The sequence below is a fragment of the Cebidichthys violaceus genome, unplaced genomic scaffold (assembly GCF_023349555.1).
Source record: "Cebidichthys violaceus isolate CVI_PGR_0920_01 unplaced genomic scaffold, fCebVio1.0.p SCAF_11, whole genome shotgun sequence".
In the NCBI taxonomy this organism is placed as follows: domain Eukaryota; kingdom Metazoa; phylum Chordata; class Actinopteri; order Perciformes; family Stichaeidae; genus Cebidichthys; species Cebidichthys violaceus.
This window is the reverse complement of record NW_027176274.1, coordinates 8241721-8313809: the sequence shown is the minus strand read 5'-3', so window position 1 is coordinate 8313809 and position 72089 is coordinate 8241721. Positions and strand designations below refer to the sequence as shown.

At 39.6% G+C, this 72089-nt stretch overlaps 3 protein-coding genes across 5 annotated transcripts; all 3 read right to left on the bottom strand.

Moving 5' to 3' along the window:
- Window positions 1-21743: 21743 nt before the first annotated feature.
- arsh (arylsulfatase H) lies at window positions 21744-31329 on the bottom strand. 2 transcript variants are annotated; one of them, XM_068702989.1, is made up of 11 exons: window positions 31280-31329; window positions 29719-29859; window positions 28692-28813; window positions 28454-28576; window positions 26739-26941; window positions 25330-25550; window positions 24921-25057; window positions 24624-24761; window positions 24342-24501; window positions 23784-23905; window positions 21744-22425 (listed from the first exon to the last, which is right to left on the bottom strand). In XM_068702989.1, exons 1-11 carry the CDS (start codon window positions 31282-31284, stop codon window positions 22016-22018), a joined length of 1782 nt encoding a protein of 593 aa, XP_068559090.1. In that variant the 5' UTR covers window positions 31285-31329; the 3' UTR covers window positions 21744-22015. The 2 variants fall into 2 exon arrangements, with proteins under 2 accessions (XP_068559090.1, XP_068559098.1); XM_068702997.1 differs by having other exon boundaries at window positions 31287-31307.
- Window positions 31330-32870: 1541 nt separating this feature from the next.
- Window positions 32871-51321, bottom strand: si:ch211-39i22.1 (brain acid soluble protein 1). 2 transcript variants are annotated; one of them, XM_068703010.1, is made up of 12 exons: window positions 51049-51321; window positions 44760-44872; window positions 43741-43942; window positions 43433-43539; window positions 43082-43211; window positions 42531-42563; window positions 40466-40546; window positions 38985-39011; window positions 38649-38669; window positions 37029-37145; window positions 36015-36074; window positions 32871-35927 (listed from the first exon to the last, which is right to left on the bottom strand). In XM_068703010.1, the coding sequence occupies exons 1-12, from the start codon at window positions 51110-51112 to the stop codon at window positions 35899-35901; spliced, it is 984 nt and encodes a 327-aa protein (XP_068559111.1). In that variant the 5' UTR covers window positions 51113-51321; the 3' UTR covers window positions 32871-35898. The 2 variants fall into 2 exon arrangements, with proteins under 2 accessions (XP_068559111.1, XP_068559121.1); XM_068703020.1 differs by having other exon boundaries at window positions 38649-38666.
- Window positions 51322-52821: 1500 nt separating this feature from the next.
- LOC137866819 (sorting nexin-4-like) lies at window positions 52822-60984 on the bottom strand. The gene is made up of 14 exons (XM_068702976.1): window positions 60861-60984; window positions 60012-60136; window positions 59311-59452; window positions 58961-59110; window positions 58577-58624; window positions 58366-58421; window positions 58012-58084; window positions 57693-57754; window positions 57024-57089; window positions 56749-56838; window positions 55931-56030; window positions 55575-55720; window positions 54586-54700; window positions 52822-54430 (listed from the first exon to the last, which is right to left on the bottom strand). The coding sequence occupies exons 1-14, from the start codon at window positions 60954-60956 to the stop codon at window positions 54383-54385; spliced, it is 1317 nt and encodes a 438-aa protein (XP_068559077.1). The 5' UTR covers window positions 60957-60984; the 3' UTR covers window positions 52822-54382.
- Window positions 60985-72089: the final 11105 nt, after the last annotated feature.

The window sequence follows — 72089 nt, the reverse complement described above, 5'->3', positions numbered from 1 at the left end:
TCTTTCATACTAAAGGCCGAAATAGTGCATCATCACACTGCACTGCTTACACATGCAACATAGACACAGGACTATCCTCAGCTTTTGAGGCATAAAGCTGTCACTTGGTTAATTAAGCACTCCTCAAATGATTACCATCAATCTAAACCTGCTGATGTAATTAGTGAAACCTCGTAAAACAATTTAGTTGAGTTACTGAAACGTTAAAAAAAACGAAGCTAACAAAAGAATGTTTGAAAATGTATTGCTGAGAAGTTACTCACAGGTCAAAGGCAGTACTAATCAAAATGATTGCAATGCTCCACCCATTCATTTAGGCAGTTTAGTTTGGTTTGAGTATATAGTGCGAAAAATAGTGCAGTAACATTAGAGTTCTGTTTTGTGCTCAATGGGGCTAGTTGTTCTCTGCTCAGGCTTTTCATGTTTTGAATTATTTCTTTTACAGCGTTGGAGCGTTTCCATCCATTGTGGCACGCCGATTTTATGGTTCCATGTCTGTGATCCCTTGTGAGAAAATAAATTATTTGTAATCCTCTTTTGTATTGCAAACTTGCAAGCATATAATTAATAAAGAACATCACATGGGCTTTTTATTTGGCATTTATTTCACTTTCCCTTCTCTTGACATGACGAGATTGCAGAATGAGTAAGATGTCTGGATTGGATTGGATGCAACTATGTAGCAATAGCCTACACATTTTTTTGAATACATGTTTTACATGTTTACATGTGTGTAAATATAAATGAGGCCTTTTGTGTTACACAAATCTAATAAAGTAAATTTAATTTAATTAGTGCCGATGATCACAACTTATCCAACCTTCTTTCCATTTACACCAATGATCTACAATCCAGTAATAGTACATCATTTCTGGTGACTAATGTTATAATACATTGGAACGTTGGTAAAGGAAAATAATACACGAAAGGACTCCAGCCACACCCTTAAGTGACATTTTTAATACATCACTGCCACCTGGAAACTCAACTGTTTAGTTTGTAATACAAAACACACATTGCTGCTACATCTGCTCACCTTTTACATATTCACAATCAATGGTGTCATCCCAGTTTAGTCATGCCAGCTGAATCTGGCACATCAATGAGACACATGTCACGGTCCACCCAGGTTTAAATGTTTGTGTCAGAGTAAAAAGACAGACAACATTTAGTCATCTGGTTTAGTGTGTGCTGATTTTTCTATTTGTTTAAATAGAAAACAGGCGGTGCAGCTCCTTTTATTTTAATGGATAAAACTGTTTTACTGGAGGCCTTTTCTTGAGGAAAGGAACTTGATTATACTTTACAGTGAACCACATGCGGTCAGGTGGAAGATTTATTTCAAAATGTACTGTGCTAAAGTTGTCATCAGTACCATAATCATTGTATTACTCAAGTTCAGTGATGTAATTTATACGGTGAAGTACTCCACCACCCACTGAGAGGCCTCAGACGGATTCATTATGTTTACATCTTTAATGTTGCTTTAGAACAACAATACACTTTGGGGTGAAAAAGACATTTTGCCTCGACGCCTCATTAGGTTCGCCCATCATGAATGTGCTTTTCCAATATATTTTTATTCAATTTTGTTTCTCTAATGGAAATAGTAATGATATGAAAATACGTAAAGGGTCTGGTGTCTTTCATTTCATAGTAATAATCATTATATAACTGGAAATAATTGGAAAATTATTCCTGCATGGAAGAGCACTTGGGAAAAGCATCGCTTGACAACATCCCCCTATGGTTTCAGAATGGTTTATTTTTTACTTTACATCAACTTTGATTCGGCAGCTCTAACTAACCTAATGTTAAAAGGGCAGATGGTTTGAACATATTTCAATCTATAGAGACCTATTGTCTGTTATTTCCCTTGTGTACATTAGTGGCTGTCTACCTATAATAATACATTCACTATAGGTTTGTCCTTATAGGTGTGACTCATCTCCCCTTGCATTTATCAAGACAAGATGATTATTTTCCTAAGATGCATATTACTGAAGATCAACCAGTGAAGTACAAGAAAAAAGAGAAATTAAGCTTGAATGTAAGGGAGGATGTATACTGTCACAATTATTTGGATCTCAACTTGTATGTTGTAACCAAAGCTTCAGTCAGCTGTTGTCATACAGATTTCATAGACGTGACATAATGGGAACACAGATGGTGACAAGAGACAAGATGCAACATGAGCCACATGTGCACGCTCATATTAAGCACACAGACTAATAAACGTGTGCCTACCCAAGACAAGTTATATACAAACAAACACACACCATCATTTCTCTGTGGCTCAACAGAGCTTACAGTAATAGAATTTCGCCAGCTGTTCCAAAATGTTTTTAAAGAAGAAAAAGCAAAGAAAGACTCAACATTACCATCTCAGTCAGCAACATACACTCCAAACACATCTCATGTCACATACCTCACGCACAACAGGCCGTGTTTACACTGATGCTTAAACCCGTTAGCAGCTCATGTTAAAACAAGACTTCATTCAAGATCAGAAAATCCTGAAGAAGACTGACCAGCCCATATTATGCTGATGCTGAGGGAAGATGGACTGTGTCTTCATTGCATGTTTGACTTATTTTAAATGATAATGATTTTAATGTTGAGTTTAAACTGCTGATGACTTGAATGTCTCCCATAAGCAAGAACAGAGGCCACTTATCCACAGTCTTGCTCAGATCAACCCCAATTACTTCACACAAACGTGAAATAGCGTTTGTATACATTTCAAATACTCACTGAAGAATATTAAATGAGCTTGTGTCTGCTTCTAATGTGCGCTATCTTGATTCTGCTATTACGAAACAGGAACATTGTATCTTTATTGATTCAATGTGTCCCGGTTTTATTACTTTATTACAAATGTTAATATTTGAAACCATACTGAGGGATTTCCCACCCAACGTCCCCTGAAAATACATAAAAAAGGAAATTAAACAAATATGTTAAAATGGGGAATTTTATGGAAAAAGAGTTACAAATATTTACATCATGCCAAAACCAGCAAACACTTGGGTAAAAAAACTGTTAAACTCAGTTCAGTCTCTGAGTTCTACACGGTTCATGTCAGCATTAATCTGAATTCAACTGAGAGTCAGTGACCTCAGCTCCACGTTTTTACACCAGGGGAGACAAACGGTTACAGTATCCATCACAAAATACTGCTGAGAGCGGACTTTGGGTGTTTTGCGGCACATGAAGCAGGTCAGCTGTGTGTGTTTGTGTGTCCATCTACTGTATACTACTAGTGTGTTCACTTGAAGGATAATACAAAAAGTTGTGTGTGTATGTGAGTGTCCGCCTGGTAGGGTGTGTCGGTCAGCTGTTACTGATGCTGTCATGTCAGGGAGTCTCCTTTCTCAGGAGAAAAGACTGACTCATGGGCTAACTGGCTGGCCTACTTTTACTGGGACTGGAAACTGGATCACTGCAGGGCACACACACACACACACACACACACACACACACACACACACACACACTCACACACCTGCAGGGGCCCAGTTACTGCATGTGCAATTCTTTCGACTTGCAAACCTTGCTCAGATGCAGATAACAAAAGTCACAGTTGAATCATGGATGACAGATGAAGAGTCTTTGTGGACAGACAGTCACACAGCTGGTTTGAACATAGCTGTACGGTTTGTCAGCAACCCCTATGAGAGGACGTACTGAGTTTGCTTGATTTTAGCGAGACCAGTGCAGCGCCTGTTCAAAAGGTGCCTGTTCAGAACGTGATGGTTGCTTGGCCTCTGGTATTTCGAGAATCACCCACCAAAACAACTTCACACCCGACAATGTGCTTCCTTGGGTCCTCAGCAATGCACCCCTCAAGCGTGAAGTTGAATGGACGAACGGTTGTCTAGAAAATTACCAATGAATATTATGTCCCTTAGAGCTTTGGTCTCTCCTTTCTGTTTTTCTTTAGCATGCCGTTCGGCGGTGCAACATCCACCAACCCCTTTGTAGACTATCTTGCCGTCTAATGGCCGTCTAATGTCGCAAGTGAGTTTACATTCAGTTCATTGAAAGCGCTGTATTTGACGAGTTGGGAGTGAGACCGGGTTGCTCGCACACAACACTGCACTTCCGGTCCTCAGCAATACACTCGCCACGGTTGTCAAGAAAACTGAAGGACAGACATACTTCCATATTAGTTCGCTTATATACACAGCTACAAAAGAGTCTTTTAAGCTGTTACATCTTTGATCTCACTCCATGTTTTTGACCAAGACATCCCAAGGCAGCAGCAGCTTAGCTTCACTCAATCAACAAACTTGAAATGGGTTGCTTAAATGTATTCTTTTAATTATTTATTGCTTTATTGCTTTGCTTATGAACCCCAATCCAGACTCCCAAAAGGCCAATGGATGAATACAAACCTGACAAAAATAGCTCAGAGAGCTAGCGGATAGTGGTGCAACGGAGGGCTATAGACTGGTTTCAGCCCTCAAAGCTAATTCTGTAATTTTGGAGTTATGTTTGGCCCTTGAAGAGCAACTCAGATTTAACTGCATTATTTAATTGTCTTCAAAGTTTAAAACATGCTAAAATGTACAAAGTCTACGTGCACAATTTGTTTCCTCAAAAGCAACAAGACATACTCAGGGAAGTCCTAAAGCTGCACTATTCAAGAATTATTTTTTGAAATGTGATACAATACATCATTAAATGATCTCAGCATGCAACATGAAATACAAAACACCCCTTTCTCCATTTGCAAATGTGTCCATTTGGTCCACATTTATTTTTGGAGTAGGCATGGTTACTGGGAGGGGCGATTATGGCTTCATATAATGGCTTAATTGTGGCTGTATAATCTCTAAGTAAAACCTGTGTGAAAAAACTACCCATTACATTATTTTATTCTATATGTGGTCGTATGTCTGCAAAATTGTATACTGTGATGTGACAAGCTATTTTGCACTATTGTTGATTCATTCACCAAAGTAGGCCAAAACAGCATATAGTTAGGTAAACACATTAGAAACAAAGACTCAACACAGAAAGCATAGCTCAAGATGCATTGTTTCGGCCATGTATCATCTATTTTCCTGTTATGTGGCTATGAAGACAATCTGGCAACCAGGTGTGAATCAATAAGGACAGTTAGTGTTCATGCTTTGCTCTGTGAGTCATGTCGAGGTGGATTTGGAAAATCCCAACCCTGTGAAAGACCTCAACAATGTGCCTCTGCATTAAACAACCGAGGAAGGCAGATAAGAACTTTTGGATTGATAGAGGGATGGGTGCCTAGGAATATTGCAGAAGGGAGTGCTTCTATTGTCATTATAACTTAACGTGATTTTGCAGACAAACTCTTAAACTTTCATCAGATTGAATAAATTCAGTGTCAAACTGCGACTGGGCCCATTAAAAATAAACTAATGTATTGAGTTTGTGGGAGAAGCCTTAGAAACAAGCCTGCAATGCAATTCTGGGTTGATTCATGGCAACAGAACCACCGATTTGGTAATTGAATTGTCATATTTTGAAAATGTTTCTAGCCCCCCAAGACACACACACACACACACATGGATAAAACTGGTTTAGTGCAACATTTTCCTCCACATGTCCCCTGTAATTATAGACATAAATTGTAGAGCAGCTGTGAGACGACCACTCTTTTTTGGGATGACAAGCGGAACACACACACACACACACACACACACACACACACACACACACACACACACACACACACACACACACACACAAACACTTTGCACATAATATGCCCCTTCTCACCCCAAATCCCTACAACAACAAATAGAGACAACACCTGCTCATGCACACTGACACACACTCATCAGGTGGCATAGATAATGAGACTCTACTATGCAGCAGGTGAGCTCGCCTTAGGTGATTTGGGATGGAAAAGATTAGCAGAGGATAACAGGGTCGAAAAGGAGGGAACGCATGAATAAACAAACAAGAAGAGGATTAACAAAGCAATAAATAGGCAGATGCATGTTTGCTATATGTGAAGTGAACAGCTGATTTATGAGAGTCTTCGAAGGGCATTACAATAATGTGGAACAATCTGAACGAAAAGATGGATGGACAGATGGTTGTTGGAGAAATTAGAATAAATTTTGATGAGATTATGTGCCTGTCTCTCCAAAGCAAAGAAACAGACAGGATCGGTAACACATTCCATAACGTAAGCGGATCAATCAATGTTTAAATCAATGACAAACAAACTCAAAGAGATAAATAAAGGGAGAAGGCTTGAGAAGAATAAAGACCAGTGGAGAAGCACAGTTACGACAGCAACAAAGTGGCAAACTAATTGCATTGATTTCTGAATGTATTTCTTTGTTCATGAATGGCATTGTTGACAAAGACCGTCAAACAATGCTCGTCTGCGCACTTGGTCCTCTGGAAATCATTACAGTGCTGATGTAAACTGTAAGAATGAGGACTCCGAGACATCGAGGACAAGAAAGGAAAGCAGTAAAAAAAGGGCAGAGGCAGAGGCAGAAAATATAGTGCTGAGAACTGAAGGTAGGTGAAGACGAAGTGAAAAGATAGAGAGGAGGAGGAGCAGGAAGGAGATAGAGGGAGGAAGGAGGGGATGAAGAGACATCTGTTTTGTGTCAGAGACAGGTTACAGACTGATAGCGGGGCTTAGAGAGAGAATGAATGAGACCGAGTAGAGAGAGAGACAAGAGGGGAAAAGGAGACAGACTAAAGAGGAAAAAGAGTGCAAGGAGTGTGACAAACATCACAGAGATAGAAGTGCCTAATTGGAAGAGACAGACATTATCATAAGCTGCAGAGCTCTGAGGGCACGTCTCATTCTCTCTCTCTCTCTCTCTCTCTCTCTCTCTCTCTCTCTCTGTCTATGTGTGTGTGTGTGTGTGTGTATAGGTGTCTGTGCTGTGAGTGTAGGTGTTTGTGGGTGTGTGTGTGTTTTTGAGTGTGGGGGCTGGTTCTAGATATTGTTCTAATGAGAGGATATTTCTGCACCCAATTTGTTTTAGGTGCGTGTGTGTGTGTGTCTGTGTGTGTGTGTGTGTGTGTGTCTATGTGTGCTTGTGTGAGACAGAGAGAGAGAGAGAGAGAGAGAGAGAGAGAGAGAGATGGAAGGAGCAAGAGATAAAAACAGACAGATACGAGTAGGACTAAGACAAGAATATCTACGAGGAGAAGAAACCATAATAAAAGATGAAAGAGAAAGCTCAGTGTGGGAGCAATAAAAGACTCCATGACACACAGAGAGCTGGTTAGTATCAGGAAGCCATAATAATACAAAGTCTCAGGGAGGCAGGAGGACTGTATCAGGGGCTGTGTTAGCAGTTTTACTGTCCCATTTCCCTGCAGAAACCCCCTGTCTCTTTGCACTTTCTCTACAGGTGACGAAACTCAGACTGCTGAAAATTTAAAAAAATAAAAAATAAAAAAAACATTCTAAAATCATTAAGTTGCAGAAAATGTCAAGAGCATTGACAATATTTCTTTGTTAGAAAAAAGGGTTACGCTTTTTTTGAAGACACAATTTTTTCGTTATATTCCAGTCATACTTCAGGACAATTCTCCAGAAAGCTTTACCTTCTTTAAAGATGGTCATGCTTTAACCCCTGACATTATAGCATGTCAAACACTTACCCATAATCCCCTCACTAGATGAACTGTATAAGATTTCCAGGACTATTTTTATTTTTTAACGAAAGTGTGGTGGTACAACTGTTAAAATTAGGCTTCTTAAATCACAATAAGGGTCGAGAGACTCTGGCTTAAGCCCAGACACAGTAATTATGCTATTCTCCTCTGAGAGGCAAGAAAGGAGGTCTCGCTAATGTAATCTCAATTTTATCGTCTTTGGGGGCGCCGCAGGAGGCTATAAAAGGGAGAGAAACAGAAGGGGTGAATAAGAAAAAGAAGAGAAAGAGCATCGACTTGAGGAAATGGACAGGGACTGCCATTTCAGACTCTCAATGAAGACAGGATAATATCAATGCACAGTTATGCTGATGTCTTTTTATTCCCTAGTTTCTTTGGCAGCCCACATTTATATTAAAGTCACTGAAGCGATTCTCCTCTCTGCACAATGACTTATAGAGAGCATCAGATATACAAAATATACCCTCATCCCCCTGTGTCTGTTCTTGCTTAAACGTTACAATACTTTTACATTATTAGCACTGAGCTGACTCTGTGACTTACAGAAATGTAGTGACCTGTATGTATCTAAAGGCACATATAATATAAGAAAGGCAGCTTGTAACTGTGTGGAGCTGAAGCCAGAGTATGATTGTTCATCTGCACAGTATGTGTACTGCTGAAGAAGATTTTAAGTAGTCTGAAATAAATAAAGACGGTTGATTTTTGAAATGAAAAATATTGAAAGTGGCCTTTGTGTGTAACATTTTCTTGACTTGATTAAAAATGCAGATCAAGTATTTGTGATCGTGTTTGTGTATAACCATGCATACGGCTGCATGTGAATATGTGAGCGCAAAATGTTAACAAAAGCAGGATACTCTCATACCCATGTACCGAACTCAACTGAATCTGTGATCTTTGTTTTGGTTGTCTTTAATACATATTTTAACAAGTGGGTTATATGTATATTATTTTATGATATAAAGTCAAACTAAAACAATCTGCTGTTAACCATACATATGGGATCCTTTCCCGATTGTGTGCAGAGGAATTAATTCAATCTCAACACAAAAACAATCACGCCATCAAAACAGGACACATTCAAGCTCATAGACTGGAGACACTTTTAGCAAGCTCTGACTGATCGCTGACCGGGTCCAAAGGCCTTCTCTTCACAAAGACACACTGAAGTCTCATACGCGTCCGATGGAACAGATATGCTTCAGTTTTATTGAATAGATCTATCTTTTCCATTTCTATCATCTAGTGAGCGACATGAATGTCTTACCCAAATTTCATGGCAATATACAGTATATCCAGTAGTTTTTGAGACAATTTACTACAAAGTGTGCATTTCTCTGCAGTGTGTGTGCTTAGTACATAAGTGTGAGGATGTATTCAGGCTTGTGTGTGTGAATGCCACTCTGTGATTGTGTGCAAAGAGAGATTAATCTTGACTCATCTACATTTGCCATAGACCCTGTGTATGTGTGTGAGTGTGTGTGTGTGTGTGTGTGTGTGTGTGTGTGTGTGTGTGTGTGTGTGTGTGAGTGTGTGTGTGTGTGCGTACATGTGTGTGTGTGTGTGTGTTTTGCAGGCAATGCCATGAGAGATTTAACAGGAGAGGTTTTTGAGTCAGTAAACCAGAGGGGTTCTGACTCAACTCAGGACTGGTGGGTGGTGTATGTTTATGCATGTGTGTACAATCAGTGTGATGTCGTGTGTGAAAGAGCGACATGTTTGTGTGCAACATGTGAATACGTGAAAGGGTAAAAGATGATAATGATGGTTATGGTGTGCAAGTGGATGTGTTAAATGATATTGGAATGTCTCATCTTTCTCAGTCCAGTAACACCATGTACTGTATAAGCCCCAACCCTGCCTTAGTTATATAAATAAAAACTTCAATTTAGATGATTTTATACAAATCTGATCTGAACCATATGTATGCAGAGAGGTACAGCTTATGATTTGCTGCCAAACTGTAATCATGAGCTAAACCTTTCCATGAATTCAAACAAAATAACTTACCCCAACCTAAACTACTAAATTTGTATATTGTTACAAATAAGATTGTCATATCATGTCAAGATGCTTTTGCAGGTCATCAAACAAAAAGTTGTGCTTTCTGTAGAATAAAATAGCCTCTGTTAAAGCATCGCAGCAGAGAGATTTAGGAAAGATGAGAAAGGATAGAAGACAGAGAAAAGCTACGGAACCAAAGGAAGAAGCGACTTATGAAAGGATCACTGAACAAACTAACAAACGAATGAACGCACTGCAGAGAGAAAGCAACAAAGACAGAGAGTCAGAGAGAGCAAGAGGGATGAAAGAGGGGGTAAAGACAATGAGACCCAAAAAGACAAAGGAGGGGAGGGAGAGGAAATATCCCCCAAAGGGCTTGGCTCATATTTAGGCAGACAGACTAACAGAAGAGTCAGCCTGACAACTTACCAAGCCGATTCAGATTCAACGGATGCTGCCGACTTCAATATGGTGCGCAGATCAAGCATTCTTAATCATTTGAAGTTGGGAAAATTCAAAACTCTATTCTCTTGCCTTAGGATCTACTGTGACACAGGATTCACCCTTTAACCTTCGACTGTGGTTCCCAACATCGACTCTCACTTCACGTTTATCTTTTAGTAGAAATCTAGGTCTTGAAATAGGGCAAAGTAAACCAACAGTATCCCAACAGTGTTGCTTTTTTCAGACTGATTATTGTGATGCGTGTTTTGATGAATCCACTTGTATTAATTAGATACTATTAGGGCCAAGTAACAGTTAAAGCATGATGGCTTTTTTTTCCAGAGTTATGTCACACCTCTTAGTTGCAACACAGCTGCAACAAGCTCTGTTCTTCAGAAGATTCCCCCGGCTGTTTCTGCAATCTGTTGTTGTGACATTTGAATAGTGGCAAAAAAGGCCTTCCCTCTTCTCCAGTCTTGTGGCCCAATGCATGCAATTCTTTTCAGTTTAAAAATGAAAAGTGGAATAACAAGTAATCCAATCATGCATTTTCTTTATGCTTATTATTTTGTGGAAGGCACTGAAGTGAGTGGAATTGTGTGCTCAGGTGATAAAATTAAAGTAACAAACTATTGTGTTACTTTATTAAGTGGTGCTGGGACATCTATCTATCTATCTATCTATCTATCTATCTATCTATCTATCTATCTATCTATCTATCTATCTATATCTATATATAGATAGATAGATCATAGGTCTGTCGGTTCAAATTCTGTCCATATTTTTTTTAGCTATGGCTTTGATGAGAGCCAAACAAGTCCAGGTATGCTTATCGCACAATGTGTTGGAGAGAGAAAAGTTAAGAGTTTCTGAGTTTCTCTCAGAGATACTGTTATCTGACACTGTGTCAATACAACTACACTGCAAAATAACCCAAAGAATAATCGTCTCTATGTTTAAACGCTTCAGATTACGGCAATCTTAAACGATTCCAATGAGGCTACATAACTTTGGGTGGCAATCTCATGTGGCCACACCCCAGTGATGCAATGAGGCAGGTGTCTTTAATCAGCTGGAAATGGCATAAACACCTGTGTTGACATCACTGAAATAACATTAGTGTCTGCTCCCACAGAAAGAAGTGCAGCAGCAGTTTTCTGCCCAATGTGAGGCAATGATGAAATGCATTTGAAATATATGAAAAACAAATAGGGTATATGTGTGTTTTTAAACATATGTGAAATATTTTGTGTGCTCACAGCTTAGTTTACTAACAGAGGGAGAGAAATATTTTACAAGGGCGAAAAAATGATCAAAATGGTTTCCATGTGTCTTTATTGTTTTTCCTCAGAGCATCGGAAAACACAGAGGTGGAGGTCTTTCAAGGATGAAGGGTCCAGATTTTTGGAAATATAATTGAATTTAACTGTTAAAACTTCGCATTGCTAGTGTTTAATGGTATGTGTGGGTTTGATTGTTGTTTTCTCTATGCCAGATGCATTCTTTTTTCTAGTGCACTGCATCAATTTTCATGTTGCCACTAACAGCTGAATGAGTGAGCACCCTGATGAAGTTAAGCTGATTTGAAGCTTACTGCTGTTGTTACTGCCGCTAGTTTGCAAAGAACTCTACATGAGGCCATCGTGGATTCTTCAGCTACATGGCCTCTCTGTTGTTACTGAAATTGATACTCACTATAGTTTACCAACTGCGCGAATAGTCCCCAACAAATGCTTGTACAGTTTCCAACTGTTTTTTAATTAATTTCTGTGCCTTCAAAAAAATAAAAACAATAAAGTATATATATTCATGACCAGTTTAAAGATTTACATCTTTTGTAGGAATCAAGGTGCTTATGGGTAAGAGAGTAGTAGTAGGAGAGAGGAGTTAGAAGAGTTTTTGTTCCAAAATGTAACCAAACGGTCATTTATGGAAGTGACAACGATGCATGAGAACAAAAACATGTTTATATGGGTCATTTTGGAAGGAAATTACATATTTTGTTGTTTAGTTTGGAGGATCTCAAAACGCATCACACATACACACACACACTACTGGAGGCACATTCCAACAATTCATTATTATTAAGAACAGTTGTGCTTTAAGTCTAAATCATCTGAGGAGAGAAAAAAAAGGGATGACCTACATATGTTTAATGATAGCAAAAGCATGACCTCACTCCCGCCACTCCCTTCATCTCTCTATTCTCCTTTACCCTTTTCCTCTCATTACCACCGTTTTCTTTCCAACGGAGTGACTCAGCATTTTCGTCTCCCTCACTCATGTGTTTAAGGACAGCAGAGAAGAAGTCACCCCTCTAACAAATTGTCTCTAGTATGACCGTATTAAGTACAATATTGCTGAAGCATGTCGTGCAAAGTTTACAATGTAGATATAATAACTTGTAAGAATGTAAGAATCAATAATATTAATGAGATCTATATACAATTTCCCTCAAGCGCCGCACTGTTCTTACTTATTTTACTGCTTCTGTGTAAGTTTTCAGCCAAGTGTGTATTGTTTCATTTTGACTGTGGTATTTGAGTTCTATTCTGCTAACGAATTGGTTCTTAAGTCTCCACACAAGCTCTATTGTAGCCGGCACTGTTTCTTTGTCTGTACATCCAGTTCCTGACATTTAGGGGTGGGGGTGGGTGGGGGTTCTGGAGAGCCCTGATCTGGCAGAATTTTTGCAGATGATGTCTTCATTTCTTTCTTTCTTTCTCAACTCCGGAGCCCTCTCTAACTTTGCAACCATCTCTCTCCTTCTGTCTGTACCTCTCTTTTAACACACATATAAAGCCCTTGTTTTTCACAGTCTTCTCTTTTAATCCCTGCAGACCCCCTCATCTGGATAAAAAAAAAAAAACCTGTATGTTTGCTGCAGACTGAATCCCTCATGTTTCCTGCATCTTTCCAGAACTTCAAACAACTGCCCCTGTGCAGTGGACTCCATTTTCTGATAGGATTTCAGCTTCTCTCTCCCTGTTTTCCCCTTAACGTCTCTTCTCTGTGACTGTTTTCCCCCCTCGCAGGCTCTCATCATTTCTGTCCCTTCTTCGCTTCATCATCCTTTTCTCTTTTCAGAGCCAGTGGCCTTCTCTCTATCCCAGGCTGTCTCTCTTCATCTCTCTCCTCCCTCCTCACATCAATATCCCTCAATCTCTCCTTCTCCCCGTAAACAGAGTGACCCTTCAGCCCGCTGTCGCCTCTTTGCCTCCAGACTCTTCGCCATCTCTCTCACACTCCCTCTCCTGTGGGTAAACATGACCCATGCTTCGATCATCCTCTTGTCATTTTGTCATTATTATGCCCCCTGAACTCTTCACCATCTCTCTTCGTGCACCTTCTCCTCTCTGCCTCATGCTTTCTCCCTCTTTCTCATCCCTCGCTTCATCTTACTCTCTTCTTCTAATCTCTCCAGTGATGACAAATACTTCTATCAGTCTTCAGCCATCTCTCAGGAACGCCACCACCTCTTCTTACTCCTTCAATCTTTCACGTCGTCTCTCTTTCTCCTTCAAGATGAGATGTCCCTTTCCAAACATCCATCCCTTCTCTCTGTCCTTTTATTTTGTCTGTACAAAATGACCTATATAGCTACACTACCCAAATAGTACACCCATACAGTATGTGCTTTTTGAACATCTCAATCCACAACCATGGGTATAAATATGCTGCCATAACAGCCTCCAGTAATCTGGAAAGACTTTCTGTTTTTGGAACATGGCTGCAGAGATTTGTTGGGCATTGTTGTTGTTCCCAAGTTCTTCGATAAGGTTGAGGTCAGGGCTCTGCGCAAGCCAGACAAGTTCCTCCACACCGAAATAGTAAAAAAAAAAAGCACTTCTTTCTGTTCCTCACTGTGTGTACAGCAGCATTAATATTTCCTTTGTTTGCAGTAAAGGGTTTAGCCCAAACCAGTGGTGAAGAAATATTCAAATATTTTCTTTAGTTAAAAATAACCACAGTAATACCACAGACTATAAACACTCCAGCAGAACGCCCCATTTCAGAATACAATATTGCATTATATTATTAAATTATAATTATTGATGCGTCAATATATTCACCACTTCAATACTGTAGCTAGTAATGGTGGGGTTAATTCTAATGTCTTCATATACTGCTGCCTGTGAATTCCCCCCCTGGGGAACAATAAAATTATCTCATCTTAACTTGATCTATAATAATATATCATCATTCATTTGTTAATTTTATTTTGTAGAATTAGCTCAAGTTATCAAAACAAAAGTATGTAATACTTGCATCTGAAATGTTGTGGAGCAGAAATGATGGAATACTCAAATAAAGCATGGGGGGGGGGGGGGGGGGTGTATCCATCTACTTTTAGCCATATTGAATAATGCATCTGTTTTTATTTTGGCTGTGAGACTTCGGCCTCTTTTCCTCACCCTTACTTCTGGCTTCCCTATATGCTTCTCTCTCGTCAATGTTCCTTTTTTTTGTGGGACTTGATCACTCAAGTTTCTCTCTGCTTTTGGAGAGATAAACTTTTTCTCCAAAAGCATCGTCTTCTCGTTGCTGCCATTGTACTTTTCATTCTCCACCCTAGAGTCAGACCCTTCAGGTTTTGATCAGCATCTCGCTATTATCTTCTCTCTCTCAGCCTTACTGCAGCCTGTCTCCTTTTTATTTCTTCCCCAATCATTACGGAGTGTTTTTCTTAGTTCCACCACCTGTTCATCTCTCTGTCAATATCCCTCTCATACAGTATGAAACAGTATGACAAGAATCCCCCCCCTTCGCTCCTCCTGCTATGAGGGAAAAAAAGGCAGTCTTTGTTCAATTTGTCATCAGCCATTCTGTATCATGTTGGTCACACCTCAAGCCCTTCTCCTATTGCTATGCCTCCATCCTCCGTTCTTTATTCCCACTATCATTCGTTCCATCACCCCTCCCTCCTTCACTGACCATCGCACCGTGTTTCCATTATTCATTCCTGCTCTGCGTCCTATGCCTCTGCTCCTCACCAGCCTGGACCCTGTCATGATGACTTATAGAGGAATATCTGGTCTATAGTTGTGAATGCTTCAAACTGGTTTCAGCTCTACTTACATATTGCAACATAAAAGGTCTAAATATATAACATTTTGATAGGAAATGGATGCTTTTACTATTAGCAATATGCTTTTTGTTGTTAGGTGTTTTATTTTTTTTGCAGTAAAGAGTTACTGTCTTAAATACAACCTCTAATATATTCTGATTAGATTATTTTGAAATTACTTTTTCTCCTGAAGCTAGTTTCAGTTCCAACTCTTTGTTAAATTTATTTTCTAATTCCTTGATGAGCTTGTGCGCCGTGAGTGTTAACCTAGTTTCCTAAATAATAGTGTCATGCCTTTCCCAGTATTATTGCACATATTTCCTGGTGAGAAATTCCCAAGGTGGTGGTCAGTCACTTTTTTTTTTTCCTTCCATGCTCTGCCACAATTTCAGAGTTCAAACACGGAAAGCCACATGGATTTTGATTTCATCCAATTTAAACAACAAAGAACAGTTATGATTATTGCTTTTCATGTTTTGTTTTGTATTTCATGTTCAAACTTTTGTCTAGGACAATACAATGAAAACCCTGGAAACTCTGGCGTCCTACTGAAAAGTTTTGCAACCACTCAGATGAGTGAACATATGCAGGCCATACATGTAGTCCTCTGGAAGCTTATCATACATGTGGACTAACATCCCTCAAACATCTGCAGCCTGAGTTCATGCAGGAATGTGTGTGCGCTCGCGCGTGTACAGTATGTAGGTTGAAGTGTCAGATGTGTGAGTGGTTCTCACTTTGAAAGCCTGTAGTTCTCCTAAATTACACACAGCGCTCTGACACGTTCTTCTAACTTTGTACTAGTTTAGTATTCAGCAGCAGTTGTTCTTTTTTTTTGGCCCTGAATCAAAGTGTGCATGGGCATAAAAACACCTGAAAGCTGTTGCTCTCGAGGGGTAAACTGAAAAACAGATGAGAGTGTTGGAGTCATTTTAAAAAGACAGGAAGAGAGATTAAGCACACTCCCTGTGTGTGTGTGTGTGTGTGTGTGTGTGTGTGTGTGTGTGTGTGTGTGTGTGTGTGTGTGTGTGTGTGTATTTGTGTAATAAGCTACAATTGTCCCATTAGCCCAGTTATTTATCTGTTCCTCATCAAACCCCACCTCACTAAACACTTCCTGTCTGCAAAAAGGGGCTGAATGTTAAAGCTTGCAGGATAGCAGTGTGTCAGTCTGTGAATGTGCACGAGTATATTTGTGTGTCTGTGTAGTAAAGACTGAAAGTGTTTTGTTTGTCACCATCAGATACTTCTACATTAGTGAGACAATTAGTGTGGAGTATGGGCCTGTGCATGTTTTTAAAATTTTGTGGTTTGATCATAGGAGTGTACATGTGTGAATGTGTGTGTGTGTGTGTGTGTGTGTGTGTGTGTGTGTGTGCATGTGCCGACATGCCAGTCCAAACGCTCTGTTCTCTACCTGAAGCTCTGTCCCCTGTGAGGGGTTATTTGGACCATATGGTGCACAACACGAAACATACTTACACCACAGACACTGTATCACACTTAACACTCAAAGGCATGAGATCACAACATGGTCTGGCGCAGTACAACTCCCCCGCAGCTCTCGGGAATCACAGTAAGATCTACATTTAGATACAAAAGCAGAGTACAGACATGCAGAGATTGAGAAAGGCATAGAGTCAGTTAGAGTTAGTGTATTTGTGTGTGTATGTGTGTAAAGGTGTGTAGGTGTGTAGGCGTGTGTGTGTGTGTGTGTGTGTGTGTGTGTGTGTGTGTGTGTGTATGTGTGCATTGTGAAAATGTTCCCCAGCAGAGACAACATTTCATCCCCTAGAGTCTATCTCACACTGTCACAATTCGCCCAGTGCTGCTGGAAACACGCACACATATAATCTCACAAACTAATACATATATGCACAAACATCTGCCTCTATAGCACTGATATAAATAAGCATACACATGCAAATATAGTATCTTCACTGTACTGTGTCCTTACACATACAGACATATACTGCATGCACAGACACACACACACACACACACACACACACACACACACACACACACACACACACACAAATCCAATTGGCACTAATAGTAGCATAAATGCCTCCATCCTTTTCTCTAAAAGCCTCATTCATTTAAAAACCTGATTTTCTCTCTCTCTCTCTCTCTCTCTCTCTCTCTCTCTCTTTCTCTCTCTCTCTCTCTCTCTCACTCTGAAACACGTCTTCTGTGCTTCCTAATGCAGTAGTGCTGTAATGGTGCTTTGCCACAACAATCTATTGTGGTAGGTGAGACAAAGTATATTACTCAAACAAAAGAACTGGGCTGCTCAACTCGGCTGTCTTCAGATTATAATTCAACACCCAACTATCTCAAAATTAGTAAATCAGGTCGTCGGCACTCGCAAATAAGTGTGTAAGACTTTTAATGATGCACCGCAGCAGAAGGAAACGGACACGTTTCAGCTCTAGGGTTTCCTCAGCATTTCTCCAATTATATTTACCAGAAGGAGAAACAGATTTTGATGGAGCACTATTGGTCTTGGACTGGTTGGTTAGGTTCAATTAGAGAATTAGTGGATATGTTGAATATATTGTGTTCTGCAGAAATTTTGCATCTGTGAAATCTTTTCCCACTTGATTCATAAACTTTTCAACATCGAGCTGCGTATACTTCATTTAGTTCCTCATGGCCCTGGGCATTTCAACCCACTACAGATAATGTTAGCTTTAATTTTGAGGAAATGATGAAAGGCATAAGAGGGCAAAGAGTGCACTCTATGTTGGGCATGGACTGTAGATTGTAATGGTATGTGATGGCTTTACCACAGAGGTCAGTTGTGGTTTTAAGAAAACCTCTGCCGACCAGTACTAATAGTAACTCTGCCTTCATTTTCATGTATAAAAATAGATTTTCTTTTTCTTTCCTTCCACAGCCAACACACAGCGACTATGTTTTGTAGATCTTCAATTACCTCGTGGATCTGCTCATTGTGACACTACTGGGGATGAAAAGGCATACGATGTACTCTCAAAGGTCAGGTTGTTAGGTAAGTTAAAAGGAGTATTCACCATTTAGCCTTTTCTTTTGCACAATTAGATGAGATATGTGCATTATCTATGGAGTAAGACCCATGAAACAATTAGTCTAGTTTAAACTGACAGAAACAGCTAGTTTGACTCTCAATAAAGCTCAGTGTGCTGTATCTCTATTTGAATAGTCCATACACATACTATGTTTTTAGGAACAGCTATTTCTTGAAGAACAGTTTATCCATCTGCCTTGCATTTCTGTGTAGCATATGGTCAGTAAGCATGGCATATAGTCTCTGTACAGGTCTAATGGTGCCAAACCTGGCAACCTCACTGTGACAATGAGTCCAGGAAGTGGCTGCACCCGACTGTTGTTTGCCAAGAAATAAAGAAATTGTTTTTGTTACTTTCCTATTTATGTTTCGAATCACACAAACAATATATAACGTGTGATAACTTCTGAGCGAGGTGGTGTAATTGTTATTTTAAAATTTGGACAGAACCTGGCTAGCTGTTTCCAACTGCTACCATTCTTTATGCTAAACTAGACTATTTGCCTCCCAGCTCCACTTCCAAAGGAGACATATAATGGTCATTATATGTCAGGTATGTATATAATCAGGTTCATACTTTTCTCACTAGAACATGTCATAAAACAGTATTTTTCTCATACTGTCACTGTAAGTGTTCACTCTCTGTCTGAAACGCTCTGCGATCCTGCATGTGACATAGGAAGGGGAGCCAAATCTGGATGGCTTGTTGACTCACATGTATTGCTGATCTAGAGAGCCCAGTAAAAGAAAATGACTCGGTTGTCTCATTACACAGTTTGTGGGTTGGTAGGCACTCCAGATACCCAAATGTATGTGCACAATGGGGCTGCACAATATGTCGTGTCAACATCAACACGGTTCTCATTTTCCATGACTAATCAAGTGTTTTCCACAAATTAAATGAACCATTTAATTTAGAGACTGGGTTGTCTTATTTCAGCTTGTGGGTTTGTAGGCACTCCAGATATCCAAATGTATGTGCACAAGACCTGAAAAAGTGAGTTTATCATGACATGAGAGTGGTATTAATCTTCTCCTTTAACTTTTAAGCAAATATTTCCCCGCAACCATCCTTTTAGTGGTTTATTATAAACATGGGACATGGAACATACTTGAGGTACAACATGCACAAAAGTGAGGCAGCAGTTCAGAACAAATAATCAGTGCACCGAGAATTATGCTGGAACATGGCAAGAGGTTACATTAAAAAACAGTAGCCTACAAAATTCTTGTGGCGTGTGCGTATTTGACCTGTGATGGTCAGTATCAGGGTCAGTATCATGTATGTTTTTTATCATTCAAACTTAGAGTACTACATACAACCACATTGCCATTTAATTTAAATGGCAATGAAAACTGCCAAGATAGAAACCAGATTTCCCACAACAAAGATATTCTGCCACAGTTGACTGACAAAGTTAATTTTAAAAACATTCTGCTCGATAATGACCTCTATTCTTAGCATCAGTCAAACTAAAGACACAAACCCAAAACTAAATCAGAACAATGCAACAACAGTCCCTTAGCTATTACTGTTTGTGGAACCTGCTTAATACAAGAGATACACTTCCAGTGTCTTTGAGCTGCCGTGCAATATTCACATCTTTTCAAGCTGTATGTGTGTTTGTGTGTAAGAGGGTTGTAAAAATGCTTTATGGCGTCTTCCGAAACACTGACCTTTACAGAAAGTCACTGATCTGTTCAAAACAACATGATGTACTGTGTGCATGCGTGTGCACCTCAATGTGTGTGTATTTAGGTCTGTGCACACATGCATGTTTCTGTGTGGTTACGTGTGCACAATTACGTGTGCGTGTGTGTATTTGTGAGACATGATGTACAGCCAGTAACATTATATCCCACCAGCCATTATTAACTTTGACGTACAGCCAAATGTCATTATATACGGACGACTGCATGATTTACTGTTAGAGATATAATGGAGTGGCTACTATAATGAACTTGCTGAGAGTTTGATTTACGGGTCTCTGCTGGAGGGAAAGAAGTAAATACTATCACCGTGGCAATGATTACATTGATGATGGTGATGATGAAATTGCCCTCCTCACTTGCAGATGTAGGAGAAATTTCTGGAGGGAGTGAAAGAGGAAAAAGGGAGGACAACAAGGAGGAGGAGATGAAGAAAGCAGTTTGAGGAGATGGAGGAAGAGGAAACAGAGAGGAGGGAAGGAAGGAGAACAATTGTAGACTAGCAAACTTTGATGTTTTGACAGTCAGCCACTGCTGGAGGGAGCGCTGATGATGATTTTAATCAACGATGATGACACTGATGATGGAACATTTCACACAGTCTTTTAAGTTTGTTAATACTGAAGATTTGTGAAGCCACAGGGTGTCATTTTGGTCAAACCTGGTGGACAGCATCCCCCCTGCCTCAGTGTCTTTGAGCAAAGCTGTTCTGCAGCTGACCTTGTGCTTTGACATTCCTGACGGAGAAGTGAGTGTGAATGTGGAAGGTTGCAGAACGATGTGGATGAATAAGAAGGGAAGGAAGAATAGCGCTACGGGATACTTTTAAGGGGGAGGAAGGGAAAAGCACGAGGAAAATGGTGCGGAATCGACAGCTAATAAAGAGCAACAGAAAAAGATGATTACTGGGAGGTATTATTCGAATCACTAGAGTTAAAAACAAACTAAGGGGAGGGATTCCATTTCTAACCTCCAGCTAATCATACTGATGCAATATCATACTTTTACGGTAATATCTAAATGCCATGTGCTTCACATGCTTATGTATTTGTGTACCTAAGATTTATGGTCTGCTCTGAAAATACATATAATCCCAATATTTAGACATAATTAATACCAAACAGCACAAGAGCCCACAGTGACAGAAATGAGCTGCAATCTCTCTCTCTCTCTCTCGCTCATACAAACACACAGCACAGCACAGCACAGCTAACTTTCATCCAAGCACAGTCAGACTCTGCCCTCTAATGGCAAACAGTTAAAACTACCTTCTTACCCTTTTTTTCAGTCTTCCTTCACTGAAATGTTCGACAGACTGATCAGAAGTAGAATTAGCGCCTCACGGTTGTATGCCTACCAACCAGTCTAGTGTTAGTTTACATCCCAGTCTGTCCAAAACATCATCACTTCATCATTTTATCCAACTAGACATTTGTGTGAAATGGCGTATGAATTCTTGAGTAATGGACACAAGGTTCGACACACCAAAGTCAGTTTATCCTCGAGTCCAAGTGGACATTTGTGCCAAATTTGAAGAAATTCGCTCAAGGCGCTTAAAATAAGCTCAGCTTTGTTAAAATGGTTTAAGACGTAACTTTTAAAAAGGTGAAAAGCAGTACCACACCATGCTCAGTTCCTTCCTACAATTCTATCCGTTTGATGAGGAAGTGTGCGACTGTGTGCTAGGTTCTGATGTCACATTGGTTTCCACAATTGTGACATAGAATAGATAAATATATCACACAAACTCTGGGGTTTAGTCTTTAAAGTGGGAATCTTAAAGATTTTTATTTAAATAAATGTTTCCTAAATTACTATTCATCGTCAAAAGAGAAAACAAAATGGTGATTGAGCCTAAAGCCCAAATATTAAAGTATTGTAATATTTATATATTTGCATTTTACAAACGATTCTGTATTACAGTTTTTCTTAATTGTACACAAAAACATTTAAAGATGCACTCAACTCTAACAAAACTTGAAGCTCATCATCGAAAAGGCTCCAGACTTCAAATCTCTAAGCACAATTCCATCATTTTCATTCAAATAGAAAATTCTAAAATCAACCAGAACTAAAATCTTAAGGATTGCCACTTAAATCTGTGTTGTGTCCTCTTTGCAGCCACAGAAGGGAAAAGTCCCACAGCAGGGCTGAAGCCAGGGTCTCCACAGAATCCTGTCCAATGTCATCTGGCTCTGAACACTTCCGGCATCGGCGTCGTGGTGCGAATGAGTATCATCCGACCCCTTCTTGTTTGTGAGGGTATCTTTATGTCTCTCCACAGCTTTGGTGGTCTGCTCAATGATTTCAGCATGTCGCGGCTCAGTATCAGGGGTCAGTGGGCGGGACTCCGAGGGATCGTGGAAAAGGTCGTACAGCAGCGGTGGGTTGTGCTGCGTCACATGTTCTCCATGACATAGACAGACCTTAATGTCGTAGCAGCCACCGGCTCCCGGGGGAGAAAAGTTAGGAGTGAAAAAGTGCACCTTGAAGACAGAGTCACCTGGATGGAGACACACACACACACACACCAGATGTGAGCATTCACATGTTAACAGTATATACTGCCACCGGTTAAAGCTAAACAAAAAAACGTTTGAAGTTTTTCTAGATTTTACTTTTAAATTTACCACTTTCGTTATGACTGGGCTGAGAGAAATTGTTCTGATTTGTGACTGGCTCTGATTTTCAAAGAATCGTTATGTTAAGAACTTTTACTGCAACAAGGCAAGATACAGAACAGAAATATATATATATATATATATATATATATATATATATATATTTATTTATTTTTAACTTATTTTACCTTTTAGCTATTAAGAATCACAAAACACCTCATCACTAACTTGACACATATATATATATATATATATATATATATATATATATATATATATATATATATGTTTATGTTGACCTAAATCTTCTGGAAATGAAGGCAGTTGTTGCTTTCAACATATTTTGGTATCTCTTTTTGTAAAATAATATGCTAGAATCAGATTCAGGATTCAATAAGAACTGGAGCTGATTAGCAGAAAAGGAATTTGAACAGCTAAAATCTAAAAAAATATCCATTTCTAATCTGAATTCTCATACATTACATTCACCTGTTTAAGCAAGCAAATTGAAGATTTTGACATTCAATTTCACCCTAAAGGCTTTACAAAAGTAGAGAAAGACACCACACATACAGAACATATTATGCTAATTTACAGGTTCATAATTGTATTTGGGATTTCCACTAGAACATGTTGCATTAATGTTGAAAATAATTTTTCTCACACTGTCTGTCTGAATATGCCTGTATTCTGTCTGAAACGCTCTAGCGCCTGTCTCTTTAAGACTCCGGAAAAAGCCCAGTCTGCTCCGATTGGCTTGAAAAAAAACATGGTGCACCTTTGCAAAGGTAGTTTTAGAGCCGTGGATGGAGATACTCACAGGGGGCGGTATATTCTAATGAGCCTGCATGTGACATATGAAGGGGAGGCAAATCTGAATGGCTTGTTAAATCATGTTTTCTAAACTAGACAGCTCACAAAAAACTGACGGGGTTGTATTATTTCACAATTTGTGGGGTTTTCATTATATGTCCCATTTTAGTTTCACTATAATGCTGCACTCATTCGCTCATGCACATATTGTAATATATGCAGTTTCACAGCTAGTCATACGTTTTTACTTGAGTACTAACATTTGGTTTATTTGATGATGATTCTATTTGTGACTGCCGTTTGATTTTAGTTTCACATCAACATAGGTGGCTTGTTCTGCAGAATGAAACAGCGAACCTCATAATAGTAAATACAGTTGTCTGCTAAATGACTGACTGCATCTCTGTGTCTTCATGTGTGAACTTACTTCCAGGTGGGTGCCAGCGTACTGCATTCAGGTAGATTCCACAGTAGTGGAACATGAATTCATGCTCTGATCGCTCTACCTTTCCCTCCAACAGGGGCATTAGGTTAAAGCCATCTGATTGTCTGGGAGAGAGGTACAATTAAGAGAAAGTGAGAAACACAAATACAGAGAGAGAGAGCGCAGTACCACAACATGCAGAGAGAGATTCTAGACTTTTAACCTTTAGTTCTTTAATAAACTTCATAGAGATCGCAGGTTTGTCCCCTACAATGCTTGCAAAATTAGCAAAACCAGTGTCCACTCGTATTTGTTTTCAGATAATGAGGTGCTTTCGGATTCACACTGTAATCATCCGGCTACAAAACACCTCAGTTATTATGCACAAGTGTAGAGTAATTGTATGGTCCTTTCTCTCCTTTTTTTTTTGAACTGTAAACAATGGTTGGTACTATTGTATTCAACAAATACAGACTCTTTGCAACCTTTCCATGAATAAAACAAATACGACTCATTGAATGAGAGTGCACACAATACAAAGACAGCGCTCATAATCTTTACCTGTCTGGTTGTGTGTCTTTGGCCAAATATTTCATGGTTGGATACAGGTCCATGAGGCTAGTGGGTTCGTCCACTACTCTTCCAGCTGCCAGTCTGCCAGGCCAGCGCAAAATACCAGGCACTCTGATCCCCCCCTCCCAGCCTCCCATAGCTTTCCCACCTATAGGGGAGCAATTAAGGTTAATTACACACAACAAACAGCTCAGTTTTTGCAGTAAATGCAGTAAGAAAGTATAATTGTGTTTAACCCTGACTATCAGAACAGCGTAAGTTGATGTCCACCTTTATAAATGCCGTTCCAGCCTCCTTTCTGGCCGACTATGGAATCAGCATCCTCTAGGTGTCCACCATGGTCTGATGTAAAGTACATCAGAGTATTGTTGGCAAGGCCGAGGGAGTCCACTGTCTCTGTAATTTGACCTAGAAAACATATTAATATAGCATTAGAGATGGTTAGAGATGTTTGCACCTTCATGACATGTTGCACTGGGTAGTTGACAGCCAATCAGGCCAGTTTACCACTTTCAAACCAGAGGCCAGTATGTTATGTTTAGCAATGCATGCCAATGATATACTCACCGATCATCCAGTCCACTTCTTCTAGGTTATCACCGTAGGGACCATGGCGACTTTTGCCAGCAAAGGCGGGTGTTTTGAAGAGTGGCGTGTGGATGTGGGCCAATGAGAAGAAGAGGAGGAATGGCTGATCAACATTCCTGAAGAGAAGACGATAGAAGTGTTTATGTCAAGAAATCCCACAAACAGTGCAGCCTATGCAGCCAATCCCTGATATACAGTTGCTTATTCCTTGGTGCCAAACACCTCCAGTGATGTCCAAAAACAAACAGCCACATCAACTAACAGACACATCAATGAGCCACATATCGACTTGTTTCGAGTCAATCCCACATACACTGTCCTGGTGCAGTAAATACTCAGGGGTTCACGCTTCTGATGCTATTTTTCTGAGTGAGACGAACAGATGTACCTCTTTATAAAGTTTTGCGCTTCTCTCAGCAGCCTCTGGGGCAGTGTCTCCACCGTCATTGGCTGTTCGATCACTTCTTGGTTTCTCATGATGATGCAGTTCCATGTCTGCAGGCGTTTAAAGGGTATGTACCACACAGCGGCTGCTAGGATACTGAGAAAAACAAGCACTGCCAACAGCCACAGACTGACTTCAAAGAGGCCACACACACGGACACACACCTGAAAACACACACACACACACACACACACACACACACACACACACACACACACACACACACACACACACACACACACACACACACAGTACGTTTAGAAAGAAAGCGCACACACACAAAATGAAACCACTGCCATACTGTGCAGATACTGTATGAAATTCAGACATTTTAGTGAAGAATGTATTTAAAAACCTAGTAATTAAAAAAGATTTAAACAACAACCATAATCTATATAGAAATATGCATAAGCAATATATAATAGATACACTTTTAGATGAAATATAATTACATATGTTGAGGTTATAATATAGTATTCAATCAAACCAAAACCTAATAAATTACAACTGTTGATGAATATCTCTCTGGTTATGTCTCAACAAATTATCATCAACATTATCATCTCCACAGTGTCAGGAGCTACAGCAGGACTGCAGCACTATATTGCATTGGACATGTAATATTGTGGTACCGCGATATTTTGTGTTACTGTCTAGGACTGCAATTCCTTGATTTTGCCACTAGATGACATCACAAACCATTACCGAAGAAGTTACTCATTTTCAGGAGTGAAACAAATAGTGCATTGTGTACTTTGTTCATACATACTGCACAGTATTTAAATTTAGGTTCTGAAAATAGTTTTATAGACTTCTGTCTTCCTGCTGGTCACTCTAAACTGTTCTTTACTACTGTATTTTGTTCTGGTTCAGTTTTCCTCTTATCAAACTCATTTACCTGTGGCTCAGCTGGTTGACATTAATCCTACAGGGACCTACTATCCCAAAGTCCTCATCGAGTCCTCATCGAGTCCTCATCGAGACTTTCTACAATATTCTGCTTTCCCATAAAACAGGTTACTGGCTGCCGTGACTGTGAATTTCACAACTGCATCTTTTGTTCCCAATCTTTTTTTTCCAACCCTGTGGCTCATGTCTTCTTGATGACACATTAGTTATTTTGCTTTGGGCTGAATGGCACAGCAACTCTTTGTTTTCCAATTTTTTTCCTCTTTGTCTGGCAACCCAAATGTATCACTCTGTTATTCATTTTGGTTTCCATCTTTTTCTAATATTATGTGCCTCAATGAGTCTTTTTTTAGATGTACCTTACTGTGATCATTTCTAGGGAGAGACAGCTTAACTGAACAACTGGAAACATTTTTTAAATAAATAAATAAAATCACCCTTACCAGAGAGAAAAGTCCAACTCCAAGCAACATGGTAAGATTTCCGAGTACGTGCTGGAGGTCTGCCATGACATCGCTCCCTTCTCCGGGCACACAGTCATTGAACAGAGTGAACGGCAGGCCGTAGAAGTAGCTGAAGCCATGTTGGTTCGGATGGTGGCAATGGTCCCCTCTCTGTTCACAGTTCACACCCAAGTGCCACTTACCTGCAGAGACACACACAGAGAGAAAGAGAGAGATAGATGAAGTAGTGGACACTCAAAAACAAAGAGGAGAGACAGGAATGTGAATACATGGCAGCCTCTCATTTTGCTAAATTGTTTCATTTCAACATTCTACATACACCTGGGAATCCTTCTTTGACTTGCACAAAACAAATGCAAAACCATATGTGGGCTGGCAATGCTTGTGAAGTGTCAAATGTTGCACGCGTGCGAGCGCACACACGCACGCACGCACGCACGCACGCACGCACGCACGCACGCACGCACGCACGCACGCACACACACACACACACACACACACACACACACACACACACACACTGTTGAGTTGTTGAGTTGAACTGTAGGCCACGCCCCTTACAGCCTGAGTGCACCAGGTTGAGTGCACCAGGTGAGATTGATCAGCTAATTAACTGGCTTTGCAGTCACACATTCACAGAATCACGACAGAGCAGCACTGAGAGTCTGGGAGGAAGCAACAGAAGTGACTGAAACAGTGTTTGTGCAAACCAAAGCTTGTTTTGAACAAGGAAGAAGCAGCTGGTGAGCTATCATGCATTGTAACTGTTGTAGCCCATTGTTTGTAGCCATTGACTTAGATGAACTGATTAAGAACTGCAAATACTGATGGTTAAAAGCATGTTGGGTAAATATAGTTAAAATGCTGTCATGGTATTTAAATATATTTAAAAATGTGATCTATTTAAAATCATGATTTAAGTGTAATTAAAACTGAACCATGTGAGCTAAGTACAATTTAAAAAGTGATGCATTTGGAAGATTTATCCTTTTAAAAAGCTGCTGATTTATTGTACTGTTAAAATGATGAAATCATGATCAAATTCAGCTAAAAATGTATTAACTGTATTTAATTAATTTACTCACAATATTGGAAATGGATTATTTGCTATGTATTTACAAGGTTAATTTGTGGGTATTTAATTTAAGTATTCTGTAGTCTGTTCACTGCATGTGGTTCTCTTGCTTTTCATTTTCTTAAGTGGTGTTTTGTTATTTAAAGGTTTTTCAGCTGGTTACTTGATCACTGTATCAAACTTCTAAAATAAAAGAAAGAAGAAAAAGAGAGCAAAAGTGTGATCAATGAGTGGAATCCTGTGAAGTCTTCCTGAAATTGGCTGTCCTTTTCAAGTGGGGGAGTTTGCACATTGAAACCTCGCAAAAGTGAGTGACCACTTGACACACACTTCTGTCTTTTAATTTGTTACTGAAAGATCTATAAGTCTATATGGGAATTGGAACTCTCTTGAGCACAATTTTGCATATTTTATTAGGTAATTACAATTTATAATATGATCCTGTTGGGCAGCTTTTTTGTATGTAGTGTAATGCACAGTACAGCTGAGCCAGTTTCAAGCGCCTATGAAGTTCGAACATCGGACCTGCTGAAGAGCCCATAACTCTTGTCTGGAGGAGGGGCAGGAGACATTTCAAAATGAGGACCAAAGAATAAATGATCACATTAACTTATCTTACCCACTAGGCTGGTGGTGTATCCTTCTTGCTGCAGCCTTTTAGCAAAGGTGGTCTCACTGGGTGGCAGCCCCCCTGAACCACCAAGGAACAGCAGAACCTGCACGCGGCCTGTGCTACCCAGTCCTAGTCCACAGACACACATATGGGGAGAACATAAAACAAACACTACGGAACATACTGTCAAACATGGCTGTACAAATATGACCAAGATGCTCCTTTCTGCACCTTTCTTTGTTACCTGAGCGGAGTGCATAGCGCCCCGTCATAAAAGCGGCCCGGCTCGGGGTGCAGAGCGGAGCAGCTGCAATGTGCTGAGTCAACTTTACCCCTTCAGAAGCAAGCCTGTCTATGTTAGGAGTCCTTTAGAGACAGAGCAGGTGTAAATATATATTATCTACTATATATAATAGAACAGAGACAAATAGATAAGGAAATAAATACACATTTAATTCCAGGCAGCACATCAGAGTGAGACTAGACATGGATATAATGAAATACCACAGACATGATGTAATAAGCAGGCTGTGATGATGATGATGATAAAAGACAATGTTAACTAGAAAGGTGTCCTCCGTAGAGTGCAGATCTCCGTCAGGTGAGGTGTGTCTGCAGCGACCGCAGCTGTATAGGTCCTTTTCACAGCAGCCCGTTTGACGTGTTGTTGCAGGGTAAACACAGGTGTGAATAATAACATTAACTAAGGCCCCTGATCTATTTAGGTGGGCCAGGGCCCTGGTATTGTGCATGCTGGCTCAATGACTGTAACAAACTCAATAGAATGACACCATTAATTTTATCAATTACACCTGTGTTGTTTGTACAAGGTTATACAAGCAACAGGCTCGAAGTCATATAATTCACTTCACTATCGTGCCAAAACACAAAGGTAGACTCGCCAAACTGTCTTTCTGCTTAGCAGCGGCTGAGTACCGGCGAGGTACAGCACTGTGTGCACTGGTAGCTCTGTTAGCCAATTGGGGAGAGGGGAGCAAGCATAGCAGTATAAAACAGGCAATAAAAGGTGTTTTGAGAAAGTGTGAGTCACCGCAACCACGAGAGGTCTTTGAGCATGAGCTCCCAAAATATTCTGGAGCAGAAGGCGAGATTAGCCGTGGACAAACACAGAGGTGCATGCTCACACCGTCTGTCACAGACGCACAAACACAACTGAACACATAACCCATCCCCAGGGTTACCTCTGGCAGAGATAATAATGAATAGGTGAGGTCAGAAAATAGAAAGAACAGAGCAGACAATGAACTGACCTGATGGTGTCATTACCATAGCATCCCACATCACCAATGCCCAGGTCATCCACCATCATCAGAACAAAGTTGGGCTTCCTGTCTACCGTCTCTCCTGCTGCCAGGAGCAGGGAGATAAGAAGATGTGCCAACGGAGGGAACCTTAGGGTGAAGGATTAAATCATTTTGGCAGTTTTATTTGACGACATTCCACTGAAACTATTAGTTGACAGACTGATCCTCAGAACCAACAATTTGGAGAATCCAAAGTTTGTGCTGTTGTATGCCTTCAGTTGGGACATACTACCTCTTAAGATTGCACCTTGTACTTTAACCCGCTAGCTCGTGTATCTGCTGTGCAGAGGATTGTGGGTCAGAGCAGCCAGAAAAGCATGCTGGCTTGCATACTGCAAAAAGCAACCGGATGCAGTAGGACTTTCTGGTATTTTTGGCATACTGCATTTCACATACTATGTATTGGGACACACAAAATCTTTTTCTGGCATATTAAATAGAATGGAAGTATGGGTATTGGAACGCACAGTGCCTGGTTTGTCTATTCTGAGATTCTGTAGAAATATATGAAGGGCTCATTCTAGGCTGACGTAAACACAATTCTTAGTTGAAGCTGATTAGAACCTAATGAAAACATTATGAATATTATATTCTATTTCAGGCAATAAATCCCCCTAATTCCAACACACTGGTCCTTTAAATCATTCATTCTAACATCCAACATTCTCCGGATTTTAGCTTCTAGAAATGATCACAGTAAGGTACATCTAAAAGCATTTGCTCATTTCCTCTGTATCACTGTTGGATATATTTGGCTTTTGGATTGTTGGTTAGACAAAACATTTCACTTCGATTCTGGCATCTTAGATTTTTACTGACATAAAAGATGAATTGAGACAATACTCAATAATACAAGTAATTGACAGCAGTGTGTGTCCTATCGCTTTACACTTTCCTACAAGCAATACCATTAATGCTGACTGTCAGCCATGATGTTTTATGTACTATTTTTTTTTTTTTTTTTAAGTATTTGCTCTAGTTTCAGAGTTCCTCTTCACAAAGATGTTTTCTACACTTCCACTGAGCCTCCCCTGAAAAAGTGTGGAGCGCCCCTGCGAAGGCCCGCCTCCCACAACGAAAACCTCTGATATATAACGTTAAGTCGAACCGGTTCCTTTTCACTTAACCAGATTGTCTTATCACTATGGCACACTACTTAAGAGTCTCAACAAATATGGCGTCCAGCTAATCCCAAAGCTGTCGTCTTCTATTAACGTTACGACATGACTTGTTGCCTCTTACAGAAGGAATGAAACCCTGTGCTGTGTTGTGTGGGCTGATGTGGGGGCAGTGCACGCTATACGTTGCACTGAAACTTAGACAGAAATAATTTGCAAGTTTAAAACTACAACAAAAGTGCCACGTGCAATCAGTTTGCAATGCCTTGAAAGCAAAACATTCCGACGTTCGATGGCATCGTTACATGTTCGTTCCTAATGCTCATTCGGACACTGCATGTACTGTTGTTTTAAATGGACAAAGGTACACGCGCCATGCATGAACTCACCTCATACCTGCAGGGTGGACTGACTCAGAGGGCCTAAAGAATGTAACACATCTCCCCCTCTCCTCTCTGAATCTACAGTAATGACTAATCCTAAACGCACAACCACATTTACATTAATGTGTGGAGTAAATGCGCACAAGAAAAGTTATTTTAAAACAGCTTTGCTTTAGTTTCCTGATGATGATGATGCTCTCTTTAGCAATGCTGCTATTATGTTGTACAATACCAACCATATTACTACTTTTGTATGGAATTTGTCTTTTACTAAATATACTTTGCTTCAGGACGGTTTTGATTGACCTCAGTCAGAATTTCCATTTTGTGCAACTTCACTTATTCTCCAGCACGTTACTCAACAATCTTGCACTCCATTAAATGTCTGATGGGTGTAGTAAGCAGTTATTTCGTAAATTAGACTTTATGATATTGTGAGAAACTGCTCAACCCTGTAGTTTAATCCAATGATGACTAACCTTTTTGCCTTGTGATCTTTTATATCCAGGCAACGCATACTGGCGCCCCCTCGACACAGGTTGTCTGTGTTGTGAGCAGTTAAACCAACGAGAGATATTTCCTTATTTTAATCATTTTTAGAGTTTTGACGAGTCAAAACTTTCGAAGAAAAAAGCAAAGAGCCAGCAAAAGAAAACAGAACTTGTGATTTGTCTTTTTCTTTCTCGTGGTCCATGTCATAACTTCTCAGCTCTATCTTGTGACCCTGTGGAGCTTCATGATCCCTCGGTTGAGGGCGACTGGTTTAAACAACCCAACAGAACAGGAATAGGAGGTTGACATGGATGCCACTTGGACCTGCTACCACATTAAACTGCTTCTGCCACAATACATTAAATCGATGATTTGATGCTCTGGAACCATTATTAATAACTAAACCATTGCTACTTGTAATGGAGTATTACAGTACACTGGGTAATAGGTACTTTTACTGCAGTAAATTATCTGAATTTGTCTCTCACTACTGGTATTTTTATGTTTATCCCGCAGACACTAACACAACCAAGTTTTATTGTTTTAACCATAAAAGATAATTTAGTCTGATTTACTTGGACTCAAATCAACTCCATTACTGAGTCAATAATAGGTCGGCTGGGTTTAATTAGATGGTTTACAGTTGGTGTGGGTGTAATAAACGTCAAGAAAAACATTCTCCCACATTTTACTTCTGAAGGCCTCAGGTGAGGATCTGTCACCATCAATCATTCACCAATCTCTAACCTGTGTATATGAGTTACATTCTGTAAATACCTGATACATCGAACATGTCGTGTGATGCCTGTTTGTTTTTTGTTGACCTGAGTTTACTTAACTTTCCAGCAGCTTTTAGTAACTAAAAAAAGTCACAAGAACAGAGTGACAGAGGCACACATAGCTTCATAAACTTTACATAAAGCTGTTTGATCAATGGGAAGAAACAAACTAAAAATGGTGTATGTGTGTATACATCTTAAGTGTCAAAATACCAATATTTCAATATCATTCTTTAAGATCAGTGATGCATAAAGCAGTTCTTTTGACCTACTGTGTGTACACACGCACCAGACAAAGATATCTGGCAGGGAAGTAAAACACAAACTCCCACGAAAACGGTTTTATTGACTCCTTAAACATTATTTACACAATTCCAGAAGAACAACACAAGTGCCAGATGGAGAAAAAAATGAAGACAGTTCCTACACAAAATTAAAACACAGTGTATTTAAATAAAAAGGAAGAGTCACTTGTCTAAATCAAAAATGAATTGTCTAATATGTTTAATAAATCAAGACGTACACAGGATAGGAAAGTGCTTCTCCCATAGAGATTGTTATTAAAATCACCTGCAAAACATCTCTGCTTATTTTATTGTTTACTTTCTGATGATGACATTGTTCTTTGTTTTCCTCTCTGGAATGTTCAAGAGGCGGTATAAGGCAGGACTGGTCAGCGCCACATTGATGCCTTAGCATTTTTTGGGAAGTGCACTTCAGGACCCAATAAGTTTACGATTTCCTTGGTTTTACATTCTGGTTTGGATGCTATGCTCCAATAGTCTGTGTTTACAAGGAATGTGACAGCTTGGGACTAAATGTGGACTGGACCATAATGCTCAAAACACAAGCATTCCTTGTGCCATTTTAAGGGCTGTATTGTTGCTTCAGTCTCCTTTAAGGTTTTCTGAATGTGCACTGCAGCGGACTGCTTTTGTTGATTCCTATTGCACTTGTTGGAGTGCAAAAAGTACTGCATTAAAAGGAGAATGTTTTGTTTTGAAGGCATTGGTGGCGATATCTGAAAGCTTGTACTGTTGTTTAGTGGGTATTTTGTGCATTATCAGTCCATGCCATTGTAGCAGATGCAGTAAGATATTTCAGACACACTATCCACATAGTTCCAATGTGTCAAGAGAAACTCTATCACAGATTACAGAATAAGAAGGCATTTCATCTAGAGCTTTGACACAGTGTCCAGCCCACAGTTTGCACAGTAGGATTAATCGATATGTGACATCACAGACTATGAATAATTCTCAGTTCTAGGCTAGGCTGTTAGCAACAGTCTCTGTCCTGTATTGCAGCTATATGGTGCTTTACAAGTAACACACTTTACATGAACTGCTGCACTATGCAACCTCTATAACCCTATTTCATAATTTAAAGGGTGCAGAGCAAGTACAAAACTGCAAGGCAACAAAAAGACATTCAGAAGTTAATATTTTTTGTGCTACAGCTGCAAAAAAAAGAGTAATTGCTGTACTTATTGTTCTTTTTTTAAAGCACTTGCGCTGCTTCTGAGGCATTTCACAATAATCAACCACTGCTAAATGTAAAATGTATATAAAAATCACAGGTGAATGGTGTCTGTAAGGTCGACATATGAATGATAAAAAAACACTGCGACAGCAACTGGCTTGTTCAAATGAAGAGACACGCAGAGAGGATACTTTTATGGCTGAAATGTGAGTCTGTTAAAAGAGTTTGTATGCAATATTGGTTAAAAAAAGTACTGGAAGTAAAACAGCAAACAGCCCACTATGAACGGATACAGCAGCTGTTACAATAATGTAACAGTTTCACATACATGAACAGTCCAACGTGAGGCTTTTCAACCACCAAAATGATTATGAATTAATTAAGATTGTACATTCCTCAATTGTCTAGTATATTTTGATACATTCAACTACTAGTTTGCCTGTTTTCACTTGTATTGTCCCAGCTCTCTTCCCTGTGTGTCAGTAGATTGGTCAAGCCAGGCTGTGTCAGTGAAAGGCACTATAGAGGATAAATTACTGCATCACAACTAGACTGCCACATACTACATCAGAACAATGTCTAATACAATACCACATGACCTCTGTTGAATTTGTCCATGTCAGGTGAACACTCATCCATTGACAGAAACAGGGTTGGACTAGACTCCACTTCACTTTTAAATGTTCAAATAACATTGTCAAATAAATGTATGTGTGTTTAATTGTTTAACCAATTTGCAATGCGCTGAGTTTGTTCAATGAGAATCTTTCTTTTGTTTAATTGGACATTTCACTCTTTCACTCATTAATTGAACTGACTGAGGAGAAGTGGTAGTCACCCAACAGGATTAAAAACTAATAAGCCCCTTCACCAACCAAAGTAGACACACACAAACACACACACACACACACACACACACACACACACACACACACACACACACACGCAGTGACATCACTGGTCCAAGGAACACACATTGGACCATGTAGCATCCCCAGAATCTATCCTATAATATTTCTCCTCGCCAGAATCCAGGAAATACAGTGGTAGTTATTGAATCCCCCTGTTATCCATCTATCCTGCATTTGTACTGCAGACTATAACAAAAACAAAAACAAAATATTTTAATTAAGTGGCTGTTGCCAGTGGACTTTCAAAATAATATGTGTGGCTCAAACAATGACAGAATTAGCACACAAAAAAATCCACTTTTTAGAATTCAGTACAAAGTTAAACATCTACAACACCAATAATGGTCACTGGTTTATATTCACACTGAATTACTAGAACTGGATAGTAGCCATACAAATGAAATAAAAAAGTTAGTTCATTAATTTCACCATTTCATGGTTAATTTGAGATTGAATCTCTTTAATGTCCACACAAGTAGAAAGTTTGTCCAATCATTTTAATAAATTGCTATGTTGACAATCATAAAACCCTCAATGTTCACATATATTTACTTCCCACATATGTGCACACACACAAGAATGAACACACGTATGCACACTCACACATACAGACACATGGGCTCGAACGCACGCATGCACACACACACACACACACACACACACACACACACACACACACACACACACACACACACACAAAATCAAACAGACAGAGACAGACACACACACACACACACACACACACACACACACACACACACAAAATCAAACAGACAGAGACAGACACACACACACACACACACACACACACACACACACACACACACACACACACACACAGCCCTATTCCGGGGCCTCACAGTAATTTAGCTCTACAGAAGAAGATAGAGCTTAACAGTGAGATTTGCAACAATGCTTGCCAGTAGTAGTTGGTCCAGGCAGTCATGTGATCATTGCTGGTCTAGGAGGAGTTCAGCAGGTTACTAAGGACTGCAAAAAGGAAAAAGAAGGTTAAAATATTATAACGTGTTTGTATTTTCTTTGTTTAGGTGTGTGGGTGTGTCTTCTGTGTCCTACCCTGGGGATCTGACTGAGCCTCTGTTGCAACAGCTTTGCGTGCAGCTTCTGGATCCGCTTCTAATCAGAGATCGACAAAGTCAGATAAACGGACGGAGAAATGGAAGCAGACAAATCATCACATGGCCGTTTGGATTTCACAAGCATTTAGTTAAGTGACAACGAATTAAGTGTGATGCCGGGGGACTTTCTGAGGATGTTAATATTTCTCGGCTCTAATTGCTTTTTATTTCCACTGTGACAATTTGTTGGTCTCAGCTGTAAAAGCTAAAAACAATTAATTTCTGTGCAGTCAAGCCTGCCCATTTATTGTCAATGGAGCAGCTGCAACGCTGTACCTGCTAATTACATTGCTATTTACAATCCTTACTCTCTACCGCTGATCAAGAATCATTCATATTCATGAACACTAAATACTATATATTAAAAGTATAGTCCTTATTCTTACTATAAGTATATATATATATATATATATATATATATATATATATATATATATATATATACCTATATTTGACTTTTGCCTTACATTGCTTAAGCTGAATGGCCTATTGCTCATGTTGACTGTAAAGTAAACTTTGCTGAATCGGTAGTATTGGTATGCAGGATGTGTGTGAGTTGACTGTAAGTGACAACACTTCATAAGGGATAAGCTGAGGCTACTATATCTCAAAGAAATACTGCTGACCTCTAGAACTTATGATTTTCAGACCAAATGTCACACACCCCACCCATCTCGCCCTCGAGCCCGGCTAAAGCAAAGTGTTACTAAAGATGCTGGCAGCTTGATTAAAGGCTCCGATTCTGCTATGGTCCAAGTGAACCATATGCAGTACTCTCCTGCACCCGATAGCAATAGAAAAACAACAAACCTCGACTTGCAGGCCCTTGTTTAATTAAGAAACTAGAGTCTAAATGTGCTGTGATCAAGTAAACATCAAGCCTTGCATACAGCATTTAAGTATCCTGTCATTTGTTTTTTCAGTTAATTAATTAGTCTGCAAGATAAATTACCTTGTCTATTTTTGAAGCACAGTTTCTTCTTCTGGTAGGTGATGTATCCAACAACTGCTCCCACTACAGTCACTGCAATTGCACTCAGTATGGCTGCCAAAGAGCCGGAGCGGGCCGCTGCACGTAGGAAACAAACAAAAAAGATAATGGACACCGGTGCATCAGAGCTGCATATTTCAACTTTATCAAAGTCATTCGAGCATGTTTTGTGATACAAATGTGAATATTTGTCAGTGTAACCGCTACTTAAAGAGAACGTAAAGCTCAGTATCAACACTGGGTGTCATTTTGTAGTTGAAATGATGAATAACATGACATAATGCGTGTGTGTCTGGGTGAGATGCATCATCCTGTCGCAGCATTTTCTGATACCATTTCACTCGCCTACCCAACCATTTAGACCCCTAAAAGCATTCACTGTGACAGCATCTGTCTGCACCTGTAACCCAGTTACTATGACAACACCGACCTGAATAGTTTTCCTGCTGTGTCATAAGTCTTGTCTGTTAAAGGCACACGGACACATGCACACCTAAAACCTGCAATGCCACGATAACCATGATCTTTTCCATTCCTAAATGTACTAGTTAAAGTACATAAAAAAATACACCACTACAAGAAAACTGACTTGATTAACCTATATACAGTATATATACTAGGTAGTTCCTCTTTCTGATATAATAAAGACTTGACACACCTAATGGCAAGCGACTACGCTACAACACTACATGTGTAGTATTCAAGGTTTGACGAAGGCGCATCAACAGGCCATTTATGGTAGCATTACACAAATATTTAATAGCTATGCTGCTAAGCCTTCTGAATTTACTATAAATGAGGAAGGCAGAAGTGAAGTAAACATATGAGTAAAAAATCAAACAGAGGGGATTGTTAACTGATTGTTTATCATCCATTATTATTGTTTTTACCTCATTGCATCTCTTCTACATATTAGCTCTTTATTGTCCCTACAGTGGCTTCAGTCAAAACAATGTAATAACGGCGGGACATGCTGAAGTGGCAATAGAGAGAAAGAAGGAGGGGAGAACGGATGTTCGGGTGTGATGGGTGAGTCAGCAACTTAAGTTCACAAAAATGAAAGAGTACAGTAAATATAGTAATAAACAAAGTTAAAAAGGTCGAACAAAAAGGGAGTGGAATGAGTCAGAGCAGTCGTGTGACTCAAGATAAATGAAAGAAAAAGGAATGAGTCAGTGCAATTAGGATGAATAAAACGGGAGGAGGCAGTGAGTCAGCAAGGAAGTAAAGGTGTGTAGACAGATATGTATGAACATGCATGTGCACAAATGCATGAACACACACACATACAGTAATAAACTGACAGACAAGATGCAAAATAGGACCATTGGCCTCCTCCTTTGCCTGGACTTGTCATTCATTTAATTAACAAAGATACTTATCAAAGTTCACAGAAAAGTTCAATAAAGCAAGTTTCTTTTTTTAAATGTCATGCAGCAGCTGCAGCCATAACACACCTGCTCAGGGCTTTTTGCATTACACAAGACAATAGGGGAATGCTGCAGGTATGTTTGGGGTAGTGTATGGGTGGGTGGGTTAATGTATTCAAAACAAAAAATAAAGTGTAGAAAGATAACTCACCTTGGGCTTCAGGTTTGTCTGCTGGTTAGAACAGAGAACACACACATACAGTTGGCAACATGACATGACATTTCATATTTAATGTGACATGAGCAACGGTGTATTTAAGTAGGGACAACCATGCATCTGTCATGCTGTATCAGTTTGAGAATCACAGAAGTTAGCTTCAGCAGAAGCACTTCCAACAGAAGTACTAAGGACTCAAGGTAAAATACTCTTTTGGAAGACCAGTTTCAAACATTGTTTGAAATAAAACAATTGGGAAGAGACATTTTCCGCTGAGTCTTGTTTCCTGTTTATTCTATATATTTTGACCATGAACAAAAAGAGTCTTACCCTCTCCACTTGCGCCAGAGACATGTGCTAAAAGGAGAAAGGAGGAGAGGCAGGTGATTTAAGGAGGATAGAAAAATAAAACCCCACACATTATCATTTCAAGTTAATGATGCATATAAAGCACATAAAGCACAGAAGAAGAAGGAAGGAGCAGGATTATTATATTTGTGGTAGTTTATACCGAGAAGGCATTAAGAAGTCTAGAATTTCTGTCCTAACCGGTCTGTAAACACACACACACACACGCACGCACGCACGCACGCACGCACGCATGCACACACACACACAAATGTCTCTTCTGTACACTCATTAAAATGGCTTTATTATATCAGAGAGATAAAATATCTGAAGGAGACACACGCCCTCGATGACTTTCACTCTGATCTATGATTCGTTCCATATGCAAAACAATCCTGTTATCTCCTCCTGCGCTGCCTGTCTGTATACGCCTGGGACATCAGGGCTGCCCTCTACCTGCTTTAACTTGACAAAGCCGCTAATAACAGAGCACTAAAGAAGTGCGCATTTCACAAGATTATAATGATTTTACCGACGTAGACGAATCCGCTTTCAGATAGGGGAATAAAGGGTGAATGCTGCGAGACAATCAGCATTAAAGTGTTGCTGTCAAAGTGTTATTGTCGAATTGCTCTGTGGCTGGTGATTGAACCTTCTTGACCCAGGAGGTAAAACGATGCGATTTGTTGTCTTGTCATGGGAACAGAGGAAACAGCAATCTCGCAGTATATAGATCCACGAGAAGAATGTCTAAAAGCACTATGATGAGGCGCGGTGACAAAAACAGGAAAGCTTAAGAGTTATAAAATGCTGAATGGGGAGATTAGTCTATTTTAGCTCAAGACACAAATATCTATAATCTGCTCTGCTGCAACGGGGTACATGAAGTAAAACTATAATCCTCTCCAAAGAGTGATGAATAGTCATGTTCTTGAAATTTTCCTATTTATAAAAGGCACTAACTTCCGTATTTACAAAGAAATTACATACATTATCAAATGTCCCATCCACCTCCTGTTCTCATGGTCTAGTAAACAGGAAGCTTAGGCTAACTAGTTTAAAGTATAAAACACTCCATTTGGAGAAGGTGAAACATCCGGCTAGTCCGGGGTTGATCTTACTGTTACACATAGTTTGCAACTGAGTGATAAAAAAGACATCCCAGACTGTGGTAACTATAAAAGACAGTATAATCCCATCAAAACTGAGCCTTCTCTTCCCGACGGTTCTTGTGTGCATCGGTACATACTTTCTGGTTATTTGTTACAAGGATAATATCAAACGTATTGTTATAATTGTCTGAGCAAAACACTAAACTCCTAACTGCTCTCCGGGCGCTTCTCAGGGGCAGCCCACTGCTCCCTATATATACTAGGGATGGGTCAAATGAGGAGAACACATTTCCCCACTGCGGGACTAATAAGGGATTGTTTAATCTTTAATCTTTAATAATAGTTACTCACGCCCAGATTCAAAGCTGCTGCTCCTCTCTCCTGGGCTGTCCACTGCATTCACGTCTGACAGAGCATCTTCCAAGTCAAACCCTACATATGAAAAGAAATATTAGATATTATTGGTGACAGAAATGCAATATCAATCCCTGTAGGGAAATTGACTTTTGTTCGCCGTTCCACCCATGAGGGATGTCTTCCAGATGTTAACCTAAAACATGTCATCTCTTTAACACTCTATACAACACCGTTGCATGTTGAACTATTTAATGATAACAACAGCCACAATGTCACTATAGTGATTATACTGCAGAGGTGTCCTCGATAAAGACTCTATAACACTACCTGCTCCAATGGTGTGTCGGTGATCTTGTGAACTAGTGTTGACTGAGATTAAAGGATCTTATCTGTCAGGAACAATACCATACCCTGACTTTATATTCATTGGGGGAAAACCCAAGTGATTTATACAACACGTGGGACTCTGTGAACACAACAGTTTTAGGCTGAGCAGGGTGAGGTAGGATTGGTGAATTATTTTAGATAGAACCTCAGGGGCATAATGATCCAGTGACCTGAAAGAAGTCCTGCCTTTAACTCATAGTGAGTAAGAATTGTGCTCTCATTGTAAAGCACTATTTGTCACACATGAATGTTAAGTAATGAAACCATATTTTGAGCCAAGTTTTGCTCCGATGCTATCTACTGAGCCTCCTTTCTTCTTTTATACCTCTCTGGCCTTTCCATTAATGTCACCACCTTCTCCTTTCTACTCTGTCCCCTTGCGTCTCCCTTTGTCTCTTTCCTTTTGTTTTTACACCTCACTCTGCCTTTGCCACTACTCCCCGACCTTGTTCTCTTCTCTTTACTCTCCTGTCTCTGTGTCTCTATCCTCCTTCCTTTCCATTTCTCAACTCTTTTCCTCTTGTTGCCACCGTGCAAGAATGTTCCCCTGCCAGATGTCACATGGAAGACTCCTTCCATAGCAATCATTTCCTTAACACTCCACGGCAATGTTCTTAGTTGTTAGCATGACTAAGAGAGGGAGATAATGGCCAGCCTAGTATAAAATGACTAACTCTGAGTGACGGAAAAGAGGATGTTCTGCTATAAAGCAGGTATGGACAACTACCACTTGGGACAGGAAATGGTGAAACGAGTGGAGAGAGAATGTAGAAGAGAACCATTATATGCAAAGATAAATACTATAGGGTGACTCTTTGAGGTTTCCTTACTCACTCCTAATTTAGGAGGTAAAATTGTTTGGGCCAAAATCCCACCTCATAACCTTCTTAAGTGATTCATACCTATTAGTAGAAAAGCACATCTGTTTTCCATCTGGGAGTTGCAACACAATTATACACGCTATCTCATGAAAGCTGGACATGTTTTTAAATGACTAATAACACAAAATTACTATAACAACCATAATCCCACGGGTGTTCCTGGGGTCAAATGGTGACAGTGTGGAGAACTAATATGTTTTAACATATTGCAGTAGGTTCAGAGTTTGAAGGAAATATACAACAGTATTCAGTCAGTTCAGCTCAAAGAATGAGCAGAACTTCACAAGTTCTCTCTTCACTAATGCTGCTCAGTGATTTTCAACCTATTTTCCACTCATGTAATGTTTTTACAATGCTGCCATGTAGGACTTTAACATTTCCATCTGTCCCAAGCGCCAATTCAGCAGTTCAGCTTCTTTGTGGATTCGTTGTTACCGTGGTTACTGAAATAAAATGGGTTTTAATTGTGTTCTCCTGAGGTGCTCTTGTATGATGAAAAGAGCTTTTGAGTCATACGAAATTATTTGTGGTGTGCCTCAGTAATTTGTTTAGCTGTGAGACTTGGCCCTAGAAAGGTTGAGGTTTATATAATGTGGCTTTGGAAATTTTTCAAACGAAAGAGCAGAATCTATTTTTATTATTCTACCTACCTGCCCAGGGACTAAGGGGGGGGACCTTTTAGCTAAAACCTGGTACATTACATCTCTCCTTGTTTTACATAAGGTTAATGTTCTTTGTGCATTTTCCCTGTTCAAATAGAGAAACATAACATGACAATGAACTATTTTTACCGATATTCAGGTCAGGAACAACATCCTCCTTAACTGTTGGCAAAGAAAAAGAACAGAATCATGCAAACATCTAAAATCCACACAGAAACGCTAAAAATGCTGAGTCTAAATTATAAGGTATAATACACAAAAGTCCTTTGCTGCCATGACACAACATGGCGTGTTAACTAGACAGAATGTAGCAGAACAAAGGGGCAGAACAGGAAGTCTCACAGTTTCCCCATGTAAGGAACACACATGCCGAAGGGGTGAAATCATCTACAGAATACATTTGCTATTTTCTCTACAACTCGTTATTATATTTGTGTACTTTTAATACAAATCAAAAAGTTACACATGGTCCAAAATGCCTTAGCATGTAGCAATTTACAAGTTGTTACCTACTGTCTCAGGGTGCTATTCTGTACCGATGTAATTAGGTAAACACAAAGAAACAAGCATTGAAGTTCTTGCTTTCATGAATTAAAGTATATCAGTGACACAGGGATCCTTGTTGCCTTCTTTTTCGTATGATGAGTGCACGGTATTCACCAGAACATCTATATTCTTACTTGCTGGGACCTCCACTTTTGGTTCGACTTTTTCCTCAACAGCTGGTGGTGCATCAGCAGCAGGAACAGTTGTTTTTTCCTCATTATCTGCTACAGCTGGATCTGCTACTGATGTGGCCTCAGATCCACTCTATTATATATGAATATATCAAATATTAATATGTAGAAAGGTCACAAGGTAACTAATGAGAAGGTAACTTCTCATTAGCAGAGCAGTTCTTGAATAATATCTGTGTTATAAACAGCATGTCCGCAATTATGCATAATAGGAATGTGGAAGTTTGTTACACAACTTCATATTTGTCAGCGTAGATTTGAATAATTTTAAGACTTTCAAACTCTGCTACTGACCTCCTCCTGAGCAGGTGACACACCAGTGCTTGATGTAGCGTCCTCGTCTCCGAGAGCAGTTGGTTCCTCAGCCTTTGGATCAATGCCCTCAGGATCAGCTGCAGGCGCTACAGGAGAGAGAAACGGAGGGGAGGATGTGTTTTTATCATCCAAGTGTTATGGCATGGGCTGTGATGGCTTGTTTTACTGCACTGTTCAATACATGTTGCAAGCAAAGCCAGACAGGTTGGAAAAGTAGTTTTAAACACCAACTGTGCACAAGCTGTTTTCAGTGTGCATATTTGCATATTTGAACACCTGTTGATCACCTTCTGTTGTTGTAGCGGCCTCTGCCTCGGTCTCAGTCCCGGCCTCCGGCTCTGCCTCGGTCTCGGTCTTGGCCTCCGGCTCTGCCTCCGCCTCCGGCTCTGTGTCTGCTGCAGGTGTAGCCACTGGTTCTGCCTCTTCAACCGCAGGAGGTTCTGGTTCACCGGCTTCATTCTCAGGCTCACTCGCTGTTGGTGGTGTTTCCTATATTCAGCACAAGATATACATTATTATGTTCACATAATGATTCAGAAAACAAGTCTCTGGTTTGGGGTTTTAGGTTCACTTCAGCTTATTTATTAAAGTTTCATCATCCCTTTCTTGTACTAAGCAAGAGAAATACAAAACACAAAGTCAGTCTGAAAAGGGCAAAAACACCAAGCGTTACATTTCATGCCAATAACATAATGCTCCATACGACTTTCAATACCCAACCAAGAGCTAACATGTCTTTCAGCTATTTGATACAACTCAGCTTATCAAATAACTGCCTGAAGATTTAGAACTCGATTTTCTTGACTAAACTGAATGCAGGTCGCACAGAGGCACTGTTACCCAGAAACACTGATTCATTCTGATTAATAGTTTGGAGAGAGGACGGCGACTAAAGACTAAAAAGTTTGCAACGTATTAGTAACCCAAACTTAAAAATAACACATAATTCTTTATTTTTTACATAATTCACCCAAACATTATTCGGACCTGCACTTATTTCACTTGTTTAGGTGTCACTTGGGGTTCAGTGTCTATCTCAAGGACACTTCCACATGCGGACAGAAGGAGCCGGGGATTGAACGGCTACCTCGTGACCCAGTCTACCCCCTGAGCCACAGCCGCCGACCAGTTGTTACAAAATTATAGTCAGTACCATGATGAAACCAAAAGTGGTTGCTTTAAGATTCATGATTTAGCAGGAGACCTCCTCTGAGATAAAAGACGAAGAAGAAGATTGGACTGATTGACAGATTTTGAAAAATGATTCAAGCCTAAACCAATAAACAAAAGTATTATCATTCTTCACCTCGGCTGTATGGTCAGTTTCCTTGTCAGCGGCGGATTCTTCATTGACCTCTGCCGCTGGGTCTGCTTCAGCGGCCTCAGGAGCTGCTGCCTCCTCCGTTGGGACTTCACCATCTATATAGAGGTATGTGAAGAAAGAAAGTAATAGAATAATGAAAAAAAAACCAGCACACATCCAGTGAAGTTCCAACTACTGAGACACATCAATTTCAAAATGTGGGAAAAATTCAGGGCTATTCTGAAACCCTAGTGCTTTAAATGTCAGATAAAAGCTGGAGCAACTATAATTTTCTTTTTTAGAGAAGAAAGGAATCAGACATGGCAACCCAGAATCTGTCTCAAAGGGGGTTTCTTCTTCCTTTTAAAGCTTGCAACTCAAAAACACAACAACATTGACTGTATTGACTATTATTGTGTGCCGTCTACTGCTCATAAACAAATAAGTGGAAACATTATAAGTCTAACCTAAAATAGAACAAATAGAACATGAGACTGGTAGTGATTAGTGTAACCATTGCTAATTAAAAACGGCATGCCTTTAATCCATCTGTTCTCATTTATAACCATTCAAATCATCCGTCTCAATGGTCGTTAGCTGTTGTGGATTCATCACATTCTCTAACACGACTATCACCACCGACACATATACAGAGCCACGCCCTGCTCTGATTGCTCCCTGATGTGAACGCTGCAGCCACAACTGGATGACAGACACATCGATCACGGCTCACCTGCCTCAACAGAATCAACCTCAGCGCAAGCATCGCAACTCTGTACTAATGAGAAAATACAAAGCGCATGTCTTTGTCATTCTGTGTGTGAGATGAGCATGGCGTTTGTGTGTGTTTGAGTCAGTGCTGTGACATTCCCCAGTCGCATGTGAGAAGCTGAAACAGCAAAACTGCGCTTCTTACTTAACCATTCCTTGCTCTGCTGATTTCAGCAGAACCATGATGCTGGTACCTTCTTCTAAATACAGATACCAACCATTAAATAAGGGATACAACCATCTAGAAATGGTGGTATGAGTGATTAAGAATGGATTGAAAAAGTGCAAAAGAAATGCACAGGTAAGAAAACACTATTAGAAAACTAGAATTTGAAAATTGAGGACATATCAGAGACATTAGGGTTCTGCTGCTCAGCATCACAACTCTCTTCCATAATATGCTGGGAGAAAATAATCTTATATAATCATCTTTTCTAACAGCTGCTCATTGCCAAGTGAGCTTTGAATGAATGATCACTGTGTTTGCCAAGTCAGATTGTATCAGAGTTAGAGAAGCCTTGAGGCAAAGCAGCATCAACACATCTGAAGTATTTCCATCACACTGTAAATTATCTGGAAGCGAGCAGTGCTGGTGACACCCTGGCTCCCTTCACACACAAAAACACAAATCCATACACATAAGTGAGACCAAACGAAGCATGACTAAAAACACGCACATCACATGCACTCACGCGCAGACATATGAATGTGAGACATGCACAGATGCATGGTTACTGACAGCAATCAAAACAAGCACTCTTTGTTTTCCTCGACCTCTGTGTCTCCGGTGAATGTCACTGTATGAGCTTGGCATCAAAGATAAACAATAATTAGTGCCTTCAATAGTTTATTGAGAATTAAACAGCATTCCGAGCTCAATAAACAGGAATGCATGTGTGTGAGGTGTGTGTGGGTGTTTCTGATTCACTATCTTTGGAAACCTTTGAAATCACTGTCTCCATCAAAGATGTACCGTGGCACGACATTCAACTTGTTGAATGAAGTTTAAATGCCGGTTGATGTGTCTCGCCACCAGTGTACGGAAGGCTTGTGATAAAAAGTAAAAAATGTGACAAAACTACAAACAATGCAACAACGCATGTTTACTTTCTGCCGACATTTTTTTATTGTTTTATTGTTAATTTGTCTGACCAGGACCTCTGTTGATTGTGAGTATGTGTGTTTGTATCATGTTTTGTCTAACGGTAAGTGGGAAATGATTGGGCACATTTTTTAATGGCATTGTGCATATATGCACAATGTGTGTGTGAGGTGTGTGGCTCTAATGTAGTGTTTGTGTGTGTGTGAGAGAGAGAGAGAGAGAGAGAGAGAGAGAGAGAGAGAGAGAGAGAGAGATTGCCCCATACTAACTCTCTCTCTCTCTTTCCGTTGCCACTCCATAGAACATTCTGTTCCCATCTATCAGTTATCCACTTCCTCCTTTAACTACCTTCGCTACAAACATGCGCTCATACCCCCTCCCACCCCCACCTGCCATCAAACACACACACACACACACACACACACACACACACACACACACATGCGTGCCTACAAACTCAATAAAACACCTTCTCCTCCCTTTTAGTCCAAACATACGAACAACCACATGTTCACACACACGTAAAGGAAAGTTCACATTCACTCTAACACTTTGACTAAGCGGTGTCCTGTTTTGTGTTAGTACAGCAGTGAAACTAACTGTTGCACATCCAAAACCTCACTCCCTTTTTCTTTTTGTCTTTAAGACTGTCCCCCCCCTTTCCTCTCTCATGCTCCCTCCCAAACTCTTAACTTAACTCTCTTTGTCTCTCTGCCACTGCTTCCCCTAGAGGCTGATGAGTCATCTGTGTGCCTCTGACATGGCTGCACGCTATTGTATGATTCTGTGCAGCATGTGCAGTGTTAATATGCAAAAAAGTCTCCCAGAGAAAGACACTTATGTCAAACCAGTTTACACATGTGGGAACATAGCAAACTGTCAGTTACATTGTGTTCTTTTAGTAAACTAGTCCAGTGGCTTGATAGACTCCATTGCCACTTTGTCAAGTACTATTGTACATCTAATGCAATCCAACACAACAGCTCTGCCACATGTTCTATATTAATACATTTAGGTAAACATAAACCTCTCCGACAGTGTCAATCAAAAAACATTATTAAAGTTTACATTTTCTATCGAATCATCGAATAGAGAGCACAGTTTGACATTGGACCTTTGAATGTACAGCTGAGCTGAAAAAGTCATTAAATGAATGGTTCAAACATTTTGGGTAATGAGCTTTCTTGTTTTCTTGCTGAGAGCTAGATTAAAAAAAATGGATACCACACTCATGACTGTACGGTAAATATAAAGCTCAAGCGAGGAGCAGATAGTAAACCAATAGCATCGCTCAGTCCAAAGGTAACCTTTAACGTTTACTAATTAACATTTTACATCTCCTTCTATGCCAGTCTACATCTTGGCCAGGCACAGTAACTTCCTGTCGTGAGTTACTGGACTCTGCCAGGAAATAGTCCAGCACATATTATCCTGTAAGACCAGAAATCATGTTTTTTTTGGCATGAATTTAACAGATGAGCTCTTAAGAGGTGTTGGGGGGGGGGGGGGTTGTTACCTTTGGATAGAGCCAGGCTAGCCGTTTCCTCCTGTTCACAGTCTTTGTGCGAAGCAACATGTTTGAAAGATAAGCATGACGTTCTCCCCCTATTGAATACTGCACATATCAAGTGTAGCTTCAATCCATCACAGTAAAATGTGTCTGTTTTTATTTTATTTTGCTGAAACCTTGAGAACACACTTATAATGCACACTTCTTTCCGTTTCCCTGTTCTATAAGTTCAGGCAAGCAGGACTTTAATATCACGTGGGATGCTCAACAACTATGGGCGGCATCAGCTTTCGCAGAAGTTGGCCCTGACAACAGGGTCCATTGGAAATGCAGCACCAATTGCGACTAAAATGAAATAAACGTGAAGTGAATAAAAAAGCACTTTCAGCAAGTTACATCATGTAGGTGAGCTACCAACAGCCGTTACAGTGTGAAGACTGCACTTCCAGTGAACACACGCCTTGATGGCAGATGTAGGGCTGTAGTGATGCCTTGATGTTGGCACCACTGTTTTGATATGCAAAGGGTGACGCATGAGGAAACTGTTTACCTTGACACCTGATAACAATTCTTCCCTGATATTTAATTTCCGTCATATTCACCTTTTATTACTACAAAACAACAAAGAAGTATATCTTCTTTTAAATCACTGCACTTTTGTAACATGCGGTCTACATACATTGGAGTGTGAGGCATGTTATCAATGACAAAGGTAGAGGAACTTCACTGTCTCTGTTGGTTCCTGTCCTAAGATTGTGATAGACGCCTGAGTGAGATCGCCTGTGCGTGCTTGACTGAGTAATATTGTGTGTACATACTCCAATAACCAAGCCTTTGTCCCGTAACAGTACACCATAAACTCTGTGTGCATGTGTCAGGTGATACAACAGCACCTCCACAGTGCATTGTTCTGTCAGGTATGGTTCTATTGTGTGTTTGTAGGACAGAAAGTGCTGTGTTTACTCCAATCATGCACACCTTGAAACTGCCCCCATGGGAGCAGAAGGAAGGTGTGTGTGTGTGTGTGTGTGTGTGTGTGTGTGTGTGTGTGTGTGTGTGTGTGTACGTGTACATGTGCCCGCCTTTCACTTATCCACCAAAAGAGTGTTTTATGTACTGGTAGTTGAAAGTGTAAACACAGACAAGTCTGCACACACACACACCTGGCACAAATCACACAGCGCTTTTTGCTTTCATCTGCCTCTAAGACACACATATGCTCTACAACTGACTCATACACTAAGTAATGAAGCACTCTCACATGTTCTGTACATTAGAATCCTACCCCACACCCTCCCACACACACTCTCTCTCACACACACACACACACACACACACACACAGATGCTGACGGCCCTGGGGAAGAGGAAGGCGCTGAAACTAGTTGTTTCGTTGGGTGTTGTCTACAGCTGGAGCTGGATCTAGTTACCGAGACACTCCCTATCCTTAACTTCTATAGCTTACACACCGTCCATGATGTGCACATGTGCGACTGACCTAACAACCCATCTTTTTCTGTGAAACTGTAAACCACTTGCATGCAAGCGAGCAAATTCTCCAATGGAGATTTCCTGCGTCACTGTAGGATCCCTTGGGTAAAAAAAAATGTGTGGGAAAATGAAAGTGTGGGTTTAAGGGTGGCTCCTCTCTGGTGGTTTATCTGCTAGTAAAAAGTGAACCGGTAGAGTGAGACAACACCAGATGCCATCCAAGTGCACCAACGTTCAACTGAAATTTTGTTTGCATAATGACCATGAGGCTCACTGTTGCTCTGACTATCTCCCTCACTTTTCACCATCCTTGTATATCTTTCTGTTTTCCCTCTTATCGGCCACAACATATCTCTTTTATCTTTTATCTTCTTCTAATCTCCCCTCCTTTCCCTCCATCTTTCCCAGAGTCTTTGTTTTTCTCAATGCTTCCTTTCTCTCCCTCAGAGTTTTATTGCGCGTTTGGACAATCTGGAATCATTACATGTGCCACGAGGAAGGGCAAGGGCCCATGGGCCAGCTGAAGAGGGAAAAAAGAGCAATTGATAAAGAATTAAAATATAGAGAACAAAAACGAAGATCAGAGACTTAAAAAAGAGGGGGAAAGAGAGAAGAAAGAGAGAAAACAGGAGGGAAATACTTATATAAGAACAATGGGCCCACCACACCCCTGTGTGCTATAACTCATGTCCAAAAAAGATGGCCATATTACACGACACACCTATTTCACTGATAATGTCTCGACTGCATAGGCATGAACAATCACAGTATGGAAAAGGAGGGCAGAGCTGCTTTCATTCATTCAGTCCGTACGGATTAAAACAAGCGGTGTTTAGCTCAAGGTGAATTGAATTGACATGCCAACAGTGAGGCAGACAGGCTGGCAAAAGACTCTGGCAATTGCACTCACTCACACACACACACACACACACACACACACACACACACACACACACACACACACACATAGAGGAAGCCAGACAGACACATACTATGGATGTGTAATGAGCCAGACTGGCAGAAAAGGAAAGAATGATAGGTGAGACTGAGGGATATGAATTAGGAGTGAAAAGAGACAGTGAGATGAAGATGAACAATACAGACAGAAGGAAAAATACGATATATATATATCTATATATATATATATATATATATATATATATATATATATATATATATATATATATATATATATATATATATATATATATATATATATATATATATCGTCTTTTATAGATATAGATACAGATTTATATCTATATACATATATAAATATAGATTTATAGATAGATAGATAGATAGATAGATAGATAGATAGATAGATAGATAGATAGATAGATAGATAAATGTGTGTGCACACAAACAAAAACAGACAGCTGAAGGCTGATCTGAATTAATTGGAAAATAAATCATTACCTTGTGCCTGGGCGCTTGCAGCCAGCAGGCTTCCTAATAGCAGAATCCACAGGTATGACATCATGGGAACACGGTGTTCTGGCTGCGATTGAACCGGTGCTCAGACAATTTTTTCTCTGCCTTCAAACAGGACAATCAACCGGCTTGGACGTTTCAGGTGGACCTGGAGGGCGTGCGTGTCGGAGTGCCGGTGCGTTCTTGCGCGTCGGATCAAAACCGTGGAGTCTCCAAGGTGCTCAGATGCTGAGCTCAGTGCGCGCCGCCGCGGATCTGTCGTCTTCTCCTTTTGTCTGGATTGGAAGAGAGAAGGTCCAGTCTTTATTAGGGTGGGCGGGTCTCTTCTCTCAAATGCAGGCAGGCAGGCGGATAGAAGGGCTGTGTACGGTGCTGTGAGGGCATTACATCTAATCAGTAATATTTTTAACATAACATTTCCGATGCGATATGGCTGTTACCAACAATTTGGTAATCGTTTTTTTTCAGTGCGAGGAAAAGCTCAATTATCCAGGAACTCCTTATGAAACATTATTTCATTCAAGTCGTAGTCCTTTTAGACACTGAGAGCCACGGTAGCTGTTCCCCTTCAGTGAGATAAAGACACCTTTAAGACTGTAACTTCACTTATTGTGTCCCATTCATTTTAATAACGGGTCAAGACCAATTGTATATGTCTATATGTGTTAAGACACATTTTGAGCAAAGATCTCCCCGAACAGTATTTCTAGGCATTTCCATATTCCATTATACATTTACTATGATTTAGGCAGCATGTTACATTTTTACAGGCTCATAAGTCTGTTTACTTGGATTCACTAGAATATCAGGTTTCTAAAGAGTACAGTGAATTACTGGATTTGGACATGTAAGGCTTTGGTCTGTTTTTAATGTTAAATTAATGTTAGGTTTCCATTTGAGAAAACCACACATGATCTCATGCAAACCAACTAGTAGGTGGATTTGAAAAAAAGAGCATGCTGCTTTCCTTTCCTCGGGCTGCTCTCTATTTCATTACCACTTTGTTAAGTCGCCTCTGTGCCAAATCGAATCACTTTTCTGATATTGATCGGCAGGTGGCGCTATTCGTTCATTATTTCACAGTTCACATCAAAAGGTTCCAGGCTTTGTCTCGCTCTTCAGAGCTGCAGTGTGCAAATATTGAAAGGGAAGAAAATTACATTCAAACCACTATATACATGCTTAGGGGTTTTCCTATATTTCTATGTCATTATTATTATTATTATTATAATTTAGTTATTTTTCATATGGTACATAATAAATGGTGAAGGACGGGGTACATCTATTATATCCTTTAATGCCAGATAAAGCACATGTTATTAATTTGTAGTAAAAACCTAATCTATGATGAAAATAAAAGAACTTAGAGCAGGCCATACATCTAAATGGACCATTTTTTTTTTAAATAACACACTTAAATATTATTTTTGTTGAAAAAGTTATGCATTTTTTCAACATGCATTTCACACACTGTCACTTCAGGTGTCTAGGAAGTCTTGCACAGAGGCACGGCTGTTATTTTGACACTGATGAATTACAGTAGTCTGACCTTTTCGAATGTGCTCATTAAAATACAGCTTCTTTTACGTTTTAGCTACAAAGACAAACAAATGCCAAATGACACATGAACATTTAGCAAGAATCCTGCCTCAGTAATCTGTAAACATAGTGTGAAACCATCATTGTCACATGTCGTCCGAGTTTCACCACCTTTGACTCATATGTACAGTATTTGTAATAAAATTGCAATGGAAATAGTTCAAAAAAGAGAAATGTTTATTAGTGTCTTAGCACAATGATTACAGAAACATAAAAACAATCATTAATTGAACACGTTTATTATAAAAAACATACATAAAGCTGTAATTCGTGATTATTCCAGTAAACCGATTGTTTATTGAAAAGGCAGGGTTAGCTAAAGGAAAGTTATCTCTGCACAACTATTACATGTCCATGTTGCACCAATCTTTCCTCCTCAGGATATCATATTAAGGAAACAAAAGTAGAACATGTATTGTGTATGTATATCATATGTATTGAGCCAGAATTTGAGGATCCAACATATCTGTAGTTAAAGATTTCCACCATATGGTCAGTATTTTTTTCATAAACACTGACCTGAGGCCTGCTTGGCCATCATGTCTATTATTTAGTGCAATAACTTAACATCAGAAAAAGAGGTGAGGCAGATTGACAGCAGGCTGAAAGTAAAGAAAAAGCTCAACTACTGATCTGTAAGTGTGTCGCTTTAACAACACTTATGGTTGCACTTGGTAGATCAGGTATTGTGGTGGTGCCATGTTTAGGTCTGTGAAAGAAGAAGAAAGCCTCCATTAAGGAGTTCAAGAAAAAGAGGCTCTACTGTAACTTTACTCTTACTCGTGGCTCTTTGCTTTTGGCACAACACAAAACAAATCTCTCATCAATTACCAAAACTACCCTAAGCTTGTCGACTCACTCCCCACCTGTGACCTGTACTATACAGACTAGCACTTGGTCATAAGCACTTTGGTCAGCTATCGATTAATAACAGCATAAAGACTGACTTCAGCATGAAGTGTACGAAACATATTTCAGGAAAAAGAAGAAAAGGAAGTGGTCCATGTTCCCTTGCCTTACAATATGATTTCTTGTTTCTTATAAATCTCCACCTGACATTTTTATTTAATAAACTTTCAAAAGATTACACCTATTTGAGGCTGAGAAGAAGTAGTGGTAGAAGTATTCTTCTGGAAATAGCTCCTGGCAACAGCTCTCAGACTGATTCCCTAACGTCTGTCCTTTTATTTCATTGCACAGTTCTGATACATTTGGCAAGTGTAACTGAAACACACTGCACAGGCATTCCCAATGTGCAACTATCATGCATTATTAGTGCAGGATTGTCCTCTATGACACGCTGACAGCTGTGCAACAAAGGAGGAAAAAGTATTGAACATTTGGGTCATCTGCAGTAGAACAGTAACATTAGCAAAATGCCATGTGAATGGGACTGTTAAAGACACTTGGAATTAAAAGGCATGGATCAACTAAATAACTCGGATGCTTTTTCTAAATAAATGTGTGTGTGTGTGTGTGTGTGTGTGTGTGTGTGTGTGTGTGTGTGTGTGTGTGTGTGTGTGTGTGTGTGTGTGTGTGTGTGTGTGTGTGAGTGAGTGAGAGAAAGGCAGAATCATTCAGCGTAACAAACAAAGTGAGGACAGTATTTTTTGGCTCCTATGGTCAATCTCCGTAAGGCTGCAGGTTGGCTGATGGTCCCACTCTGAACCATCTGATTGCTGTTGTTTTGGTGCAAGTGAGTGATTGGCTGGAAAGTGGCTCACATTTTGTTGAAACACTCCTTGGCGTTGGACCACACCTGGATTCCCTGAGACAGTTATGGAGTGACAAAGAACAAGAGTGCTTTTGAGAGAACGACAGATTGGGAGCAGAACTGCTGAAGAATCAACACGCCTGGCATTTTGATGTAGGAAAGTATACAAGTAAAAAAAAAAAACACATTGTGGTGAAGGAGCCCTTTACCTTCTTACACATGCTGATCTGCATGATGGCATAGCTAATCAGCGCTTCACGCAAATCTCTGTCCTTCTGTTCCTTAAAACGTTCAATGTCTTCCCAGGCTGTTCGCACAAACTCTCTGGAGACACAATCACAAAGACACAATGTTAATGTCAGTCATTCTGTGTGGGGAAATAAAAGTCATTGTAGAGGAAGAAGAACAAACAATGTGATGTTTTTTTGTTTTTAGTCATATTGCTTCTTAGTCGTACAGAATACCTGATTTTGACTCGTCTACCTGACCTAAGATCCTGACTTAAATCCACCATTTTGTGCTTAAAAAACAACAACTAATGAGGTATCCGGCTGTGAGGATTCATTTAAATTGAACTTCTATTTACAGTTTATCTATTTCAAATACTGTCTTCATATACTATAGTATATAATGGCTGTTCCTGTTTTTAATGTTTCAATGAATGTTCTTAACTGTTTTTAAATCTCCTTTTCTTTTGCCTTATGTTTTGATGCTTTTAATGTTTTTATGTGAAGCACTTTGAATTACCTTGTTGTTGAAATGTGCTATACAAATAAACTTGCCTTGCCTTGATCAAATTTATATTTTATTGATATTTTAGCCTTATATTTTAACTTTCTCATTCTTCGTCAATGACTTCCTTGTAATTGTTGTACATATTATGATGCTGAACTTGGAACTAGGTTCAAAACCCCGTACAAAAAACAGGCGCATGCATGTGATCGGACATATTCAGTTCACCAAAAACATGAACACGTTCAATAAAGCGCTCTTTTAGTGTGTTCATGCACAACACTGGGTGAAACTATTCACTATACAAATTAAGGGCAAATTGTGTGACTAAAAAATATAGATATAATTTATTTCCAGACAGAGGAACAGACAGAAGTGTGAGAGGAACCGACATCTAAGCTAAAGAATGGAACTCATTTAAAAGACTTTAAATGAGAGAGGAGTGATTCACTGCTGATGAGCTTACTGGCACTCGGTGTTCTTTTCCTTGAGCGTTTCCTCTCCCTCACGGATACTCTGCTCCAGGGCTGCCAACCTGCTCTCCCTCTGCTCCTGGCTCTCCTGTCCGAACAGTTTACTGGTCATCCCCTTCAGAGAAAAGACACGTACTGTCTGCACACACAGACACACAAACTCATTAGTTGACTCACTGATGTTTTCATCAAAACAGACCACAACAATAAAAAAAAATGTAAAAATGAATTCTGTTTATTTATATCACTTGTCATGCAAACATTTTGACTTGACACAGTCATTGTGTGTGTACATTCCCAGAATGTGTAGGAGAAAGTGAGACGATGAGAGTGTGTGTGAGTGCCTTACCCCAGTCGTCAGCTCTTCCTTCTGTTGTTTCTTATGGACGAGGTCCTGAGCGACCATCTCCAACTCATACTGGATCAGCTCATGTTTCCGACACACTGACCTGAATCCACAAACACACACTCAGAAATAATAATGTCTAGTCCTATTTTATTGATGCATTCTGATACTAATAGTCCAATAAACAGACAGATATGACGCTTCCACTACGACAAATGATAAAGACAGTTCTTGTTGATAACCACAGGTCTGCATTATATGCTCTGCTGAAAGATGGTTTACATATGCTATAAAGCATTTGCATTAGCGCTGTTGTATGTTACTTTGCTTTGAATAGAGCGATATAGAACGATGGCAACGTGAGGCAGAATCACAAAAAGTCAGTGTTGAACAGATATGGGTGACCGTAGCTAAGCGGAGAGCAGGGCCGCCTTTCAATCAGAGGGTCAGCGGTTCGATCCCCGGCTCCTGCTCCGCTAGTCTCATGTCAATGTGTCCTTGAGCAAGACACTTAACCCCAAAATTGCTCCCGTAGCTGCGTCTACGGTAGATAGATACTGAATTGTAAGTCGCTTTGGATAAAAGCGTCTGCTAAATGACCATAATGTAATGTAAATATTTCTAAAAATCTGCCTGATGATGATATACCAATTCAATGAGTCAAGAAAACTCCAGCAGGATTAATAAACTGATGTTTGATGCTTTAATATCAATTCACAAATGATATTTCTTCAAAACAAATGGTAATAAAGTTTAGCATTTGCTAAATTGACTTATCGCTTGGCCTCGTATAGATGCGTCTCTCTGTCTCTCAAACATACCTGACAGCATCAGCGTAGAAAAGGTATTCTTTCAGTTGGTCTGCATAATGCTCTTCTTCCTCCAGAATGTCATCTATTGATGCAGCATATCTGAACACATGTCGCATTCAAAAGTGAACCAATGCAAAAAATAAAGCCTTATGTTGGAGAATGTGTTGGAGTTAGTAGTGTATTGACTGGTGTACTGCTGCTTCAGTAAACACATTTAAGTGTAAGCTACAGTGTGAGTGTGTGAGAGGGTAACAGTAGCTGAAGGGTAACTTTAGTCCACTTACGTGTCCATGTGGTGGCCCGCACTCTGTAGTCCATCTCCCATCTCTTTTTCAATAGCACTCCACTCACTGGAGACACAACAATTTGGGTGTAATTCTGCAACTTTCAGTTCCGTCCATACAGCCTGAAGACTATTTCTTACAGGTGCTTTGTGCGCTAAAAATTTGCTCATGAACGTTTACAGCCTTACTTTATTTCCAAAATTCATCTTGAAGCTTCAAAAATACTTTCGCTAAGCATCTCAAACATACAATTTAATGTCAAAATAACACAGAAACCCAAAAGAAGTGATCTCCATGAACAAAGGAATTACCCTGCGACCCCCTTTAACACTGAAGACGTCAGTATGCATACTACATGTAGAAGAAGTTCAAATCCGTTTCCTTATGCCAAAAAAATGCAACGCCTTTAAAGGGGGAAAAATATTCAGAGTGATGTAAAATATGATTAGCCTTACATGTTTCTATCAGCAAAAGTGTAGCTCTGAGGTATCTGGACAGAATATATGCACTACGTGTCATTTAATGTTGTTGATGTTTTACTTTGAATAAATGTAGTACCCTCTTTTAGGCCCAAGCTATGACTTTTATTTATATATATATATATATATATATATATATATATATATATATATATATATATATATATATATGTGTGTGTGTGTTTCTCACCTGAAGACTCTGCCGTAGTTACCATGGACCTTGTAAACTCCATACAGCCTGTCTGCTACTTTCTAGAATAAAAAACAAAACAATCAAATCAATCATTATTACGTGGTCGGAAAAATAAAGAACACCAGTAGAGTAGTGCTCACAGAAAAAATGACAGAGTCAACAATCTAGCAAGCTAAAGTAATTTTTCTCAGAGGTTGGCAGAATAAGACATTAGTATGCAAAAAAAAGAAGCGTAAATCACTGGCCTCAGCAGACAGTTAAATATAGGTGTGAGTGTATGTGTGTGAGTGTGGGTTTGGCACATGCCAAAACTCACCGCCCGCACCCTCAGTAACTGAGAGATGACAGAGTCCAGTTCATCACTGTAGAGTTTCAGTGCTGTGAATCTTCTGGAGAACACAACACAGGGATCACAACTCAAACAGTGTTTAACTCAATCGAAGCATTTCTGTTGCTCTGTTGTGAAGCTTTTATCATGAGAAACTCTTATCATCTTACTTCTTACTACCTGTTTTGGCACTGGGATCCTTCATTTGGGTTAGGTTACAGCTCTTAAGAAAACTATTTCACGATGATTCAGTAATCTGACTAAATGTCCTGCTTTGTATAAATCCTGGTCCAATGTTTCAGAATGAAAAGTTCACTTTTTATCCGTCTGTTTTTCACCTACTTGTCAGGGTTCTTGACTCTGAACATGGCACTCAGAGACTTTAGTCTGGAGTCAACCTGGTGGCGAACAGAAGTATACACACGTTAACAGGGTTTTATTTTGCATATGGCATACAGGAGAATTCAAGAAGTTTGCCTACAATAAAACAAGTGACAGAAACACTGACATCCATGTCAAATGTGAAGGAGACAAAGTGCAACTAACTGCATACCTTGTCTTGGAAACCTGTCTCCAAAACTGCCTCCCTCCATCCTTTCTCCTGAGGACAGATGATTGACAGAATGACTGATACATGATAGACAGGATTATCAACCACGCTGTGTACAAATTGGGCTTTTAAGCTACAAGAAAACACCAAAAAGGGCTGTGCTGGATTGAGCGTGTTGCTACAGAATACAGGAAAAAGGTAAAATACAAATGCGAATGTTCAGTTAAAAAGGCGTGGCAAGAAGGACGCAAGGATTTTCAAACATGGCAAAAATGAACCAGGGCAGCAGTAATTTTACACTTCTATTCATTCATGTCTGCATATGTGTAGCAGAAGCAGTCAATGGGACACTATGTGGACCGTATTGAGTGAGGCTTAAGTGTTTACCTCGGTCAGAAAAAGGAAGAAAATTTTGTCATTGGAAAGGACAGGATGTGACGCAACACGAAGCAGGAAGTTTTCCAGGCCGACTCTCCGTCGCTCAACAAAGTCTGGGTCGAGGTTGTCAGCAGACATTTTGTGCCACACGAACTCTGCCTACAAGAGGGACAACAAAGAAATGTGAATATCACCTGAAAAGATAAGGGGCGTGTCTACTACCAGGAAAAAAACAGAGCAAACTGAGTAAATCTTATTAACCAACTACATATGAAGTTTTATCACAAATCGTCCTTAGTTACACCCAGCAAATGAATTATTTGTAATTATTTTTTCCACCTACAGTATGCGTTACTCACCCTTTTCTCTGGTAGTGGAGGGATGATGATGTAGGGGTAGGTGACCAGGAGGTATGTTCTGAGCAACTCAAACTCACTGTAGCGTCTCCACAAAGTGTCAGGTGTGGCGGGAGTTCCCCCCTCTGGAAGTGCTTCAGCTGGCCTGTAGACAGAGGAATGGGAATATAACAGTGTTGTTATCATGTGTCACCATAGAAATGGCAGGATATCTGAGCTACTGTTCTTGTTTCAAAGCTATTTGAAATGCAGAATGAGCAACATTTCGCATCAAGCTTTTACTTTGCTTGTTTTCTGAGTAGGGAAAGGGAAAAAAAAAACCTTGTCATAGACATTGTGATTACCTTTTAAAAGATTATGCACCAATGGACAAAAACTACTACGCTTGAATCAAGAGAACTCTCTAAAAGTAATTAAAAAACGATCATATAATAAGATACCCAGAGATTCACAGCCCTGTTTGAAGATGCCAAACTACATCCCTGGGAGGAAGTATTTAACTTAATTACACTATGGACACTATGAAATAACATCGTCCAATAGAAAACAAATGTCCTGTGTGCTTTTACTATTGATGAAGTGTAGCAGAAAGTGGTCCCGCTCCACTCTTCTTGTTGTCACAGCGGTTTGTTTCCGCATCACCATTAAGATGTTTGCATATGCTGTAACACTAATGGCAGCAGAAAAAGACTACGGTGACCTACCGTGTCTCTATGAGGTAGACTGTGTAGGTTTCCTGCATGTTAACCGTGTTCTTCCCTGTTCTCTTCTCTGCCTCGGTCACATTTATCTCCATTTTTCTCAACAGAGTTGTCCCTCTTTCCACCATCTATACAGACATGAAGACAGAATAGTGAGTGGGCATGACAAGTCAAAAAAGTAAAACATGAAAAGGTGTGCGACTGATATATGAGGGAGCATCAGAAAAAGTAATAGCAGGTGAACAGACAGGTTTGTGCAGAGTACGCTTAGGGACTACAAAAAAGACAAAGGTAGACTGACAACTATGCAAACAGATGACGTGCTGTTATGCAATGTTAATACAACTTTCTGCAACATTATCACGCTTCTTCGTAAAGGGTATGACCGGCGTGTGCAGGTCACAAGACAAGGCAATGCTACCACCATTAAGTACTAAAACACGTTGCTTATGTATCCGGAAATGAAATGAAACCACGGTAAATAAGACTGGACTTGCAGGACACAAATAGGTCTCTGGGTAATTTAAAGTCAACTCAAGTCTTTAGCGTTCAAACGTGCTAGCAAGCGAGCTAACAGCAGGAGTAAAGTTTACAAAGTAACATTAGCTTAGAACTACTGCTAGCAAACGCAACTTGAGCTCACTTTGTAACTTTATGGATACTTTGCACAGCTAGCAAGTTAGCTAAGTTTAGCTTTGAAGGTGAATGGAAAAGTCTTCATGTCACTCACGTTAACTCCACCTAACGTAGCTAACATTACGTTCGGCCTGTTTGGGAAAGTGTTGACTAGTGAAAAACAGGCTTTTTACCTAAAAAAAAACGTTTGTCAGAGAGAATATCTTAAAGTACGACCGTGTTTATAAGGTTGTTCTCGGATTCTGTTGAGGTGATGTCGGTGTTACCGATCACAGCTACTTCTTCGATACTTCCAGAGTCTGCCATCATCATCTGGCCGCCGAGGTGCTGCTGTTGTCAGCTGAGCTGGCAGCGTAGTGTTTCCTCTGCTTTACGCATGCGCGTTTCAGACTTCACTATACTTTTTGATACAACTAAATGAATGGTAGTAAATGATTATTAACGACCATTAGATCATACATGGCTCATACAAAATGAATAATAGTAATAAAACAAAATAGGATAATAATACTACTAGAATACATATCCACAATAACAATATAATATCATAACCATCTCTGGCAATAGTGTTATTATATAAGACTATATGATTCACTGTAAAACGCAACAATGCAGTTAGAGGAAATAACAAGATTATGCATTGTACTGAAATTGCTCCAACATTGCAAGTGACCATATAAAGTGGTTACGTTTCAATTCAGAACAACAAAAAGGCAATTCCCATGTGTTAATATGCAGGTATTAGCCTACAAAATGCTTGCGATTCGCTCCCATGATTGTTGTTCAAAATGCTGCACATTTGAAGCAGATCAATTGATGGTCTCTGGAGTTTCCATGCAGCTGTGCTGAATTGGTGAACCCAATACCCTCCTTTGGATTTTTTTTTTCTTTGCATCTTCCTTTAATGCATTGCTTTGGCAAGGCTGACATCTACTGGTGGTGTTTATTTCCATTTTGCTCTTAGAGCCTGTGATTTTGTTCATATTGTTTGATTTCTTATTTTTGGCAACTTTGGAAAAGTAATGACTTTGTATTTGTGAAATGCCCCCTTTTGACTGAATTGATTCAGTTTGCAGAATATGTGTAAATTAACTGCTTTCCCCACTGAAGGATTATCAAGTAATTACAATGGGAAATACTATGTGTGTAGACAGCTACCCATCCCAATCAGTGAACTTAAATTAATGCTTAAATATGTTGTCTGACTGGTTTTGTAATATCAAAAGGTATTGGATATTACACCATACATTCAAGAAATAAAACAAATTCAACATTTTCTGACTTTTTTTAATCATTGCTCTCATGTTTAAAAACAAATTACTGAAAAGGGTGTCATAAGTGATGAAACTTCATTGATATCATTTGGTCCCTCTCTCTTATTGGTTGATGGTTGTGGGCCCAGATGTGAATGAGAGGGATGCGGTATGCCTCAGGCCAGTAAACAGCACAGAAACACGGCCTTCTAGGTCCTGTGGTCACGCTGTTGTGCAGCGTTTAATGTTTAAAAAGAAGGGTGGAGCAGCATTTGTAAGGAAGCATTTTATATAAATGCCACTGGGCATAGAGTTGGGGTGTTGTGGGATGTGGATGAAAAATAGATACAAAGAAATGCATAACAGAAGAAACGAGGTATGAAGGTGACACTATTCAACACAATGATTTCCTTTAAAGTCATCAATGACACGGATGCATCAGGTATGGGCGGATGGATGTAGTGATGGTTGGATGCAGTTTCAGGCTACAGCATGTCAGGAAACACAAAGCTCTTTTCTGTGACCAGCCGTAGTCACAGCAACAGCATAGTTACCATTCTTTCCTGCCACTGACCTCAAGCCAGCCACCACCACTTCCTGTCCACACACACGGGCACGCAGACACACACACACCTCTAGCTCTCTTTGGCTGACTATAATCGGCCATTTGACAACTTTTTAGAACCCACTGACCACGTTCTTGAATACTAAGCTACAATAAGCTATGTGCAGTGTGTGCGTGTGTGTGTGTGTGTGTGTGTGTGTGTGTGTGTGTGTGTGTGTGTGTGTGTGTTTCTTCCTGTCTTCTCTATTTTTGGAGGGTCTGTCCTAAAGCTGCTGAGTGACTGTAATTCAGATGGGTATGTGTGTATTATACACTGAGTCATGATATTCATGTCAAACTGCCTGGAGACAAACAAGAATACAAATGTTTGTTGATAATACTGATCAACTGGATATTCTACATGTCAAATGGCAATTTGAAAAATAGTAAATAAATTGCTATTACAAATGATTTTCAAACATGACTGTGCATTGTTTGTTTTTTGTGTATGTTGATGAGAAGAATTCCTCAGTTCACTGGTTTATTTGACTATTATCTGTTACTGAAATGAATCACTTCTTTGCTTTGTACATTTAATGGTTAGAAAAAATGATTCAGCCTTCACTTAAAGTTTGATTACTGTTGAACAGCAGAGGGCAGCAAAAATCCAAGAATGTTGATGAACAACAACTTGTGGCGCATCAGTATGACAATCGGAATCAGTAGGCACAGTATTACACAATGAAGTTGGGCATTCGGTAATATTAGTTCAATATAAGTACAATAGGTCTCTTTGACAGCAGACATTTTGACTTGTCATAACAGACAACGCATTGGTGTTACTAATATCATTCACAATGGCTCTGCTCTGTTGTCCCAGTAAGCCCTGGCAGTGTGATGCTAAGCCAACATTTATAATACCAGGGCCCTGAATGTCAAAATGTCTTCCATGAAGAAGTCCGATTTGTTATAATATATTATTATGTGCTTGACATAATTCAACAATAGGAGCCACTGTAATAGGTTGTCAACAATGGCAGTACTAAAATTCATGTTTAACATGACAATTACTGCATACAATAACATTACTGTGTATGAATATGAATATAGTGTTTACATATATTCTACATATGCATCTCATGGCTGGGTTCACTGTCAATTTGCCATTCCAGAGTGATGGACATTGCAGAATTGCAGTGAGTATTACTGAGTATAACTACCATTTACAAGTAATTGTACTATTTTTGGTGTGTGTATTTGTTTGCTCCAAGTCAATTTTAGATTTTATTATTTTCTTTTTTCTTTCGAAAAAAATATTTGGGGTTTTCAGGGGCCAATATCAAAACTAGACAACCTTATTCACAACTTATCCTCCTCCTGCAAGTAATCTGTACTGTTTTTGTATTCAGTTTTTTTAGATCTGAATGTTTTGTAGCATTAGAAATGTATTCATCATTGCTTTATATACATTTATGTGTGTTTCTTTATGGCTTATAGGTTTTAGACAGTTGCACTTTACTTGCGTGTTTATGTGTGCGCGTGTGTGCATGCTGTATACAAGGCTGGTCACGAAGGTCATAAAGAGGAAGTCCTTGCGGTGAGTAGAAAGGAACACATGTTTTGCTTGATGTCATAGTCTGCATCCTTCAATTTCCTCTCCTTCATCCATCTATTCTTGCCTTTGACCGTGGTGGAAAACTCATGCAGTGTGTCCAGTGGGCCTTAGTTTGTGTGGGTGAGCCTGTATAGTATATGCACATGTATTGTGAAGCCTCGTTGGTACAGTAAGATGTTGTTTATAGTAATCTTTACCCAGGCTTGCTGTAGACCTTTTGCAAATGGGATTACCTTCAAATTACAAAAAGATTATTATTTTTTAAAATGTTTTTATTATGTAAATTACCCTTAAGAATCTTAATTTAGCCTTACTTGTCTCATTTAATGCCTCATTCTAACAGATCTAACCAGATCAATTAATACAATTATATTTGAAATTATTATAGCTTTTCATATTTCTACCCTTATAGCAGCATTGCACATTTATGATATGCAAATTGTAAATATGTAAAGTCAACAGCTCATAGTTACCAATTTAAACTGAGACATCAGAGGGCAGATCATCTTTTTCCAGGATCGACTTCTGTTTAAATAATTCTAATATTTATTTTCGCTTTGAAAACAATTTTCTTCACTTGTGTCTCTTCTTTCCCATTTTTCCTACAAATTTAAAAGATTTCCTCCTGTTTCCTTTCCCATCCATCACCAGCGTGTTGACAAATTAAGACGTGTAAGTCTCACAGAACGCTTCTCTGCTTGACTGACGCTGCTTTCCAACAAGCTTACACGTGCACACTTGCATGTGTACGCGTTTATTATATATGGGCACTTAGTCTCACACACACACATGCAAACACACATGCAGAGTGTGAGCAATGCAGTATAATAAGCAGCGTGGCAGAGATGTGGTCAGCTTTGCCCCATGTGCAATCGTTGAGAAGCCACATGAAGGCTTCTGGGTATTAAAGGACAAGCCTTGGTTGGCTGGGAGGGAATCTGTCATGCAACAAGAAAACTGTGTTTTTCACCCTTTTCTCCCTCTTTCATTTCTTCTCGATCCCATTTTTTTTCTTCTTTTTTACCCCTCTTCCCAAGTTCTGTCTTTCACCAAATTCTCTGTCTCTACCCACTTTTTTTCTCCTTCTTCATTTCTTTCATTCTGTGGCATATTAGACTCAGTTGTAATACTCTCCAGCTTAAAATGCTTAGACCACTGGAATGTCCCGTCAAAGAGGTGGGCGGGCCCGGGGGGCGGGACAGACCAACATGACCAATTAAGGAGGAGATTGAGGTAAGACGGACAGCTTCTAAATGGTGTAATAACAACCTACTAAAATGTAATTACAATGCAATAGCAATAGACACTTCTAATGACAGGATGTATATGCCAATGTGATTTCCTAACTATGGCCTTGGCATAATGGGCGACTGTTAACATGGCGTGGAGATTATAGAGAGGTGTCTGAATGCAGAATTGCAACCACAAGGACTTGTAACAGTGGAATGGTCACTCAGAAGTCCTGCCAAGTATATTGATCACAAAAGGTAGCTTAGCGAGTTTGAGAGAGAGCCTAAAAGTGAAAGATAGTGTGAGCTTGAGTGAGTGATTTAATTGAGTAGTTTATTCACTTAGCCAACTATCCAGTTGTCCATTCACCTGTCCATCCATTTAATCCTTTTTATTTGTCTATCAAGATTCTATCTACTATTAATTCAGGTTATTCCTCTGTTGGTTCAACTTCAACCCTCACAAAGCGCTCATGACTCATGACATCCACTGTCCATCTGTCTTTCAGTCTGTCCGTATGTGATGCATCCGTCTGTCCGTCCATCCATCCATATATCCATCCATCCATCTGTCTATCCATCCATCCATCCATCCATCCATCCATCCATCTCTAACAAGAGGAGTGGATGGTGGCGTCCATTATTACAGAGCATCCCAGAATAGAGTCTCGTTTTATTACAAGTCCCTCTGGTCGCCGTGGCTACCCAAATTACAGGCAAGGCTTCTCACACATAAAAAAGGTTGCGCTGCCGAAAACCAGCCACCTCAATAAAGGATGGATTAGAAAATCCTTTGCTTTTTTCCTTTCCTTCCCTTTTTGAAAGGTTTTCTGCACAATTTTTTTCCCTCTGGTGTTTTGTTTTATGTTGGGGTGCAGCGGTCTTCTTCAGTGGTTTTGCTCCCCGACCCTGCGGCGGGAAAATACGCTCACTTGTGGGTTTCTGGGAAGGCAGCGGTGGACAAAACATCTGCTGGGAGCAAGATGTATGCGAGTGTGTGTGTGTGTGTATGTGTGTGTTTGTGTGAGTATGTGCATATAGGGACACTGCCCTGGCATCCATGTTTAAGTTTAAAGATCTGTTTGAGTGATAGCAAAAAAGTAGGAGTTAGTGTGAAAAATATTCAATACAAGCATTGTTTTTGTTTTTTTCTAACCCATCTACCCAACATAACAAAATTGTATGATAAGTGTTTACATCACTCCTGTGAATGTGGAAAATGGGACAACTTTATCTGTTTAGAAAGCTTTCACATCTAAATGGCATGTAATCAGTGAAGTTATTTTTCAGGAGCACTGAAATTTTGTTTTGGTTAGGTGTGATAGGATATTATACATTGAAGCAAAAGCTGTGATTTCAACCTAATTCATCACACATTCATTTTACTTGCCCTTCAAGACATATTTGAATCTTTGACTTTATTAATATGATATTACTGAGTTGCTCCAAAACAGGAACAAAGAACTCAATGTGTCTGTTACATATCTGTTAATACAAATGTTTACAGGTTTGGGACACAAAGCATCTATTTGTTAAAAAAAAGGAACTTCAGACTCAACTGTGTGCTGACAAGAGTGAAGAATTCAGTGTGCCATGTGGATGAGTTGTTCGGTTACCTTTTCCTGTTCATCAAACTTTAAGTACATACCTCTGTGTGAAAATGTCATAAAAAATTAAAAATAAATAATTTGAGGTTTAACTTGTTTGAAGCACATTTGCACCTTTATGTTAAATCAAACAGTTTCCAAGTCCTCGTCTTACCAGATGTATTTTTTTTTCCTTCCAACTTCCCTTCCCTGCAAGCGACCTTAAATTAAGGTAATTCATATCCACGTTCCCAGACTAGTGTAAATATTTACTAATGCATAAAATAAAACAGCTTTAACTGTTATACATTTGAAAATGGTGCAGTATTCCATTTAGCTTTTGTTCTGTTTGACTTGATTGTTAGTCTACTTCTATCTGGAGATCTGTTTCTTCCAATATCAAGCAGGGTTTGTCATAGCCTGAGTCATCTTCCACTGAAGTGATTCAGAAGCAGTGTTTCTTTGATTGAAAATGTTACCAGCTGACGGTTTACCAAAAAATGTCTGACGACAAACTAAAGCCTGAACAACTGAGAAATTGTGGAGTGAGTGGAGTAGTTATGTGTGTTGTACAGTAACACAGCACCAGGTGTTACATACAATGATGCAGTCATCTTTATGGTAATGCGTTGTGGTCATATCTTGGTAGAGACAGATTACAGAGATTCAAAGGAAGAAGTTAGAGCTGGAGACTGGAACTTTTTGATGTATAGAGAAAAGATGAGGGGTTGGGGAGATCTATCACCAAGAAAAAAAGGATGTTTACAGAAGTTTCCTTCACATCCTTTAAAACCAAAAGGAGAAATATAGCCTGGGATGCAGTCTCATTAAACAATATGAAGGCTCTTTATCATGTGGCAACCCACCGGAAGTAGGGCTGCGACCCATCGTGGGTTCCGTCCCATCGTTTAAGAAGCCTGGCTTTTACGGGAAGTGTGAATGCGGTTTGTGATGAAAGGATGGGATGAGGTGTGTGTGTGTATGTCTGTTTGTGTGTGTGTCTGCAGTACACGCTATTATTATGTTGCTGCGGTTGTAATGATGTAAGATGCTCGCAAGGGCGTAAACAAGAGCAGCACGCTATCTACAAACAACATATGAAAACATCATGTTTCTGCGGGTCTCAAATAGATGAGGACAAAATGTTGATTTCAGATTTGTACCAGAAAAAGTAGGGATATCTTTTACTTTCAGGATTGTAGGTATTTAGGGGAAGTTGTTTTAAACCAAGTGTAATTTTTTTTTTGTCAGATACCTCTATCTATGCTGTAGACATTTAATTGAACACTTCAGGAACCATTCGCTGTACAATAAATACAATTTTTGAGCTATTTCCAAGTTGAGACTTTTGAAACATTCCAAACAAACACGGCAGCCGGTTTGTTACCTCGATAGGAAATAGAGGTAACGATCGCTTTTATTGGATGGAATAGTTCTCCATCTTTGAGAATTCTGAAAATTGCTTCAGAACAGCTGTAAGTGTTTGTAATTAGACAATCAATTGGATGCTTAGATTGACGGGTTATTATCTTTCTTTGAAACTGATGGCTTCTACTGTGCATGACTTGAATGTAATGCTACAACTTGAGAGACACAGACTGGGGTTAGGCACAACCTGGCATCTATCAGTGTAATACAGACACATTCAATCTCACACCTTCAGGGAATACATGATTTACAGTTGAAGGTCCCTTATTTTTTATTTTCCTTTTTAATGTGTCTATAGATGGGCTGCTAATATGTTGAATGCATTCCTATCTCAACACGTTTTCAAATACCCTGCATTCTTGTTCTTCACTTTGATTGCAACATTTCTCTTTTTATGGCACATTACTTCCGCCGACTGTTGATGTTTGGAATTGCAGAAAACAGAGGGGCAGTAGACAGCTGTAAGGGAGACATTGGTGGTCTCTCAGTAAATTGGTTCACAACTTTGATCCAGACTGGAATATCTCTATAACTATTGGATGGATTGCCATGACATTTTATAGAAACATTCATGGTCTCCAGGAGATAAAGCCTACTGACGACTCTGATGGTCCTCTGACTTTTCATCTAGCACCACCATGAGGTTCATATTTTCATGTCTTAGTAGATCTTGTAAACTGACGTCAAAATTAGAAGGATTGGTACAACGCTTGAACAGACATTCATGGTTCACAAACAATGTTTCCCAATGTCTTTGGAGATCTTGACTTTTCCTGTATAGCATGAGGTTGACATTTGTGGTTTTGAGTGAAAGGTCTGAGCTACTACTTTATTACAGGATGAATTGCCATGCAATGCGCCACAGACATTCATATTGGGCTTAGGATGAACTGTAATAACTTTGGTGATCCCCGACTTTTCATCAAACATCTATCATCAGATATAAAGTTTATTTTTTCCAATAGTTTGGTTAATGACCAAATACCAGAGTGCCAGCTCAATATCCTGATGGAGCTTGCTCCGATGATGAAGACTGGGGGATGCGGTTGAAAGCTCAGAACAAAGCTAGTAAGCTAAACTTTTAGTTAGGATTGTGCATGCTGTTCCCAATGTCAAGAATGAGCTTTCATGCGCAAGCTATCAAACCATTTATCATTATTTCATTTCAGGTATAGTATGCTTGAAAACAGAGCCAAAACAGAACAAAAACACAAAAATGTGTCTCTGAATACTTACACACCTCCTTCACTATATTTATAGTATGTCTCAACAAATTATTCACAATTCACAATCAATTCACAACTAAATATTTTAATCCTCTCTGGCAGATTGATCACATACAGTAAATCCATTTATGTTGAACAAAAATCCCCAAATGTACCCTTTCTGTTAAAAATGAAACACTGACGCTCGTTCTCCTTCTCTGTTATTGCCTTATCCACCCCCACCCCCCTCCACCCTTCTGCCTTGTCAATCAGTAGAAGGAGGAAAAAGTCATTAAATCTCTCTGTTGGCCATATATGTAATTACAGTCTGCCTGTATGTTGCTAAATACGCCCCGGCGCTAGTCTGGTCTCCCTGGTCATGTTTTTTCCTCCCACCGGTTGTGTTTAAAGCCCTTATAATTGGCAGAGGCAGCGTGTCAGGATTAGAAGCTACTGATTTGAAACCCCGACCCCTTTTCCCCTCGCCTGTCTTCCCCCCTCCTCAGACAACCACAACCGTAAACCCCAAACTCCTTCTTCCTCATCATCCTTGCATCAAGTGTTGGGATGAAAGAGGGAATATCATTCAATTCTAATGAATGCCGAATTATAGTCTTATATGTACAAATAGTTTGCTACTGAGTAAAGGTGTTACTGAGAGATCAGTCTCAATGAGCTTAACTGTTTCTTATTGACACATTTTTACTATTTTCCTTCAATTTTAGCGTCTACTCTATTTTGACTTTTTGTGACTCATCATCACAAAATTGTCAGCATTTGTCAATTAAAATTACTTTCCTGTTTAATTGATAAAATACTACCCCCACTGTGGTATGACCTAACTTGCCTCCAACTTTCCATGTTTTTTCTACCAACTGTTAGCGAAATGACATGTATCTGGACATCCATAGACCCATGCATCCTTCCACATGTAGCATTACATTATATTTGAAGCCTATCATGAATAATTGTTAGCCTTGTTAAGGGGTTTTCACAAGTGTTAATTAAGTTAGTGTATATTTGACTGGTGCCTGCAGGACGCCTGTGGTCAGTTGCCTACCTCTCTCATCTCACACTACAGTCCTCTTATTCAGAACACCACTTTCCAAGTAGGCAGATTTAGCTACAGTTTTTTTTTTTCTTCATCTTTTAGAGATACCAAACTCATCGGTCAATATTTACATCCTGAACAGTACAGTGCAGTGAAATGATTTGATTTAAAAACTTTGAATGTGTTTGGTTGTAGCATAAACCTGCTGTGTTTTTTACAGGGCTACAGGGTTACCCCTGTCTCACTGGCAGTAGTAAAACCCTTGTGGGTTTAGACAAATGAAGGTTGTTTGGGCCATCAAAGCATTTAAAGTTGAAATGATGGAGCTGATGGTCAGTGATGTCAGCAAAGATGTTGACTTTGTCTGAGTCAGAGCAGTTTCTGGTCAGTAGAGCCCCTAATTTCTCGGTCTGTCCGTCTCTGTCTTCCTGTTTCTGTCTCTGTTTTAACTTCGCTCTCACTCTCACATCATCTCACTCTGCTCTCTCTCACACATCTAAAAACTGCTGCCCTCTCATCCAGGTCAGTGTGCTGACCTGAACCAATGTATTCACGAATCTTAAGTGAAGCTTAAACATGCATTATCGATCTATGCAGTAAATTATATGCATTATATGCATGTTATTGCGTGATTTGTGCCTTATGACTGATTTACAACTTTGGAAAGTAAGTAGTAATGACTTAATTAAAAACATGACAAAAGGAATATAAATTGTTATTTTTGCAAGCTACATCAGGAGGATGTTTATTTTTGAATTGAAACTGGGAAACGTTCAAAGTTCATGTTACTGACCATGCACTATGGCTTTTCGGTTTGCTGCAATGGCTATGCTAATTTATTTCTCCCTTTTTGGCCACTGGCGTGTTTGACTGCACCCATTATACTGCTGTGACTGTACTTTGTCTGATCAGACAAAAATTGGACCAAAAGTATGGTTCCCAAAGGTTCTTAGAACTATGCTATATTTATGCTGCAATAAACTCAGTTTTTTTTTCTATATAAAGTAACATTGAAACACAAGAAAATCTATCTTTTCCAGGTGGCAGCCTGATACAAATCTCATATGATATAAATGTGTTAATTAATTCCAAGGTGGATATTTTGTTCATTGACAACGTAATCTTAATGCTGTGCTGCTTGATGAAAATGGAGTGCAGATGTTGCTGCGGAATGGAGGCTGGTTGAGGTATAATTATGGTAAGGTAAAATGAGGCTGTTGATGGTGAATGAAGTCAAATGAAGACGTTGTTGGCTGGGGTGTTATTTTCAGATAGGCCTCTGTATGTGTGCGACACAGGCATGTTGTACTCATAGTGTATGAACTCCACACCGACATACAACACACATTTCACACAATTATTAAAGCCCATGGGAATAGGGAAATCTGAGAATAACACTGTCTTCTGTATTCTACAGATACACATGAATAAATGAGGGAAATACATCAGAAGCTTTCAGCACCTTTACACACACACACACACACACACACACACACACACACACTTGGAAATACACACACAGGTCATGTATGTT

Excerpts from the sequence above, each read along its gene's own strand:
- arsh (XM_068702989.1), bottom strand. Across the intron at positions 28,814-29,718 it reads TATGGTAATGACACCATCAG|GACTCCTAACATAGACAGGC; the intron begins GTCAGTTCATTG and ends CTGTCTCTAAAG. Across the intron at positions 25,551-26,738 it reads GAGTTGGACTTTTCTCTCTG|GTGTGTGTCCGTGTGTGTGG; the intron begins GTAAGGGTGATT and ends GTGTGTTTTCAG.
- si:ch211-39i22.1 (XM_068703010.1), bottom strand. The coding sequence starts at position 51,112 with ATGATGTCATACCTGTGGATTCTGCTATTAGGAAGCCTGCTGGCTGCA. Across the intron at positions 38,670-38,984 it reads CTCTGGCGCAAGTGGAGAGG|CAGACAAACCTGAAGCCCAA; the intron begins GTAAGACTCTTT and ends TGTTCTAACCAG. Across the intron at positions 37,146-38,648 it reads AGACAAACCTGAAGCCCAAG|CGGCCCGCTCCGGCTCTTTG; the intron begins GTGAGTTATCTT and ends TCCTACGTGCAG.
- LOC137866819 (XM_068702976.1), bottom strand. The coding sequence starts at position 60,956 with ATGATGATGGCAGACTCTGGAAGTATCGAAGAAGTAGCTGTGATCGGT. Across the intron at positions 57,755-58,011 it reads AGTTACTGAGGGTGCGGGCG|AAAGTAGCAGACAGGCTGTA; the intron begins GTGAGTTTTGGC and ends TTTTTATTCTAG. Across the intron at positions 56,839-57,023 it reads GCGGGCCACCACATGGACAC|ATATGCTGCATCAATAGATG; the intron begins GTAAGTGGACTA and ends ACATGTGTTCAG.